Source organism: Ornithodoros turicata, chromosome 2 (assembly GCF_037126465.1).
Source record: "Ornithodoros turicata isolate Travis chromosome 2, ASM3712646v1, whole genome shotgun sequence".
NCBI lineage: Eukaryota > Metazoa > Arthropoda > Arachnida > Ixodida > Argasidae > Ornithodoros > Ornithodoros turicata.
Window position 1 is genome coordinate 18,211,075 of NC_088202.1, and position 72,089 is coordinate 18,283,163.

General features: G+C 44.3%; 1 protein-coding gene and 2 long non-coding RNA genes across 4 annotated transcripts; 1 reads left to right on the top strand and 2 right to left on the bottom strand.

Moving 5' to 3' along the window:
• Window positions 1-34,707: 34,707 nt before the first annotated feature.
• LOC135383170 (uncharacterized) lies at window positions 34,708-34,984 on the bottom strand. The gene is made up of 3 exons (XR_010419712.1): window positions 34,957-34,984; window positions 34,872-34,898; window positions 34,708-34,777 (listed from the first exon to the last, which is right to left on the bottom strand). It is a non-coding gene; the product is annotated as an uncharacterized LOC135383170 (long non-coding RNA).
• Window positions 34,985-34,987: 3 nt separating this feature from the next.
• On the bottom strand, window positions 34,988-35,706 carry LOC135383171 (uncharacterized). Of its 2 annotated transcripts, XR_010419714.1 has the most exons (4): window positions 35,291-35,706; window positions 35,182-35,206; window positions 35,074-35,116; window positions 34,988-35,005 (listed from the first exon to the last, which is right to left on the bottom strand). It is a non-coding gene; the product is annotated as an uncharacterized LOC135383171 (long non-coding RNA). The 2 variants fall into 2 exon arrangements; XR_010419713.1 differs by lacking the exon at window positions 34,988-35,005 and having other exon boundaries at window positions 35,012-35,116.
• Window positions 35,707-37,658: 1,952 nt separating this feature from the next.
• Window positions 37,659-38,522, top strand: LOC135384361 (uncharacterized). The gene has a single exon (XM_064613566.1). The coding sequence runs from the start codon at window positions 37,659-37,661 to the stop codon at window positions 38,520-38,522; it is 864 nt and encodes a 287-aa protein (XP_064469636.1).
• Window positions 38,523-72,089: the final 33,567 nt, after the last annotated feature.

Here is a 72,089-nt window from a genome sequence, read left to right on the forward strand (position 1 = left end):
ATGAAACGTTTTTTTCTTCGTTTCATTCGAAAGAAGACATTTTTCTGAGTCTAGAGCCGAAATTTTACTTTCGTCGCGCGAGCGGATTTCTCGGGAGCGAATTTAAACGGAGCGGCGAAGGGAGGACAGCTGGCGCCGCGCCGTGACGAGCTGCCGAGCGGAGACACAACGGGTAACTTGACGCGACCACGGCCGGCTCAGCAACACGTCATCGTGACGTGTTGCCGAGCCGAGGAATCCCGCCAGGAGCATGCGCCGTAGGATCCCGCGTATGCGTTCATCGGGAGTGGAAATCTCCATGACAGCAGCTTTCGCGCGATCGCCAGATTTCGGCAGTGGCGGCAGCCACAGCGCGAGCTCGCGGCATTACTTGCCATTGTGCAACACCGGTGACGTAACGGGGAACCGAAGAGCGGTCCGTACAGTTACACCATCGGCAGGGAAATATGCGCGGGAGAGGAGGAACGCGGAAGAGACATTTCCAGCGCGCGCTCCTCGCAGAGTGGAGCGATTTCGTCCGGAAAAATTTGTGGCATATTAGTTTCTCTGCGGGAAGAACAGTTTCCATCGAAAAAAAGTATGGGGGTTCGGGAAATTTCATAGTCCCTTTAAACTACTCCATCACGAAGTAGTTAGTAGTTATAGTTAAACTACTGTAGAAGTAGTTAGTGGCCATCACGGGTAACCATAAAGGTCAGAATGAAAAAACAACACGCGCCTGCAGATTTGTATCTGTTCCCGCGGACAGCTTCTGCTTTCAACAATGCATTTTCGAACAATGTACAGGGTGACCTCTTCTACTCCATACATATTTTTATATTATTAACTAATACTAATCGTTTGTTCTTCTTTCTTTCTTTTTTTGGCTTGAACCACCTGCAAAACTGCCTATATTGTTGTGATATAGAGTTGTACAAAGAAGTCAGGGTTGAACTTATCGCCACTCTGGAGTATCGTTGTTCCAAGTCACCTCTGTGCAGTTTCACTCACTTCGTGTGGATGGAAAAAGTGACCGCCACAAACGACAGCATAAATCTTGATTTTGTTAGAGGATGACTTTCCATCGGGAGCGGTTACACGTGGTGGATGGTGGCTCAAGAACTAACAGCATTAGTCGGCCTCCCATTCCTGTCGCGTAAGCTCTACCAGAAATGCGAGAACAAAGTTGGGGAAACCTTCAATCAGCGACATTAGACTCCATGAAGAGAGCGGCGGCCGAAGAGGTTGAGCTTGCCAAACAACGGAAGGAGTGTCCCGATCCCGACGGCTTTTGGAACATCCCAGTCATTGTTGATTCTCTACATCGGAGTACGCAACAGGTTCTGCACAACTTGTCGACGCGCTGAGTCGGAGCATAAGGAGCCTCTACCACACTCCTGTCCTTGCAACTGGAAATCGTCTTCAACGTCCATGGAGCGAGACATTATTGTACCGGGATTCAAAGAAAGTGAAGAAATGTACGGCCTTAGGTACACTACATTGATTGGAGACGGAGATAGCAGGCTTTTCGTTGCAGTCCAGGAACAGGTTCCTTACGGCCGTTCAGTGAGAAAGGTAGACTGCGTCAATCACATGGTAAAAAAGTATACCAAACGGCTGTATAACCTAGCAAAGGATACTAAAACATTCGCCACAGCTGAGGGCAAAGACGCCAGGAAGCTATTGTCTACCGCTAACATCAAAGCCCTAAAAGGTCTTGCCAGATCCGCAATAAGACGGCATGCACAGGAGAACACTGGAGTATATCGCCTGCTACGGTCAGTAGCCTGCGCCATCAACTGAAGAACGGCCCATACCGCGTATTTGGTATTCAAAGCGGCTGTCCAAGCGAGCACTGCTTAGTCAAGAGAGGCGATGCTGTGGAACTTGAAAGCAGAACGGAACATCTTCTTCTGAGATCCAACATGATGACTGAAATCCAGAAATCAATAGACGTACCCGCAGACAGATCCCATATGCTGCTCCTCGACGCAACAAGTAATGCCGCTGAGACCTACATGAGCATGTTGGCGCGCACTGTCGGTGGCAAAAGCGTTGACTATGCAAAGGCTAAAAGTTACGGTAACAGATGTCGCTTCGCAGCACTTGCATACAACATGAGAGGTGCAAGGTGGCACGACTTCTATCTACGCAAGTTCGTCGAGAAAAGTCCATCATCCGCTCTGAAGAAACTAATAACATCAAAACAAAAGCGTAAAGAACGAAGACAAAAGAGCGTTGCGGTTCCACAAGGCTCCAAGGTCGAGAACACCCACATTCGCAAGTACCGTTGAAGACAAGGCCTATGGAGGACAGTCTCAAAGACCAGATCTGGACAGGACAATTTTTATTGAGAAAGCTAAGGACTTTGTGCGTGGCATACAGTTGACCAGCCAGGAGACTGACAGTCTGCAGAAGTCTACACTAGAACAGAACAAATCTGACCTATGGCACTCACACAGAAAGATGAGGATACCATCAACCTCAATACATAGGATATGTCGCCCACGTAGAAAAACATTCAAGCACTCTTCTTTAGTGAAGACCATAATGTATCCCAAGTCGTTATGCAGCAAAGATTGTCAGTACGGCATCGACCACGAGGAAGATGCAGCATCAGCATTCCAAGCGAGATACCCGAACGTTGAAGTGAAAAAATGTGGCCTTTTCGTGGACCCTGATTTACCCTACGTATGCACCACTCCTGACCGCCTTATCGACAACGACGGAATCCTCGAAATAGGATGCCCTGCAACCGCACAGAATTACATGACCATCGCAGAAACGCTGGCAACCATTCCATTGGCGTAAAAATATCGAAAGACGGCAGCTTATATCTTCCAGAATCACACTAGTACTTCTATCAAATACAAGCTCAGCTAAACACTGCGAAGAGGAGCTACTGCAAACCCGCAGTGAGTAGTACTATTCGGTTGAGAAACTACGACAATGAGAAACTACGACATGGCCACCAGGGCAGCGACACCGTCGTTCACGTATTTTTCCCCGCGCGCGGCAGGCGGCGCTCGGGTGGAGGCTCTTATAGAGTCACTGTACCCGGGGGAAGAGTATCGCATTCGTTTTCCCCGTGCCGCCGCCTTGCTCATTCGCCGAGGCGCGTCACGTGGTGCGTTTTCCTCCTCTTTGCTTCCAACCTCCCGCCGGGTCTACGGGGAACGCAATGGCTGGGACGCATGTGCGCGTACGTTCGTGCGCCGCTCTTCTTTTTTTGTACGTGAAATGGATCTCAGAGAGCTGAGGAACTACGAACAACCATGTATGGATGTTGTGCTGCAACGGGACAGAGTCAGGCAAAGCATTTTTCTGCATTCCGATGGGCAAAAGTGACGAGACGGGTAGATCAGCACAGATCCTGCCGGAAGAACTTCGCGCCTACGAATAACACACGCTTGAGCGAGGTAAATTTCGTGGCGTGTTTATTTTTCATTGCAGAACCTTTGCACACAGTATTGAATAACAGTTCAACTATGCGAAGAACAGCCGGGCGTATCAAAGTAGTGCTTGTTGGATCTTGCCATTGCGTTCCTTTTCCTGCGGCGCTAACAAAACGCCACTATCAGGACCACTTCACACGCGACGACTTCGAGGACAAGGAGATTCGAAAGAAGTTGAAGTGGACGGCAGTCCCAAGCAGTTTTGCATACCGGACACCTACGAGGCTGAGGAAGGCTCCTATCCTCCGTTCTTCGCACGCAGAGTTCTCCGAGGAGTCACCAAAACACTTGCACACTGAAGTTGATGACAACCTAGTGTAAGATCAAGGGGCAGTGGAGGATGGTAATGCGTCGAAATATATGTAGATATCCACTATGAAAATTATTGAAACTTATGAAAACTATTCCTAAATATTGAAAGTTATGAAAACTATTCCTAAATATTGAAAGTTGTGAAAACTATTCCTAAATATTGAGCTGTAATTGTAAGTGAATCAACTTTGCAGAGGAAGCCAACACTGTCACAAATTTCTGTGACCAGAGCATCGAGGAATATGCACAGGAAAAACCTGCAGACAAGTCATGTGATGGTCCCGTCGACGAGGTCGTAGAAACGAGCAAAGGCTGAGACGGAATGTAGTGACTTGAAGCTCACGGTCTACTCCTCATGGAAGATCAACTGCTTGCGTTGGATCGGGGGATTGGAAGAACAATCCACAGCACTTTACATGCGCGTGGAAAAAAGTTGGCATTCACATAGCCATTGAGCGTGTGAAATAGAAATGTAATTGCGAAGAGATGAGAATAAAACTGGTGTAGGTTATTTATGTCGACCTGAAGCTGCACACACGAGCACTATAGTTTTATGTCCACAAAACAAGTGAACTAAAAGAAAAAAAAACTGATCTATAGAGCGCAAACGAGACTCGACGATGCCTTTTAGAGGCGAACACGCGCCAACATAATTCGTCTGTTAGCTACAGAATACAACAAACTATACTGTAGTGACGCTTGTGCCCTGTTTCATTAAGTATTAGCCGAGTCCCACCACAGGAAGTCACAAAATTTTTGGTGCACAGTCGCGAAATCAACGCGATGTAATACTGACTACAGCTATCCTAACACGCGATCCGCGGCGTCTTGGAAGCAATATGGCTGCCGGAGCAGACGACGCGGAGCGGTTGCGGTACTCTTCCAACGGTACAGTGACTCTAGGCTCTTACCAGTGGGCGGAGCGTGGCCGGAGGGCTGCGTGCGCGCTTACACGCTCACATTTTTCAGCAGGGGCCGAATTCTTTCATCATTTTTCAATCTGTGTCGACTTCAATCGCAACATTTTCCCGCTACAACAGGTGTGCAGTAGGCAGTTCACATGCAAAGGATGGCCATACACAAAAGTACAAGTGAAAATATATTTATTAAAGTCATCAGTGTCAGGAATTATGTTATGACTCTGCGTGAAGGGGAAAAACCCAGCCAAAAGCATGAAGCAGAAGAAACACAATACACGTAATAAAGAATATACGTATTACAGGTATGATGCAATAGCACTGAAGGGGTAGAACATTTAATCAAAGAAGATATTTTTAATCAATATGATTACAAACAAAATTAAAAGTTTTTTTTATAAAAAGTCTAGCATGGCCACCTTAGCGGAGTTTTAATTACAGCGTTCCGACAGATGTATGTAGTTAATTGTGGACAACAACTAATATTCCATTATGACACATTTAATCAATGAAGATATTTTTAATCAGTATGATTACAATCAAAATTAAAAGTTTTATTATAAAAAGTCTAACATTATTATACGTGACCACCATAATGGAGCTTTAATCCGATAGATGTATGTAGTGAATTGTGAACAGCAGAGAACCTGGAAGACCATGGGACACGAATGACAAGAACACAAGAGGAAATAAAATCTATAACACTACATTGGTTAATCAGAACAACAGAGGAGGAGCATAATCTATCATTTTAACTATCATAAAATCATCCTCGTGATTTAATCTAGTCGAACCCCATACAATTTTCATTCTAAGAGACACTACTTTGTTTTATCAATCCAACACAGAAAATATATTAAAAAATGAACTTCACCGCATAGCACGCTCCTAGCCAACAACCAGCTCTAAAAATATCTGCCCTGATTTGTCGAAGACGGGAGGCGTACGCCTGTTTTGTGACAGTTATGAACATTTTCGAGCGCAATAGGGAAGATAAGTTGATCATTCCAACATTACACAACTTTTAGTTAATCAATTTCGTATTAAGTAAACAGCATAGACATAAGGAAATAATGAGAAACAAAACGATCAACAGCTAGCATTAATAGAGAGCCAAAACAATGCACAATCCAACGTGTAAACAACAGACACATGCAGGAAAATAATTGAAAAAGAATCTATCAAAACGATAAACATGCACGGATGAATAGCAGAGAAACACTTTGAACGGCACATGATGAATAATTTAATACAGCACAGAGCTAACGCTGAATAGCAGAGAAACACTCTAAACGGCGCATCTGTCAAAGTGTAAACAACAGACAGGAAAATATTATTGAAACAACATCAACAGCTAACAGAGAGCCAAAATCCAACACGTAAACAAGAGGTACACAAAGGATAAATAGTTGAAGAACAATCTACCAAAACGAGAAACACGCACGCAATTAACACTGAATAGCAGAGAAACACTCTAAACGGCGCATCTGCCAATGTGTAAACAACAGACACATGCAGGAAGATAATTGAAAAACAATCTATCAAAACGAGAAACATGCACGGATGAATAGCAGAGAAACACTCTAAACGGCGCATCTAGCCAACATGTAAACAACAGACACATGCAGGAAAATAATTGAAAAAGAATCTAACAAAACGAGAAACATGCACGGATGAATAGCAGAGAAACACTTTGAACGGCACACCATCCACACGTAAACAATAGGTACATGCAATGAAATAATGAGAAATACAATCAGCAGCTAATAGAGAACCAAACAAATGCACCAAAGCAAACAAGAGGTACACAAAAGAGAATAATTGAAAAAACAACCTATCAAAACGATAAACTTGCACGGATGAATAGCAGAGAAACGCTTTGAATGATGCATCTGCAGTAGTGATAGATATAGCACTTGTTAACAATGGGCCGCTCAGGTTACATGCGACACGCACACGCACGATAAGATATATCAGAAAACAATGGAAATCATGTATCGATAGTGTGAACAATGGGTTCCCAGGTTTCAATAACATGCGCCGCCAGGATAAGGTAACGGTTAACTCGGGTAAACAATGGGAACTCACGTGTCGATAGTGTTTGATGGGCACCTGGATGCACGTTTAATGACATTTAATAACACGCAATGACATGTAATAACGCACAATGACATGTAATAACATGCAAATGACATGTAATAACACACAAATGACATTTAATAACAGGCAATAACATCTGATGACATTTAATAGTATTTTTCTGATCGGGTTGACGTCAGTCCGTCACCTAGTTTGGTTGCCGCGTCAGAGCGCCAGGTAGTTTCGGTTCCCACCAAGCGCCCTCTAGTTTTCAAGCTTTGGCCGTCTGTAGTTTCGGTTTCGGTTTTAAATGAATGGACGCCAAGCTTGGTTGCTCCACGTGTAGTTCTGGTTTCAGTTTCGAATTCCTAGGTGTTGCCAGATGCCCTCTGGTTTCAAGCTATTGACCGACTGTAATTTCGGTTTCAAACCGCAGCACGCTAGTTTCGCTGTGACAACGTCAACGCATTTTCTGGCGATATAAATTAAGCGTACGCGTAGAAATTTCATCAGAAAAAGAGAAAAAAAACATGGTTGACCAGTTCTATGTGAACCTGCTCTCAAATGCATCTTTGGATGTGTTTCCCGACAACACAATAAGCAAGTTCCGAGTAAAGCTAGCCCATCCACAGACGTTGGAGGGTAGGTGGGAGGCCGCTTTAACAGAAATCAACATCCCTTTTGCGATTAAAAATGTAACTGACACAGTCAATAGTATATCGGAAACGACATTCCTTGGTTCTACGATTGAAGCAACAGAGAAGGTCAAGTTCAACGCTAATGAAAACACTCTCTTGTCTTTGAGACAATTTTTAGCAAAACATTTGCAGTATAAGACAAGAATTTTGCGTGATAGCGGTCATTATGAGATTCAACTTCCTCTGAACTATGGTTTGGAAATTAGCGCAACTCTTGCCGCTAAGCTTGGCATGGCTGAAAAGATAATCGGCTGTGGAGAGTTGGACAGAGGGTCACCCGTGAAGCTACTCAAATACCAGGTGGATACGGAAGAAACGATTAACATAGTTACCTATCGTTCACGAACGGTAAAGTATGAAGTTCCAGAAGGCTACTACGAATCGGGGAAGGACCTCGTTAATTCCATTAACCATGCCTATCGAACAAAACTTCATTTGTCGCAAGATGCTCGTCTCCTCGTATGTAACCCATACAACAGAATTTGTCACCTGGAACGCATGAACGATGGCTATGTGACCTTTCATCCTTATTTGGCTTTGATGTTGAGCTTCGGAAAGAGGACAACTTTCTCAAGTTATGCAGTCGCCGAACGAGACGTTTGTCTATTCCCTGCTCAAAACTATATTTTCATATACTGCGATGTCATCGAGAACGAATTTGTGGGTGACGTGACAGCACCACTTCTTGGATCGATACCGTTCAGAGTCCAGGGTAGGAATGATGTGATGTCTTATTTATTCACAAACCTGTACTATAAATATGTATCTGCGAAGGAATTGACAACCATTCAAATCGAGTTGGCAAACGAGATAGGTGATTTCATTCCATTCATTTCTGGCTCTGGACGTGTCGGGTTGACGATCCACCTACGTAAATGTATATAACAAACCCACCATGTTGCATAGCACATTTTGGTGCAGGAAAGCGAGAGCATCTACCACACTATACTGCTCCCGAGCTTTATCAGATTGGAGGAGGCATATTTGGTGACGTATTGAGGGGTTTCTTGCCCATACTGACCAAGAAGGTAGCGCCATACGTTGGAAGAAAGCTCCTTGATACTGGAAGACATATAGCCGAGGAAGTCCAGCAAGGAGCATCATTTCGAGAAGCCGTCAAGAAAGGAGTAGACCACACAGTGCATAAAACTCGTGACGAGTTACTTCAGAGACTCACAGGGAAAGGAAGAAAACGCAAGGCCGTTAAAAAAGCTCGACCTGCGGAGAAGCGGAGGAAATCTGACTTCTTTACTTGACAGAAAAAAAAAAGAGAAATGTCTATTGCAGTAGTGCATAAAGATTCCTGTCTGTGTACTACAAACCAGCTGGAACTCTTCTCTCTTCCACCTACAAACTTTGCTTTGGAGAAGTCTGAATACGTCGAGTTTTTCCCAGTATCTGCTCCGACATCAAGCGGAGTGATCGAGTACAATGTTCCGGGACTCGGTGGGGGCTTCTTTGATCTTCAATCCAGCTTTTTGCATATTCAGTGCAAGATCATTCGAAAGAATGGAGATCCAGCGGTAACTACAACAAGCACTTCAACAACACCTGATGCAGTCATACCTGTCCAAGCGTTTGGTTCATCATTGTTTCAACACATACATATCTACCTGAATTCAACCTTGGTTTCGAGTTTCGAACATTATGGCTACCGTTCCTACTTGGACATCATTACGAATGCCAACAATGTAACTCAGACACACACCCTTTCAGCAATGTTATACGAGCCAGACCCTTTAGGCACGAGTGAGGTATATGCTCCCACATCTGATTCAAAAGGAGTTTTCGCTCGTTACAAGCGAACCAAAGGATCGGCACTGTGTGACATGTACAGCCCAATCTTCAGCGACATATGTCAACAACAGAAGCTCATTCTTAACGGAACCGACATACGAGTTGTGCTACGTCAAGCGTCGGATGATTTTCGTCTCTTGCAAGCTGATGGTGCAACAGAAAAGCACACTGTGGAATTTTCACGTATCGTGCTCTATCTCCGACGTGTTCAGTTATTGCCGAGTATACTTGTTGGTATAGAACGAAGACTTCAAACAACACCTGCAGTATACCTTCTCCGAGGACTGGAAATTAAGTACAGAACCATCGTCCCTAACCAATCTCAGGTGATATTTGACGACTTGTACAGCGAGCGAGTTCCCTCCAAGTTAACAGTATTGATGGTCAGGGGCGATGCCTACCAAGGTAGCAGACCACGAAACCCATTCAAGCTTGAGAACTTCAAACTAAAACGAGCACTACTGGACGTTGGTGGACAACAGTACACGGATGAGTTCGACTTCCAACGAGACATCTATTCCAAAGCCTATATACACCTGCTTCACAAACTAAAACGCAAGGATATACCAATAGCTCCAGCTGCGTATGCAAAAGAGACATTTATGCTTTATTACCATCTGACTCCAGATGCAGAAGTGAATGCTCTTTGTCCTGTTGTTCAAGCCAACGTTCGTCTGACCCTAACGTTTGCTGTCAATCTAACAGAAGCAGTTACGGTGTTGTTTGTATCTGAAACACCACGTGTGCTAGAAATCAACAAAGACAGACGAGTGAAATTTGTCTGAAAAATAAACATGGAGGAGTGGCAGTTCTATGCAGCATTCAGTAGACACTACTGCACCAGAGAACTGTTTCGGGGAACCTTCGCATGCAATGAAATCGCAAGACAGGAAGCCATACCCGGGATTTATGTGATTAACACAGCTCCAAGGAGCAGTAACGGTGAACACTGGACCATGACTTATGTTTCCGGTGACAATGTGGTTACGTATTTTGATAGTTACGGCATTCAGCCCGTCTACAAAGAATTCTACCAATTCATTCATCCTACCAGGTCATTTTACTATAACAAGAAAAGACTTCAGGGCTATGGATCAGCTACATGTGGCCTCTACTGCCTGTATGTAGGCAGCATGCTCGCTTGTGGATTCTCGCTCCGAGAGTGCACTCAGAGATTTTCGTCAACGAACTTCACACTGAACGAGAAGCTGGTACCCGTCCTTGTACGGAAGCAATTCCCAAGAAAGAAAGACAACATGTCATGTTGTAGTGCACTTTGACACAATAAAATTGTATTTATTTCCATGTCGTTACAGGCACAATCTTATATATATATATATATATATATAAAAACAGCATTACAACAACAACAGCCAGGTAGGGCAACATATGCATAAAAACTGTCTACATCTTTCCATTGGATGCGTACCCAAAGGGTAACGTGTGGATACCATCCTCACAAATGAAACGCTTTGTGTCTAGGGGATTTAAAGCTACTTTCGTAACACATACACTTTTATTTATATTTTCCTTGCGCACAATGAGGTTCTGACAAACTTTGTACACTTCACCAAGCTTAAGAGAGTCTATGTACATTGAATAATGCAACTTCTGGGCTTCACATTGTTTCACCCCCTTAGCACGATTGTATCGTCTTTTACTATGGAGGTCTAGTGCATAGAGCCTTGGATTCAGGCAACAGAACCCTAGGATGTGGTCGTTGGGCATTTCGTTCTTAAATTTTCCTAGCACCATCTTGTTTTTCGTAGAATACATCGAGTCATCACAAGAATGACCAGATGTATCAAGGTGGGTATCGGCGAGCTCCGCAAGGGCCTTCTCATCGCTCAGCATCACGATATAAGAATCTGTGTCCATATACAAGAGTCTTGTGTCCGGGGCTACCCGAAGCAAGTTGTCATAATAAAAGTCATACATCATGACTTTAGACAGCTCGAGAATAGTGAACCCCAGGTACAGAGGCTGTCGCATACGGACTATCGATTGAGCGAACTGAAACAAGACTACGTTAGAGCTTAGAGCCCTGAATTGTTTGAGGTTCGGTTTACGCAAGAATCTCAACACTTGCTCCTCGGAAGTTGCTAAGCGACAGTCGACGAACTTTCGTACATTCATACATGTTTTCCCATATACGGAGTTAATTAAACACTTGTACAGGTTACGTTCAAAGGTATTGGTTGCCTACTTGCGTAGTTCATGATGGAAGTCAACATAGGATCGCAGGAATGGTTTTTGTTTGAACCTGAGCACCCGGTGAATTTTCTCGAGCCGAAGACCCAACTGTAGGTACAACTTTAGACTGCGATAATGTAGAAAATACTTCTTCTTGTCAAGCAATGTAAGGAGTAATTTCGGTTCTATATCATGCTGTGGGAGGTTAAATTTTTTCATCAGGTCTTTCTAATAATCCGAAAGCAACTCATACGGGACGCTCATTTTTTCGGGCGCGAGCGGTAAATCTTTATGTCGTTCGTGGAGCTCTTGTACGTAGGCCAGGTCTACCTCTAAAAAATAACCAACGTCTGCATAATCTGCAACAAGGGTTACATCTAAACCTGCAACCTCTTCGGGTGACAGCCATTCAAAGTCTCCGAATGGGAGTGGTTCACGCATCACTGTGCCATAGAGTCCATTTATGTCCATGTAATGAATTATGGTCTTTGGTTTTTCGGGATCGTACTGATCAGTCCCTGGGACATTTGCAGTGGCCATTTGCGTTGAACACTGGGTCATACCACCACGCAGGCCCCGTTCAATTAACAGATAGGCATCGGGATCGTGGATTAAATCCAGATTAATCCGGCTCATTTTTAGTGCGCAAGACATGCTTAGTCCCGGGAGTGACACGAAATGAAGTGGTTCAATTTTGTGCGTCTCCAACGCCCATATTCGGAAGTTTTGAAACACGTCTGCCAGAAGCAATGCGTCCGTCAGAAGGTACAAATCCGAGTACTCGCCCAGGCTCTTCAGTTGAAATTTTTCAAACACATTTTGCGCATGGCGGTAATCTTCCTCGCTCACTTCTGATCCGTTCAGTTGGTTAAAGAACTGGTCACGTGATGGCAAACAGGGCTCGTCGTAACGTTCAAAAGAGGTAACGTAGTTATAATAGAAAACCCCTTTACGTACAACCAACCTGAAGTAGTCCTTCTCTGCGAAAAACTGACGCAGACACCTGAAGTTAGATTCACCTTTGTCACATAGATTTTTCGTCAATGTGTCGAGACTAGCATTGAGGAAGCTTAACGAGTCTATGAAGCGGAACACACCAATCTCTATAGCCTTAAACTTTTGACAACTGGAGGCTATCACTCTGATGTCTGTCTTCCGAAGCAGGTGCAGATGAGCTACTATGAATCCGAGGTCATAATTGGCATTATGTGCAATGATGGGCACTTTCCGTGGTATCCGCAGTTTCAGATTACATCCCTGACACAATGATTGGCGAAATTCTCCACTTACGTGATCATGGTCTCGCACTTTCTGCTTCTTAGTGAATGGTTCTTTACAGATGTTACAGTGAGTGGCTTCAGAATGTTCGAGTTCGTCTCCTGGGGTCATTTGCAAGGGCACAGTCTCGTGCAACATCGCATACAGCTCATCATGCAAATTACGCAATAGTTCCATGAAAACGGAAACGCAGTCTGCACCACGATAAATATCTTTCTTCAAGACATACGAATCGCACGAGCGTATGACGAGGAGACAGAAGGATGAAGGGATGTGTTCCTCGTAGACATTCCCGCCTCCCGAACACGGTGATAGTACACTCTCAAAGTCGTATACACAGTAGAAGGGAACTTCCGACATCAAACGCTCTCCGGCAAACGACAGTGTCTCACCCTTCTTTGGAAAAATAGTCTTGGACACTTTTTGTTGTTTACACATTAGTAGATGATCGGCGAGTACACCCGGGGTGGTGAAACCCATCGTACACCGTTTGCAGTGAAAATAACCAGGTGGTGTGAACAAAGCATTGAAATTAGTAATGAGTACGAAATGGAAGTCAATCAGCAGTAGGTCGACATGCTTATTGCACTGGTCGTCGACAACCTTAATCGGGTAAACATATTTTTCATCTTTGTCATAACCGTACACGTTAATGCTCACATCGTTCTGCTTCTCAAACATTTCTACATCTTTCGGGAACACTACAGGAAACGTCTCTGGAAATACATATTGAGACAGGTATGACCTGTAGGATGAAGCTCTGCGTCTGTAAGAACCCTTTGCAGGATGTAGACCAGCAAGTACGCAAAATGCGAAACACATGTTCTGTTCACTATCCTCGTGAAGGTCGACACTCAGAAGACACCGACACTTTTTTTTCAATTCGTTTGGCAATTCAAAGTCGGTACAACCAATGAGCTGTGGTGCGAGACGACCGACATGAAGAATGCAGGCGTGAATTCGAAATAAGAAAAATCCCGACCCTTGCATTTCAAGCTTTTCTAAATTGTTGGTGACTTCAGTGCCTACTTCAATGACAGCACGTTCTACGTCTCATTCCGACCACAGCGTATGCACACTCGAAGGAATAAATTGAGTGACAAATATGATCTCCTCCTCAGGCGTATGTCGACCGAGTTCCGCCTTCAGCAAAACATAAAAGCGTAACGGAAATCCGAAATGTCGAAGTACACCGGCAAGGTAGCGTCCGTTTTCATGAAAAAATGTGCTGATATCCTGCCCGTCGTCGTCTCTGTCATGTAGATGAAGCTCATAGCGGTTGGTATAGTTGCGGAGCGTACAGAGTGTCTCACAAAATGGGATACAGGGTGTTGCAAGGTTATGAACGTTAGCCAGATGAACTTGAAGTCCCAGCGCTGTTGTGTAGTGCTGCCGATCGGCCGGAGGACAAAGGTGGCACGTCACCATTTCTTTTTATTTTTTTACTCGGATTGACCGAACACGATGTCTGGCGAAAGAAGACGTTTCCCGTCTTTTCCAACTCGCTCTTTCTTCTCCATCCAGAGTCCGCTCGTGTTCCTCATGTCTTCGATGTCTTGAGTGCTTAGTTTATGAAACCGAGCTGGAAGGAACACCTTTACGTGCTCGTGATCCTTCATAATTTCTACGTAGACCGCCTCGCCATACGTCGTTTCGATTTTGTTAACATCAACCACATCATACTTGATGTTTTTAGGAATTGTCGCCATTTCTTGAAACTCTCCACATTTCTTTAACTTGTCAAGTTTATGCAAGATCGACGAAGACATGATGCTTACTTGTACACTGATGCAATGATGACGACGATGATCCTTCGGACACGTTGGACCGGCTGAAAACAAAAGGTGCACATGTTAGAACACTGCAAAATATTTCATCATTCTGAACACCATACCTCCTCAGAAGGAGGTTCGAGAGTGAAGGAGCTGAGCGTCAGACAGTTCTTATATAAGAAGTTGCCAGCATGGCAACCTTGAGGAGTCTTCTTTTTTTTTTACATCGTCAACTCTGCAGTCGAACCTACCTTTGCAGTTTGCTTTTTTTCCCTGCAGTTTGCAAGCACTGACTTGTTTATCTAACGAAACGTATCTTGACCAGACTTCATTCCCTTGCACGAAATGACAGTGATAGCACCTTTTAGGTTCGTGACGCCTGCCTCGGTGTCAATTTCAGGGGCTAGTCAAAGTGGGAAATCCACCTTCGTGGCACGACTAATTAAACACAGAGCTGTCCTCTTTGACAAACCGTTCAAGCAAATATGGTATATCTATCTTTATAAGCAGCCGGTATTCGATACTCTTCCTGAAGTAAATTTCAGTCAAGACATCCCTGCAGATCCGGAGAATTATAGCCACTCATTATTTATATTTGACGACTGTTTAGCCGACCGGCAAAGACTCAAAGAAATCTGCAAATTTTATATCGCTGGGTGTCACCACCTGTCAATCACGGCTGTGTTCATCTAGCAATACCTGTTCGTCAACGACCCTTTGTATCGCACAATACAATTCAATAGCACGGCTCTCGTTTTATTTCGTTCACCACGCACTACAGACCAGCTGTGTATGCTGTCCAGGCAGATTTTCGGGCGAAATGATTTGTTGCCCACGATATATAAAGATGCCTGTCAGAAACCATACTCATACTTAGTTATCGACTTGTCTCAACAGAGCAACGATCACTATAAGGTGTGGACCAACATTTTCCCGGATGATCACAGACAGATCGTATACAGGTCATGAAAAGGCTTAACAAACACATTCGTTTCCTTCGTATGATCGCTGAAGCAAAGACAGGGGAAGATCGTTACAACCTGATTCAACATGCCAGCAGGGAACAGCTACGAACAATCAGGGAGATTTGTATGAACCTCTGCAAAGGAAACATCGACGTACCGCCTAAAGTTAAAAAGCAATTGCAGCCTTTTGCAACACCCATTAGGACACTGGCTTCCAGGCAAGACCGTGCAGATGTGAAGAAAGTTAAACGGATTCTTCATCAGTCCGGCGGGTTTTTGCAATTTTTGTTGCCCCCCTTGTTAGGTCTCGTTTCAAGTTTAGCGGGCAAAAGCATCGCAAAAGCAATCGGCATTTAAATAATGCAGAAATACGAGCTTGTTCCCTATCGGGAAAGCACTATTCTGTCGATATTGAATAAACAGGAGCCTGATGATATCAAGGCCAAGGAGATCATCCAGTACTTGCACAAGCTATTGCATCATCCCGCGAACACATTAAGACAGCCTAGTGCAGCAGGTGAGGAGACAAATCATGTGGCACCGACAAGAGAGCAGACACAGATTCAAGCGGACGAGGAGGAAGATGCCATCGTTAATTTTATGAACAGCGGCTCCAAGATGAGAGCAAGCCAATTACTGCGTTTACTAAAACCCGTGCTCGGCTGGAATAGTAAAACGTTTGAGCTCATTGTCAATAGTGAACAAATACCAAATACCAACGTTGTAGACCTTGTTGATTATTTGGTCACAAGAGCGCGAAATGTGTGGCGACCCGCGTATCTCGAGAGGATCCTACCACTATTGGTCAAGCTAAATATACCGACACTTATCGTACATCCATCTCCACTTGAAAAGGAGACTGCAGAGCCATCAGCCAGTAGTCCTACGTTCACACCTGAGATACCTCGTCGACGCATTTCTCCGGTTATCACAAGAGCGGCTAAGAGACTTCGAGAATGGAACCAGTATTGAGCACGTTGGAAACGCAACAGGAACACTGTGGTTACCTTCGGGACGAAAACATTCTGGCGCATTTTCCCGCACGACACAGGAAGAAGGCCCTCGCCATTCTGCAGATGCTAAAGACCGTATTTGCGATAGATGAAGAGGGAAGGATTATCTGTCATTCTCGCGTTGTTCCAAGTAGTTCCGTCATCGAGCTTATAAAATACGAACTGCACAATCGATCGCCCTCTTGGTACAAAGGTGACGTGGCAGCCGTTATAAATGCCTACTTGTCATTCGACGGACTTCGTGTTCGTGGAAGAAAATTGTGCTAATAGCTGCTTACGTGGACGTATACCATCCTGGTGCTCTAGGTGGTGTTCAACGACTCGCACGAGCGATCGGTGAAAAGCCGGCGAAGGTTGCCAAGTTCCTGGAAACCAGTGATGTGTACTCTCTCTTCAGAGAACTTAAGCGACCATGTCAGTTCCGGAAGACCATCGTTTTGGGTGTGAAGGATATATTCCAAATAGATTTGAAAGACCTTCAGAAACTGTCGAGATACAACAAGGGTTTCCGCTATCTTTTGTTTTGTATCGACGCATTTTCTCGTATGCTTGCTGTAGTGCCTGTGCAGAATAAACGAGCAGCGGAAATTATACGTGGACTGAGACTCGCTTTTAGACGTATTGGGACTCCGAGACTGATTCATTCAGACAGAGGTACAGAGTTCACCAATAAGTCAGTCGGAGCATTTTTAAAATCAAAAGGGATATCTCTCTTCCACTCTAATTCAAATACGAAAGCAAGTATTGCAGAACGATCTACTCGAAGTCTTATGACGCCACTTTATCGTGCTTTTGAATATCAGGGACATAAATCGTACTTGAAAATTTTACAGCCTCTGGTCAAAGCATATAATCATCGTGTTCATAGAACTCTGTCGGCACGACCTGTGGATGTCAACAAAGAAAATGAACATTTATTTAGACAAAAGCTCTATCCTACTCCGAGCAAACCCCCAGAGAAGCCACGTTTTCACGTTGGCGACCTTGTCAGAATAGCAAAGTCTAGACACCAATTAGTCAAAAGTTATCTTGGTTCGTTTACGCGTGAAATTTTTGTGGTGAGAGCAGTCAAGATTGGTTACCCGAATACCTATCTCTTACGTGACCAGCAGGAAGAACCTATTGAAGGTCAATTTTATGCAAGCGAATTAACACGTGTGCAGCCTGGAAAGGGCCACCGCATTATAAAAAGACGCGTTCGGAACGGAAAGGTGCAGTACCTGCTGCAACCTTCTGGAAGTCGTAGAAGGACTTGGGTTCCGGAGAACTACCTGCCACCACCGACGACGAAATGACTGGCGATCACTGGTCCGATGTCGAACAGCCAGCCAACGCTGGCGATTCCTGGTCCCAATCGGGTGATGATGTGTGCGGCATGCGGGACGTTACCCAGGATCATCAAATCCAAGGAAAATGTCGCCGTCCTCATACCTGTTGGAATGACGTGTTAGAATGCGGTTCATCGAAGTCAACGGACGACACAGTGCTCGTCGCAGCATTTAAGATAACAAGAGACATTTTCCTGTTCCAGTCCCTGCCTCTGAACCTTCCCGCGAAAAAGACTGTGTGGGAGTCTTCAAAAACAATGTATGCCAGGGTGCACAGGAAGTGTGAACACCTATCCGACCACCCGTTCGACCTGGTCTCCGAATGGGGAAAACAGATGAGCTCCATATTCAGCTATTACGGTGATCGTGACGTCGACGTTATGCAACTGGTGGCCGAAAGTCTATGTATCATGTACTACGCAATGAAGACTGGCTACCATTACCTGGCTGTGTACATAAACGACATGACAATTGACCTGTTGCAAAATAGGTTGTCACCCAAAGACGCTTACCAATAAATATTGAAATCCATAACGAGTTGTCTCATTTTAGTGTAGGTCGTCATGGTAAATAGATGCCCGGAGATGTTCTGCTACACCTTGTCCTTTCTGAGTGCTGTTTCCCTGTTCGTTTTCGTAGCTACAACAGAATTTACAAAACCAACACTGAAACAGGGAAAATGCACTACCGTGACTCAGATTGACCATAACATCTACGTCCACCGATGTCCAGCTGCAGTAACTGCCGTACGCCTTTGGCTCAGCAATGGTCATCTGACGAGATACGGAGTAAATCTGTCGCAAAATGATACACGTCAACTATGGCATTGCTTGAAAGAAGCAAATGTCGCGCACAATTATTATAACTTCGAGTGCTCGAAGCTATGTGAAATAAGCTTCGAACCCAGGCAAGTAATAGAACGATGTCCCGGCAATGTGTACAATATTGCAAGACTCATTGGGAATGGAAAGCACAGCGGTTACGGTATCACTCTTTCGAAATCGGCTACCATGTCTCTGCTGTCTCATCTGAGCGAAACAATAAAAAGAATTTGAAACAAATACATGCCCGCATTTCATTTAGCTATAAGATACACTGTAACACAAGAATGGTTTGAAATACTCACATCACTTGGCCCGTACGTGGCACACTCACTGCTGGAAGCTCGTACGTGCAGACAGCGTATACCACCGGTCGAAAATGCATCTTGCGAGGGCGATAACGTTTTCTTTTTTGTGTGTGTGTGGCTGGTGTTCCCAAAGAGCGTTTGAAAAAAGCCAGACGGGTGTTTCGCGGTTGTGTTATCATACCAAAAGAAGAAGAAAAAAGAGCGCGTCGGCAAGAGGTATCGCATTTCTAATGCTGCTCCTGCGAAAGGAGAAGCTGTCCACGATGCATTCACGTGATCCTTCCTTCCCTTGAAATAAAACAAAAATGAAGGGTCTTATAAGCTAGCTGTCGACGACTGAGACCGATCAGACCTTAATCGACGACACAACTTTGAAAGGATGTGAGTATACCTCTTGTCTTTATGCCATTTTATTTTTTGTTATTTTTATTTCGAAACCATCACCGCTGGTAACCGCAATACGTAGTCATGCAATGCTTCTCGATTCGTTGTATGCTGTTGTCGCAATGCGCAACACAAGTTTGGAAATGCGTGTGTATAGAACACCTCTATTTTATAGTGATTGTTGTCACTGGGTTATTTACTTCCAAACGTCGTACTCCAATGCAAATGCATGACACAGTATCAGAGACATATCGGAAAAGTGGAAAACGTTAACCGATTCTTTGATAATGCTGCTTGTTGTTGTTGCATGGCACCTGATCGAGATTTGAGACATCCTAGACTTTGTCCTGATTGAGAAGAGCATTCACAGGATGTTTCGTTTTCCCTTTGTTTTTTGCAGATTGCTTCTGTACAAGGATGAAGTCAAGCAAGACTCTGGTAATTTGTAACATATCTTTCGTTAGTTGAATAAAAGAGTAGTAAAATAATGTGCTGAAATAAAAAAGGAATATATACAGTGTTGTTTGGTCTCTGATATACATCATTATTTGAGTGTACTTATCAAAGTAGCATGGGGGGAAAAAATCATGCTGTGACGCGGCATTTATTTTTTGTCAAATGAAACCGAAAGTACAGAAGGTCAAAAGCTTGAAACTAGAGGGACATCTGGCAACAATTCAAAAAACCTGCGTTGACGTTGTCACAGCGAAACTAGCGTGCTGCGGTTTGAAACCGAAATTACAGTCGGTCAATAGCTTGAAACCAGAGGGCATCTGGCAACACCTAGGAATTCGAAACTGAAACCAGAACTACACGTGGAGCAACCAAGCTGGTGGGAACCGAAACTACCTGGCGCTCTGACGCGGCAACCAAACTAGGTGACGGACTGACGTCAACCCGATCGGAAAAATACTATTAAATGTCATCAGATGTTATTGCCTGTTATTAAATGTCATTTGTGTGTTATTACATGTCATTTGCGTGTTATTACATGTCATTGTGCATTATTACATGTCATTGCGTGTTATTAAATGTCATTAAACGTGCATCCAGGTGCCCATCAAACACTATCGACACGTGAGTTCCCATTGTTTACCTGAGTTAACCGTTACCTTATCCTGGCGGCGCATGTTATTGAAACCTGGGAACCCATTGTTCACACTATCGATACATGATTTCCATTGTTTTCTGATATATCTTATCGTGCGTGTGCGTGTCGCATGTAACCTGAGCGGCCCATTGTTAACAAGTGCTATATCTATCACTACTATCTGCCAACATGTAAACAACGCACAGAAAAATAAGTGCGAAACAAACTATCAAACATTACAAATTGAAATGGAAATAATATATCTCTTGAACTATCATAAAATCAACGTTGTGACCTAATAATAGAGAATTTTCATCCTACTCGGACACTCTAAACATTACCTTGACAGAGGTATCCAAACACGCAGCACAGCTATGCTTTGCACAGTACAACCAGACTCGACCCCGGTGGGGTGACTCTCTCCCTCTATACACCCCAAAAGCAAAGAAACTGCATATTTTTTGTCAATCTCTGGGGCGGGGGAAATCCTCTCTGTTTTTCACATTCTTTCCTCCAAAAGGAAATATTCTTAGGACTGGTGTACAGAGACGAAATTTTTTATTTATCGCAAATAGACATTGGAATTATTCGATCCTCAGGAACACAATAACAATTCTATCAACAAACAATAGCACGCAAAAAATCTAAAAATAGACTTTTATGTCAGTGCAAACTGGTTTTAGAGAAACATTATCTAAGCAAATGAGAAATATTATCGGCGCAAACAATACTCAATCAAAACGAGAAACGATGCATTTTAATGTTTTTCAGATCTGACACAACTATTATGCATAAATTATTCACAACTCACAAAATATCAATCGAGTGAATATCTAAAGCAAAAAAGAGAAAGTAAAAGTTATTCAATGATAGAAAGAATACTCAATGTAATTACATCATTTTATGATAACTTTGCAATTGTGATTTCGACACGCAGAAGCCGCAAACAACGCATCTGAAATGCAAATTAATGTGTTTGCTACATCGAAAATCAACACACACAACTTAAAAATACTTTCCCAACTAGTAGAATATTTTTATTAATATCAATCGAGCGATCATCTGAAGGAAACTCAAAGCAGTAATTAATTAAGGGAAACACTTTCAGACCATGCAGGGCGATACATCACAGGAACACATCTTTTTCATTCAGAGCCCACTAACAAAAAAAAAGAACGAGTGAGAGAGGGAATCTGTGCTCCCATGCACTTTCGCCAAGGTTACGCCCCGCAGGGAGAAGGGGGATCCCACAATGGTCGTGGTCAAAATCGTAAACTAACTCCAACAACTCAAGCCGGGAATTGAGGGTCCTTCTAGGTTTTTCTCGCTCATCACATCTTTTTTGTAAATTGACTTTCATAATTCTCACGTCAGGTGAACGTTAATAACATGATAACCTAATAAATTTGGAATAAATAAAATTAGCACCGATATGATTTAATTAAGTGTCGAGGCACACTAGAAAACAGAACAGACAATCGCTATACATTGAAGAGATGGACGGATTTTGTACTCGTTACCATATGTCATGGGAGGACCTGATAAAAAGCTGCTTCGAAAAGGAGGAGCCTCGAAACGATTCAATTATTCCCTGCATTTCAATACGTTCTAGACATGGTCGTATTCGGAGATATGGTGCAAATTATGGAATTCAAGATGCGAGAACTTGTATGCCGAATCTACAATAGTTATAAAAATATTTGCACATCAGCATCGGAAGGACCACTGGGATTGATGGTGGAGTTTTTGAGATTTGCTAACGAAGAATTGAAATACACTAGACCAAACGTAACTGTAATTATTGCAATGGGCATTGCATTAATCAAGAAAGCAATCAGATCAAATTATCAAGTACAAGAAGTCTATATCGCACGATTCATTACGAATTTGTTGAAATTACACCTAACGGTTGAAATGGAAAGTACATAAAAATCTTATCACGTGATATATTCCACTAGAGCCTCTACACGTTTATTTTCTTCTATCAGTTCGCGCAATGATGTCAAATGAACAGACGTTCAATATTGTCGTGCAAGGTCTAATGTATGATCACTTATTGACACTCAACAAACATATCAATTGCGGTGGACCACCGGACGATTTTCATCTAATACTCTCTTGTACGCCATTCAAGAATCTTCATACAAAGAAAGGAAACGTCAATAAGAACTGTGCAAGTTCATCGCGGCAAAGTGGAAGTTGTTGAAGCAATACAAACACGGCGACAACATATCACCCGTGTTAATCAACGCTGGATTCAAGCGCCCAATAATCAGAATAAACTACTTGATGCCTTCGGAATTCATCAGTCAAGACAACACACGAAAACTTCAGAGTTTGGAATAGAACTGTAATTTATCGAAATAAACAAGTGTATAATTGAAATAATAATTGTATTCTTTGTCATCATTGTAATGTATTCTACACATCGCAACAAAAACAGCTTCTGATTAGATTGAAGATTGCTAAGGAGGCTTTTATTCCACACTATGTACAAGGATCTTCGCACGGAATCAGCGTTGCAATCAAATATATTTTACACGACCACACTCTATACGACACCGACACCCGAAGGAAAGAATTGTAGAAGAGTCGCTAATAGAAATTTAGAGGCATGTTACATCAATCTTTGTTTATAAAAGAGGATCATAAATATTTTGCGAAAGCTTAGTTTGTGAATTAAATTGCACAGTGTATATATTTTCTCAAACGATTTGACAGTTGACAATACTATATTCAAAGCAATCTATTATCAAATGACGCGATGCAAGTGATGGACAAGCATGATGCGCAGGCGGAGTCCACAATTCTAATCATCATAACATGCGGCACACAGTTCCAATAAGATTTTGGGAGAATCGAATCACACAACTGTCGTCAGAAATGTTTAACCACTATACAATAAAGATGAGCACTATGCGTAAACACAATGGAAGATACGTAAATATAATAAGCAAATATCCCAATTGGAAACTTAACCAAAGCAGCACACATCAACGTAGCTCCAGTTCACAGAATGTACCCGACGTTTTTTCATTAGCCATAGTGAAAAAAACTATGAGTCTATTCATTATCTCACGGCATATGAGTCACTACAAATGGGAAGGACATACTTTAATTTTAGAAGATTTTATCTCATAATGAAACAAAACGCAAACTCCAACACCAAAGGTTCTTGTTCAAAACTTTCAAAGGCAAAACTGTACACTCTTTCTTTCAATACTTTAAGATATATATTATAAAGCTGTCTATATAATCACACATTGTATACAAGATATTTGTTTGTACATTAATTGCTAAAATTTATCAGATCACATTCCGGAGCAGTGGTGACTATCACACATCAGTAAGTGTTTAATTAAAATTTGAACTGCTGCCGCAATTTACGAACTGAATTGTAGAAAGTGTAATTTCACCAGTGATGGCCACTAACTACTTCTACAGTAGTTTAACTATAACTACTAACTACTTTGTGATTGAGTAGTTTAACTAGTAGTTGAACTACTTTTCAGGGGAGTAGTTAAAACTACTTCTTTAACTACTGCAATGTAGTTTAACTACATCTATAACTACTTAACGTTGTCCATCAAAACCAATCCCTTGTAGTGTTCTTGGACACCTAAATATGAATCACAAGCAATGATAAACTTTGGCTCGAGCCATTGCTACGATCGTCAAATACAAAGCTTGCGGCGAAATTCTTTCTGTGCCTACGCGATAAACTAAATTGCAGAATTATTTCACAGCAAATGAGGCTTCACTAGACAAGACATATTTATTTATTCACATACCCCAAAGGCTGTACCCTGGGGGACTCCAGATGATACGTGACAAAAGGACGAGGAATGGTTGTTCACGAAAGTGGACTGGAGGCGGTCAGTTAAGAACATATGAATCCAGGAGAGAGCATGTGCATCAAGGCCTAGTTATGAGAGTTTTACCATTAATCTAGCGTGCGGTACAGAATCAAAGGCTTTAGCAAAGTCCAGGAACACGGCACCTGTTTGAGTACAACTGTCCATATTTGAGTGGAGGTCGTGGATAAAACCAGCTAGTTGTGTTTCACACGAGAAATTTTTACGGAAGCCATGCTGGCAGGGGGAAAAGTAAGCATTTGACTCTAGGAAGTTGATTACCTGCGAATGTATAATGTGTTCCATGATTTTGCAGGGGACGCTGGTAATGGAGATTGGTCTATAGTTCAACGGTGAATGAGTGTCACCACTTTTATGCACTGGTATTATCATTCCCCGACGCCAGCCTTCTGGCAGAACTCAACTATTAAGTAGGAAGGGAGTTGCCTCAGGACAGAAGCCGCCGATATTTCGAACAGAGACTGTTCTTCTTCTGGGCACTGTCCTCATCATTGGCATGGTATTTAAAGGGTTAGAGGGTTAAAGGGTAAGAAAGGGTCCGTACGGACCCTTTCTTCCCTTCGGGCTGTTGACTCACAATTCGCATGAACCTTTAAACACGTCACACCTAACCCTTTAAATATCATGCCAATGATGAGGACGGTGCCCAGAAGAAGAACAGTCTCTGTTCGAAATATCGGCGGCGTCTGTCCTGAGGCAACTCCCTTCCTACGTCTCTACCGGTTCGCTGGATTTCTACCCATCTATGAACTATTATTGATTGAAGTATTAAGTGATTGTTGGAATATTGCAGCAAGAAATCTGTTCGAGTGAGCCTTTGTGTTTTTAAGAATTTTGCTGCTTATTCCATCGAAACCAGCAGAGGAGGAAACCTTGATGAAAGAGATAATATTTTCAATGCCAGCAGGAGATATCGCTGTTGGTGACATGCTATTGAAGATGGATGTGGGAGGCGCGGCAGGGGGAGTTGTGTCTTCGTTGGTGAACACGCTTGCAAATGCGTTATTGAAGCTAAGAGAACATTGGTTATCTCTAACGAAATTACCATCACGATTTTTCAGTTGAATGTTTACCGATGAAGATTTTGGGTTTATAACTTTGTAGAATGGTTTGGGGTTGTGGTTCAAGAGGTTAACGAGGCCCTCGCTATAGAACATGCGCTTTGAAGAAGTCACCAATGATTTGTATTTCCGGGCGCACTCTCGATATTTCAGCAGTGATGATGCAGACTTAGAGCGCTTAGCAAGCCTGTACAGACGTTTCTTTTTACGGCCGAGCAGTTTGATTTCATGATTGTACCATGGGGCATGACAATGTGTCTTGATGAGAATGGAGGGTATATAGGCTTCAATAAGTGCATTAATCTTGAATTTGTATAAATACCAGTTTTGCTCGACTGTCCGTACTTCAAAATTAGCGAGAAAGTTAGCCAAGTAATCGGATAATTCAGGATTTATTTGGTCGTAGTTACCCTTATCGTATAATCTTATGCGTTTGCACGAGGAACGACGGGGCACGCTGGGGGCAGATATTGTAAAGTGTAGTACTTTGTGGTCACTCAGGGCGCATGGACAAAATACAGTACCTACTATGTATATCTGGGTCGTTAGTGAGGATTAGGTCTAGGATGTTTCCAACCACCTGATGAAGGTCAAACACGTGACACAAATCAATGAGGCTGCGGTGAATCTCCAATTAACTGAGGGGTAGTTGAAATCACCAAGAAGAATAATCTTTGAATTTGGGAATTTGGGAAATACATGATGTAGTGATTTGTGTAATTCTGGGATGAATGCATTGCTTGAGGGAGGTCGATAGCATGCACCAACTGCTAATCTACACGTGGCGCAGTCAATCAATACCCACGTTACTTCGATAGGAAGTGTACAATGAACAGCATATGATTTAAAACAGTTTTTAACGGCGAGTAAAACACCACCTCCTCGTCCATTTACGCAATCACAGCGATAGAAGGTAAAGCCAGGACACTCTGGTAACAGCTCACTGTCACTTATATCTGGCGATAACCAAGTCTCAGTAAGTGCAACAGGGTCACATTCACAAGGATTGCAACAAACTACACAAATCATTACGCTTTGGAATCAAACTGCGGACATTACAAAAAACAACAGATAAAGCACGTGCGGTAGTACAGTGGTGGGAAACAGAACAGATCAGCTTTGGTGTACGTTCAACAACCTGTTTTAAACATTGTTTTAAAGCAACCTCTTTTAAAGCATTAAAAGTGAAGATTTAGTACACATGCACGACACAATTGCTCTGCACCTTCGTTCTCATCAAACAAGTAGGTCAAGGTAAAAGTCGGAAGCACAATCGTGCCGCAAAGGTTGCAGCAAAATCGGAAGTAGTTGGCGCCTTCAGTAACCTAACTACTGTAGTTAACTACTTAAAATAGTAGTTTAACTAGTAGTTGCCAGTACATTTCTGTAACTAGTTGACAACTACTTTTTAACTACAATCATGTAGTTTAACTAGTAGTTTAACTACATGTAGTTAACTACTGGCCATCACTGAATTTCACACTTTAGCTGGCTCACTTTGATACGCGAAGGTTTTAAGAACTCTTTCACGATGATCAAGAATTTAATCGAGTGTATTGATATTTTCTATATACTCTATAACGTAATGTGAATTCTCCATGTCGCGGATAGTGAAAGTTACGAATATTTTTCGAACTAAATTTACTTAAAACTCGAAGAAATGGTCATCCGCGTCGTGGAACCCGTTTCCGGAAGAAAGCAACACGCTTGCGTAGGGTGCCGCGCTAACGCATCGGGCGCCTAATCGCGTTCGCTTTCGGAAGGGTGTCCGGGAAACGCTGCCCGGCGTGTTGCCGAAACGCATTCGACGACGCGGATGACGATTTCTTCGAGTTTTAAGTAAATTTGGTTCGAAAAATATTCGTAACTTTTACTATCCGCGACATGGAGAATTCACATTATGTTATAGAGTATATAGAAAATATCAATACACTCGATTAAATTGTTTGTCATCGTGAAAGAGTTCTTAAAACTTCGCGTATCAAAGTGAGCCAGCTAAAGCTGTGAAATTACACTTTGTACAATTCAGTTCGTATATTGTGGCAGCAGTTCAAATTTTAATTAAACACTTACTGATGTGTGATAGTCACCACTGCTCCGGAATGTGATATGATAAATTTTAACAATTAATGTACAAACGAATATCTTGTATACAATATATGACTATATAGACAGCTTTTTAATCTATATTTTAAGAAAATTGTAAGAAAGAGTGTACAGTTTTGACTTTGAAAATTTAAACAAGAACCTTTGTGTTGGAGTTTGCGTTTAGCTTCATTATGAGCTAAAATCTTCTAAAATTAAAGTATGCCCTTCCCATTTGTAGTGCCTCATATGCCGTGACATAATGAATAGACTCATAGTTTTTCAGTATGGCTAATGAAAAAAACCTCGGGTACATTCTGTGAATTGGAGCTACGTTTATGTGTGCTGCTTTGGTTAAGTTTGCAAAATGAATATTTACTTATTATAATTACGTATATTCCATTGTGTTTATGCATAGTACTGATCTTCATTGTATAGTGGTTAAACATTTCTGATGACCGTTGTGTGATTCGATTCTCCCAAAATCTTATTGGGACTGTGTGCCGCATGTTATGATGATTAGAATTGTAGACTCCGCCTGCGCATCATGCTTGTCCATCACTTGCATCGCGTCATTTGATAATAGATTCCTTTCAATATATAATATTGTCAACTGTCCAATCGTTTGAGAAAATGTATACACTGTGCAATTTAATTCATGAAATAAGCTTTCGCAAAATATTAGTGATCCTCTTTTGTAAACAAAGATTGGTGTAACATGCGTCAAAATTTCTATTAGCGATTCTTTTACAATTCTTTCCTTCAGGTGTCGGTGTTGTATAGAGTGTGGTCGTGTAAAACCTATTTGATTGCAGCGATGATTCCGTGCGAAGATCCTTGTACATAGTGTGGAATAAAAGCCTCCTTAGCAATCTTCAATCTAATCATAAGCTGTTTTCGCTGCGATGTGTAGAATACATTACAATGATGACAAAGAATACAATTATTATTTCAATTATACACTTGTTTATTTCGATAAATTACAGTTCTATTCCAAATTCTGAAGTATTCGTTTGTTGTCTTGACTGATGAATTCCGAGGACATCAAGTAGTTTATTCTGATTATTGGGCACTTGAATCCAGCGTTGATTAACGCGGGTGATATGTTGTCGCAGTGTTTGTATTGGTTCAACAACTTGCACTTTGTCGCGATGAACTTGCACAGTCTCTTATTGATGTTTCCTTTCTTTGTATGAAGATTCTTGAATGGCGTACAAGAGAGTATTAGATGAAAATCGTCCGGTGGTCCACCGCAATTGATATGTTGTTGAGTTTCAATAAGTGATGATACATCAGACCTTGCACGACAATATTGAACTTCTGTTCGTTCGACATCATTGCGCGAACTGATAGAAGAAAATAAATGTGTAGAGGCTCTAGTGGAATATATCACGTGATAAGATTTTTATGTACTTTCCATTTCAACCGCTAGGTGTAATTTCAACAAATCCGTAATGAATCGTGCGATATAGACTGCTCGTATATGACAATTTGATCTGATTGCTTTCTTGATTATTGCAATGCCCATTGCAATGATTACAATTATGTCGAAAGTGCATGGGAGCTCAGCTTCCCTCTCTCACTCTTTCTTTTTATTCTTTTTTTTTTGTTAGTGGGCTCTGAATAAAAAAGATGTGTTCCTGTGCTGTATAGCCCTGCTCGGTCAGAAAGTGTTTCCCTAAATTAATTGCTGCCTTGAGTTTGCTTCAGATGATCGCTCGACTGATATTAATAAAAATATTCTACTAGTTGGGAAAGTATTTGTAAGTTGTGTGCGTTGATTTTCGAAGTAGCAAACTTTTACATTAATTTGCATTTCAGATGAGTTGTTTGCGGCTTCTGCGTGTAGAAATTACTATTGCAAAGTTATCATAAAACGATGTAATTAAATTGAGTATTGTTTGTATCATTGAATATGACTTTCTCCTTTTTGCTTCAGATATTCACTCGATTGACATTTTGTAAGTTGAGAATAATGTATTCATAATAGTTGTGTCAGATCTGAAATACATTAAAATGCATCGTTGCTCGTTTTGGTTGAGTATTGTTTGCGCCGATAATATTTCTCATTTGCTTAGATAATGTTTCTCAAAAACCAATTTGCATTGACATAAAAGTATATTCTTAGATTTTTTGCGGGCTGTTGTTTGTTGATAGAATTCTTATTGTGTTCTTGAGAATCGAATAATTCCAAAGTCTATTTGCGACCAATAAAAAAATTCCTCTCTGTACACCAGTGCTAAGAATATTTCCTTTTGGAGGAAAGAATGTGAAAAAGAGAGAGGGTTTCCCCACCCCATAGATTCACAAAGGATATGCAGTTTCTTTGCTTTTGGGGTGTATAGAGGGAGAGAGTCACCCCACCGGGGTCGAGCCTGGTTGTACTGTGCAAAGCATAGCTGTGCTGCGTGTTTGGATACCTCTGTCAAGGTAATGTTTAGAGTGCCCGAGTAGGATGGAAATTATATATGATTAGGTCGCAAGGTTGGTTTTATGATAGTTCAAAAGATATATTATTTCCATTTCAATTTGTAATGTTTGATAGTTTGTTTCGCTATTATTTTCCTGTGTGTTGTTTACATGTTGGCAGATGCATCGTTCAAAGCGTTTCTCTGCTATTCATCCGTGCATGTTTATGATTTAGATAGATTGTTTTTCAATTATTTTCTTTTGTGTACCTCTTGTTTGCTTTGGTGCATTTGTTTTGTTCTCTATTAGCTGTTGATTGTATTTCTCATTATCTCATTGCATGTACCTATTGTTTACGTGTGGATGGTGTGCCGTTCAAAGTGTTTCTCTGCTATTCATCCGTGCATGTTTCTCGTTTTGTTAGATTCTTTTTCAATTATTTTCCTGCATGTGTCTTTTGTTTACATGTTGGCTAGATGCGACGTTTAGAGTGTTTCTCTGCTATTCATCCGTGCATGTTTCTCGTTTTGATAGATTGTTTTTCAATTATTTTCCTGCATGTGTCTGTTGTTTACACGTTTGCAGATGCGCTGTTTAGAGTGTTTCTCTGCTAGTCAGTGTTAAGTGCGTGCGTGTTTCTCGTTTTGGTAGATTGTTCTTAAACTATTTATCCTTTGTGTACCTCTTGTTTACGTGTTGGATTTTGGCTCTCTATTAGCTGTTGATCTTGTTTCAATAATATTTTCCTGTCTGTTGTTTACACTTTGACAGATGCGCCGTTTAGAGTGTTTCTCTGCTATTCAGCGTTAGCTCTGTGCTGTATTAAATTATTCATCATGTGCCGTTCAAAGTGTTTCTCTGCTATTCATCCGTGCATGTTTATCGTTTTGATAGATTCTTTTTCAATTATTTTCCTGCATGTGTCTGTTGTTTACACGCTGGATTGTGCATTGTTTTGGCTCTCTATTAATGCTAGCTGTTGATCGTTTTGTTTCTCATTATTTCCTTATGTCTATGCTGTTTACTTAATACGAAATTGATTAACTAAAAGTTGTGTAATGTTGGAATAATCAACTTATCTTCCCTATTGCGCTCGAAAATGTTCATAACTGTCACAAAACCGGCGTACGCCTCTCGTCTTCAACAAATCAGGGCAGATATTTTTAGAGCTGGTTGTTGGCTAGGAGCGTGCTATGCGGTGAAGTTCATTTTTTAATATATTTTCTGTGTTGGATTGATAAAACAAAGTAGTGTCTCTTAGAATGAAAATTGTATGGGGTTCGACTAGATTAAATCACGAGGATGATTTTATGATAGTTAAAACGATAGATTATGCTCCTCCTCTGTTGTTTTGGTTAACCAATGTAGTGTTATAGATTTTATTTCCTCTTGTGTTCTTGTCATTCGTGTCCCATGGTATTCCAGGGTCTCTGCTGTCCACAATTCGCTACATACATATATCGGCGCTTGTAATTAAAGCTCCGCTATGGTGGTCAGGTATAGTAATATTATACTTTTTATAATAAAACTTTTAATTTTGATTGTAATCATATTGATTAAAAATATCTTCCTGGATTAAATCTGCTACCCCTTCAATGCTATTGCATCATACCTGTAATAATTATATTCTTTATTACGTGTATTGTGTTTCTTCTGTTTCATGCTTTCGGCTTGGTTTTTCCCCTTCACGAAGAGTCTAACATAATTCCTGACACTAATGACTTTAATAAATATATTTTCACTTGTACTTTTGTGCATGGCTATCCTTTGCATGTAAACTGCCTACTGCACACCTGTTGTAGCGGGAAAAAATTGCGATTGAAGTCGACACAGATTGAAAAATGATGAAAGAAGTCGGCACAGGCTGAAAAATGTGAGCGGGTAAGCGAGCACGCAGCCCTCCGGCCACGCTCCGCCCGCTGGTAAGAGCCTCCACCCGAGCGCCGCCTGCCGCGCGCGGGGAAAAGTACGCGAACGACGGTGTCGCTGCCCTGGTGGCCACGTCGTAGTTTCTCATTGTCGCAGTTTCTCAACCTAATAGTATTACTGCAGTGTGGTCGTCGACGGACCTGCACTTGTAACCATCAAGAGGAACCTTGCGTTCTGGCAAAAAATACTGCCTGAGATTAGGAACTTTTATTTAGGATATGTGATTTTTGAGCTAGTTGATCCATGAGTCACGAGACACATGGAACTACAGGACAAAGCAGTGGACATGAGCGAACTGGACGAACTATTTAAATTATGTGGCATCATCATCCTTGCAAGCTGCATAAGGATGCTATTCGCTTGCAGTGAGTGTAGATATCGTGCGTGTATACAGTCAGTTCAGACTTCTACGTATTTCGAATACTGCATTTAAAATACTGTCTTTCAAATACAATTAGCGGTATTTTGGCCCTCTACTTAATACGTTTTGTTTTGTGTATTTGTACGCTATTTAAAATGCATTTTATGGTATTTTCTACTCAATACCCTAATTACATATTTTGGATCTCACTCTCAAACTTTCTGTGTCTCGTCTTTCCATTATCTTGCTTGTTCAGTGGAAATTTCCTGAGTCCCTCGGACCTGACCCGGACATTGGCCCTTCTTGGAAGCCTCCATTTAGGGGTCTTGCCCTGTGTGTACTAATCCTTGGCCAGTGAGGGTTCAATTACGTGTGCCCTGACGCGGTGACGCCGAATTCTGACCTCGCTGAGCAGGGACATGCTAGAAGTTGGCTTTGTTTTGGGTAACATATACTTAGTGGAGTTATGTGGTACCTCTTTGTCATCTTTTTGGGACTTGTCTTTAGATGACTTCTATCACACAGCAGGGGCTAGCGTAGTGCACGGGGTTTAGGTGATTCATGTCACATAGCAGCGACTTGCCGCATTGACCAGTGAGTTTTTGCGTTCAATGATAAATAGTATCTTAATTTTATTTCAAATACCATTTGAAGTATTTTACTCTATCTTAATTACTTCAATTTTCATGTACGTATACTCTATCCTAATTACAATCTAACGTTAGTATTTATTATATTTTCTTAAATACATTTTTGAGTACCTTGCACACGTCTGACTCAGCCTACATGCAATGCAATCCCGGACTATGCACAACTTTATACGCTCCTGTTTGTGAGCACATTGCGGAAGCAATCGGACTGTGCATGGCTGGCGCTTCCCTTTCATTCTTTTTGGAAACCTGCATAAGGTGTTGCAAGAAAATGTAGTTTCTGGTATAGATAGCCGAATAAAAATACATATTTGAGAAGCAGATAGTTCGTTGACGCTTGTCCGGAACAACCAGGTAAAGCGACTGTATGAAGGAATAATACTACACCGCGTTGATTTTCACATTTCATTTATGAATTGGTTCATACACGAATCAGGCGGTGTACCTAAGGGGGAGGGGGCATGGTCTGGTCCCCTTCAATTTCGATTCACAGATCGCTTCAATTTGCCTTAGTAGCTTTGTATAGCCTGTTGTCCATGGGCTCAGGCCAACCCTCCGAATAAATCCTGGATCCCCTATTGTACAAATACACGCAAAGAACAAAGCAAGACAAAACATGGGTCTCACCGAATGAAGTGAGCCATGAATCGCATAGCAACGATAAGGATTGCCACCGCTTTATGCACAGTGCCATGCGAGGTGTATGGGACTCCGTGTCGTTAGGCTTTTTTGTAATGTCCGTTCGCATGCAGCATAACACCTGTCGGATATCACTCATAACGTTCATCCGTACTGTCAACAGCGGAGGGACCTGGGCCCCTCCGGGTCACAAAGACGGGGGGGGGGGGGGGACCCCAAACTCCCACACAGTCGGCGCCAGTGGCTACAGGATTCGCTATCTGTTGTGGAAGTGATTTTCCCACGGTTGGAAAGTTGTTGACGTAAGCTAACATTTCGTGCCTCGATTATAAACCCTGCTGCGATTCGTCTCAATCGGAGACTCACCGAGAGGCAGACGCAGTCAGGAAATATGTAATGTGACTAAAGCGCTAAGTACAAAATGCGCGTTCATGCACATTGAGATCGACTGCACCGGCATCTTGCCTCCGACAAAGAGAGAAACATCGCGCCATAACAGCCGACGTAGAAAGGGGGGCGTGTCTGGAATATATATAACGCATATATATCGTCTCCGGTATGTCGCGTTGCATAACCCTTATGAAAATGGGTGTTTAGTTTCTGTTTACTTTCTACAGACCAAGGTCAACATGGAAAACAAACATTCTTCAGAGTTTGTGTTGCTTTCATGTTTACATCATATGTTTACTTCTTGTTGACTTATGGCCCTCAACTTTCTGTAGACATTTGGCTACAGAATAGCTGTGGAATTTTTTGTTCCCTTTCTGTGTACTGTCAACATAATTCCGGTAACACCGTCCCGCGTATGATGTGAAGACTTTTTGTAGGCTTCCTGTGACTCCACTCTCTTAGAAATGAACTTCACCGCATAGCACACTCCTGGCCAATCATCATCTCGAATATCGTTATCTGCCTGAAAACGGGAGGTGTACGCCATTTTTGTGACAATTATGAACAGCGTAAGTATCACAAAAAAGCCGTGCGCCTACCGTTTTGAACAAATCAGGTCACATAGCGATATCATTCGAGTTGATGGTCGGCTAGGAGCATGCTATGCGGTGAAGTTCATTTTTAAGAGTGCATATGTTCACTTACTCGGAACACGCATAAAATACACGAAATGAAGTACTGCAAAATTAAACATGTATCTACTTTATTCCGAAAATGCATACCTTGAAAGTGGTATCCAGTGTCGACACAATCATACAAAACATCCCGCGCACACAGTAACGTATTTCACACGTACACATCCTTCGTGCCACATAGTGTCACGTCGCACAATTGACAGTCAATGATCTGCTGTTCTTCGGGCGACCCACGGTGAAACAGCTAGAATTTCGGCGCCAGCGACGTCTCTGAAGCGCTGGAGAGATATGTGTCTGAAATAGGGCGTACAATCGCAAATTAGTAACGTTCAAACACAAGTGAGTAAAACTGAGTAATACGGTCATAGCAACAACAAAGTTGGTTCACCCAGCTTAGTGTTCAACAAAGTAGAGCCTGCAAGAAGGAAAATGAAATTAGCAGAATCAACACCAGCCACGAAGTGTACACTTACCTGACGGGACGCAACACTGCAGCCGCTGCCCCGAACAAACAACAAAAACCTACAGCACAACAGTCATGGTGTGAATACATGCGAAGCTTAATCACACACTCCGATCACACAGCTTACCCATTACGACGCAAAATCATATCCTCCTTCCTTCTTTCATGGCCTGCAACAACGAGAATGAAATTAGCAGAAGCAACACCGGCCACGAACTGATACTTGTACACTTACCTGACGGGACGCAACACTGCAGCCGCTGCTCCAAACAAACAACAAAAGCCAACAGTCATGGTGTGAATACAAGTGAAGGTTAATCACACACTTCGATCACACAGCTTACCCCATACGACGCAAAATCACGGCCTCCTTTGTTCACAAATGGACGAGCGAGCGCGGAGACCGTTCAAACGTCTTGCAACGGTTCCAACGACATTACGATGATGCTAATGGCGATGACTCCTTCGTGACGAGGCGAGGGGCGAGGGTGAAGCACGGCGGCGCAGAGTCAAAATGTGGAGCAAACTTGTCGCATGCGCATGATCCTCATGTGGTCGTATAAGTTGGAAATATATTGCATAATAAACTGAAATATAAATAATACGAGGAAGCGCCTTCCCAAAGCCAACGAAAATGTATTTAGAGCTTTAGTGTGCAGCTAAAATGTGGCAAAGTGTCATTTAAGCTACATTTGATCATAAGTTCAGATTCAAATACCGCTTTGTTTAGTGGAAAGACGGTAACACTGATCTGTCTACCTCCCGGGAGGTTCTTTTTTTTTTTTAACTCACCCTGAAATTGCTAATATTACCCATACAGCCTGTCTCCCAATGAATAGATTCACAAATATGCCTCTATACATATATACCGCCATCCCCCACCCCGTTAGGAAATGCTCGGTACCCCCAGAGGTCGACCTCTGGGACATTACTGGCCGATAATGGAGTAATTAATAATACAAAATACTTCTATAAAATAAAACGGTCGAAATAAATACTCATTACACAGATGCACAGAAAGTCCACAAAGCGTCAACAACGACACCTATGTACATTGTCCACACAAGGTACACATAAGGTATTTCAAAAGACTGTCAACATGATGTCAACAGCAATTCCTGTTGACTTGATCAACAAGAAGTCGAAGTCAACACACTGTCAAGACAGGAAACAAGAAGTCCACAAGAAGTCTGCAGAAAGACAAAATGCATTTTCATAAGGGAAGGGTGTAATGAGTAAATGCCATTTGCTATTAACATAGCCAAATAAAACTGACATTTCAGAAGCAGACATTTAGCGCACTTTTGCAGTGTTCGATGTTTAACAATAGCGGCAGTGGATCTTCATTTTGGCTTATTTAGAGTTTAGCATCTTTCTCTTCAGGTTAGGTCTTCTGTAGCGATCAGAAACCGTAACAACGCATTTCTGCCACTTCCTATTGAAGCATGCGCCCTCTGGCTCTGGAAGCAGTTAATGTGCGACGCAAGCAGCATAAATACAAACCTTGTTGTGAAAATGCGGCTTGGTGACCGGCGACGTTTCTGACATAAATTGGAGTATTTAGATGTTCAGTGCACCGCACACACTAGCAAGTTTTTAATCTGTTGTCAGGCCTCCATGACTCTTGCAAGAGATGCTACGGACGCGCCGTCCGTAGCGCCAGCTTGACCGACGGTTTGATGAAGTAATGCTAGCAAGATTTGATAGTTCTGGATTGGTGTTATAGTTGATTTTCAATATCTATTTTGGAAGTGATTTCCCCGCAGTTCGAAACGTTGTTGACGTAAGCAGCCATTTCGTGCCTTGGGTAAACCCTGTTATGTTTCGTATCAATCGAAACAGAAACTCACGAAGAGGCGAACGCAGTCATTAAAAATCTAATCCAACTAAAGCGCTATGTACACGATGCACTTTTATACACATTGAGATCGACTGCGCCGGTATCGTGCCTCCGAGATAACTCCCGAAGCGTAATGGGAGACGCTCTTGAAGATTCCAGTGTACCGCGTTGCATAAGGGTGTAATGAGAAGATACCATTTGTGGTTAAGATAGCCTGAATAAAAAATTGATATTCTGGAGGCAGAATTTTTAGCGGACTATAGGCAGTGTCCGGTTCCTGAGGACGACAGCAATGGTTCGTCGTTTACAGTCTTGCCTGTTCTCTCTCTCTTCTTCTTTTTTTTTTCAGCTCAAAGGGTTTTGTGCCGATCAGAAACCGTAACGCATCCTTGCGACTTCGTCTTAGTATGTGACGGTGAACCAACAGACTTAGGGGAAGTAAAAAACTCGATATGAAAAAATATATCAATATAAATATATGTGATATAAATCACGTTCCCAACAGCAGTATTTGCAACATGCATGAACATGGTAACTTCTAAACAAACCAACCATTCATCAATACATGCAAGATGTGAGAAGAAATTGAAGCTGTACGACAACAACTGCGGGCATTTCCCTAAGATATAGTCCTGAGTAGCGCAATGCTGTAATACGTGAACGCTTGAGTAACATGCTGTAGCAGCACCGCTACCGTCATCAGCTCATCGTCACCTGCCCAGATCATCTCGTGCCGCGACCGTTCCGCTGGCCAAACAATAAAGCAGTCCAGACGTAGCCTCTGGCTAGAACGGACCTAGCTTGCTGTCTCGTCATATTGGTGACCCGAACACTTTTAGAACACTGCCGTCTCGCGCCGGTTCCCTCAAGCCATGTCCCACGGCGATCCACAGGCCCCGGCTCAGCCCCAACCACCATCTCTGGCAGGCGTCGCCGTCAAACTTCCACCTTACTTCGACCGTAACCCGGCAGTCTGGTTTCTTCAAGCGGAGGCCCAGGTCAACCTTGGCGGCGTGAGCTCACAGCAAACCAGATATTACCATGTCATATCAGCCCTTACACCTGCTGCTGCAGAAGAGGTGTATGACATTCTTGCGGCCCCTTCACCCACAACTCCTTACGATCAGCTGAAGAAAGCGCTGTTCCAGCGAACCACGGCTTCCGACCGATCTCGCATCCAGCAACTTCTATCTGCTGAGGAGTTGGGGGATCGTCGTCCAACACCGCTTTTAAGGCGCATGCGTCAGCTGTTGGGTTCCCAGCCGACAGCGACCGACGACACCTTATTTCGTGAACTATTCTTGCAGCGCTTGCCGCAGAATGTGCAGATGGTTTTAGCCACTGCCTCTGACATGTCCCTGGACAAACTTGCTACCCTGGCTGACGCTGTGTTTGAGGTCGCCAACCCCGCGGTTTCTGCAGTCATCCCCGCCACCTCTGCACAGCAGTCGCCATCACCACCGACGCAGCCGCCGCATTCCTCTGACGTTGCGGAACTTTGCCGCGAGGTCAAGAACTTAACCGCACTTATTGCCCATGTCTCGCCACACGTCCGCGATTCCTCTCGCCGCCGTACAAGTCGCAGTCCTCGTCGTTTCCGGCACAGTTCACCGACTCCACGCGATTCCAGCCCAGCTCGTACAGTCTGCTGGTACCACCGGAAATTCGGGGCCGATGCACGGCATTGCTTCCTCCCATGTTCGTGGCAGCCGGGAAACCCTGCCGTGGACCATTGATGGCGACCGATGGCCCACATCCTTCGTCCAGTCGCCTTTTCTACATACGGGACATCACTTCAGCACGACGTTTCCTGGTCGACACAGGTGCCGAGGTGAGCGTTATTCCCGCTACCAAAGGAGACCGACGGAGCCCTGTCATGTGCCATCTCACAGCGGTTAACGGCTCACAAATCCCTGTTTTTGCCCAACGTTCTCTAACGCTAAGCCTTGGCTTGCGCCGCACATTTCGCTGGGTGTTCCTGGTGGCCAGTGTCTCCAAACCAATCCTTTGCGCCTATTTTCTGAACCACTATCACCTCTTAGTGGACATGCATAACCGCCACCTCATCGATTCCAGTACCAACCTTGCTGTGTCCGGAATATCGTCTTCACTTTCTTCTCCGGGAATATCATTCTTCCATGACGAGACTAATCCCTTCCATGCAATCTTGAAGGAGTACCCGGAGCTAACTCGCCCACCCGATTGGACCAGCCCGGTAAAGCACTCGGTCGTCCACCATATTGGCACCAAGGGGCCGCCGGTTTCCGTTCGCCCACGTCGTCTCGCACCGGAAAAACTGAAGATAGCTCGTGACGAATTCAGCCACATGCTGGACATGAGTATCATACGGCCTTCGTCTAGCAGTTTGGCTTCCGCTTTTCATATGGTGCCCAAGAAGACAGGCGACTGGCGCCCCTGCGGCGATTATCGTGCCCTGAATCGTGTCACAATCCCAGACCGTTACCCTATCCCGCACGTGCACGATTTTACGGCTTTCCTGCACGGAACCACCATCTACTCGAAGCTTGACTTGGTACGAGCCTACCATCAGATTCCTGTTGCCGAAGAGGACATTCCGAAGACAGCCATTACTACACCTTTTGGCTTGTTCGAGTTTCTTCGTATGCCCTTCGGCCTCCGCAACGCCGCCCAGTCGTTTCAACGCTTTATTGACGCCGTCACACGTGGCCTCTCATTTACATTCGCCTATATCGACGACATTCTTGTTGCGAGTTCCTCCTACGAAGAACACCTCGACCATCTCCGGCAGCTTTTCGCCCGCCTTTCCGACCACGGCATTATTATCAACGCCCTCAAGAGCGAATTCGGGGTCAGCTCTCTGGAGTTTCTGGGGCATAAGATCTCTCCAGAAGGCATAACTCCCCTCCCGAGCAAAGTCCACGCCATCTCCGACTACCCGCGTCCAACATCTGTCAACGCACTCCGACGGTTTTTAGGACTCACGAGTTTCAACCGCCGATTCGTCCCTCATTGTGCAGAGATTCTCCGCCCTCTTGAAGCACTCCTTACCGCTCCTGCCAAGTCCTCCCGTCGCCTTGTCTGGCCCCCTGACGCCGAAGCGGCCTTCGGTCGCATCAAACAAGCTCTTGCGTCTGCCACGCTCCTATTCCATCCGCGACCCGATGCGGCTACATCTCTCATGGTGGATGCCTCCGATACAGCGGCCGGTGCAGTTCTGCAGCAAGAGACGGCGAATACCTCAAGCCCTTGCCAGCCCATCGGCTTCTTCTCTCACAAATTACGTCCTCCCGAAACCCGATACAGCACCTTTGGCAGAGAGCTGTTGGCGATTTACCCAAGTGTGAGGCACTTCCGCCACTTTCTGGAGGGCCGGCAATTCGTCATCTACACAGACCACAAGCCACTAGTCTACGCCTTCCAATCTGCCGGTCAGCGTTACTCGACTAGGGAACAACGGCATCTTGCCTTCGTCTCTGTGTTTTCAACCGACGTCCGTCATGTCCCTGGCAGGCAGAACCCAGTAGCGGACGCTCTGAGCCGTGCCGCGATCACTGCTCTCTCGACATCAACTACGCCCCTCTCACTCGAAACCATAGCAGACCTGCAGTCCGGCGATGACGAGCTCCTGTCCCTGCGCGACTCTAATCCCACCAGCTTGACGCTACAAGATATTACGTTTCGCTGCATCCCGTGCGCCGTTTGCTGCGACGTCTCGTCCGGCCAGCCCGGTGCCTTCCTGCCAGTTGCCGCTAGGCGTCACGTTTTTGACCAGCTTCACGGCATGGCGCATCCTGGCATACGAGCGTCCCAGAAGTTGCTGTCGTCCCGATACGTAGGGCCACGAATGCGTTCCGAAATTAAGCGCTGCGTACGGTCATGCATCTCCTGCCAGAACCGAAGTCCAAATTTCTGCGTCACACCCGCACTCCATCGTCGCGATTCCCGCTGCCGGACTCTCGCTTCAGCCACGTTCACCTAGATTTGGTCGGACCTCTCCCTCCCATACAAGGCTTCCGGTATCTCTTGACGGTCGTTGACCGCTTTACCCGTTGGCCGGAGGCCACTCCCATACCCGACATTACCGGTTCAACCGTAGCCTCTGCCTTCCTCAATTCATGGGTGGCCCGCTTCGGGGTTCCGGCAACCATCACAACTGACCAGGGACGCCAGTTTGAGTCCCGCCTATTCGCCCACCTCACTCGCCTCTTTGGCTCGCATCGGACCCGAACTACCGCCTACCACCCGCAGGCCAATGGTATAGTTGAGCGGCTCCATCGTGACCTCAAGGCGGCGCTCAAGGCCGTTTCTCCCACGCCTTGGGTAGAAGCACTTCCTATCGTCCTCCTTTCTCTGCGGGCTACTGTCAGGCAAGACATCGAATGCGCACCGGCAGAGCTGGTGTGTGGGACGACACTCCGCCTTCCTGGTGACCTCTTCTCATCGTCCTCTACTGCCGCGACACCCGATTTCGCATCCTAAGCCAATCGCCTGCGTGCCACCATGCAAGACCTGCGTCCGACGCCACCCCGATCTCCGTCTGCTCGGCATGCCTATCGACACCCGGACCTGGAAGCCAGCTCCCATGTTTTTGTCCGCCACGACGGCTCTCGTTCGTGCCTGCAGCACCCTTACGACGGCCCATACCAAGTCATCCGCCGCTCGTCCAAACACTTCACCGTGGACGTCGCCGGCCGCCACCAGGTGGTCTCCGCGGACCGCGTCAAGCCCGCCTTCATCGAAGATGTTTCTACTGTTTCCGCCGCCCAACCTCTTCATCACTCCCGCCTGGGCACACGCGTCCACTGGGCCTCTCCTCTCCGCACCCTTCACTTCTACAACCGTTCAACCGGGGCCTGTGGTGTTTAACTACATCCCCTACGCTAGGGGGGGGGGGGGCTGTAGCGGCACCGCTACCGTCATCAGCTCATCGTCACCTGCCCAGATCATCTCGTGCCGCCACCGTTCCGCTGGCCAAACAATAAAGCAGTCCAGACGTAGCCTCTGGCTAGAACGGACCTAGCTTGCTGTCTCGTCAATGCTTTTATTGCGCTGAATATTCGCTTCCTATTCATTGCCTTCACTGTCGATTCACCGAACAACACCGCAGAAACCAGGCACAAAAAAGTCGCGATGATATGGAACTCCCAGGAGTAGCCGAATTCCCTTATACCACTGTCGAACACAATAAATTCAGCTGACAATGCTGACATGTCTTATTTGTTGATCTTTGTCGGAAAACAGCATACATTCTCAAAAGTTTTCAAAAACAAACACTTGATGACTTGCGACATCTTTATATTACAATATTTTGCCATTTGCTTGAGGTCGCAGGAAGCCTTTTCCTAAACTGCACGGTTTTGACCACTTTGGACCAGTATAGCGATTCCAGAAAGCAGGAGGAGGAGCGGTGCGGGCACGAACTGAGAAACAAATAAAAGCAAAAAAAAAAGAAAAGCAATAAGAGGGAAGGCAAAGATTCGCCATTGGTTAATCTGAGCGCTCGCGCAATGGTTTCGACCAATCCAAGCTAACCACCAGCTTGAAACATGACGCAGCATGATGGTAACGGCGCTCACAGCTCTCCGTCTTGGGGTGCAACGTGCCGCCTTCCCACGTCAACCCCCCCCCCCCCTCCCATCCGCTCGCCATCGGTGCCGTCTCCATCGGCGTTCCCTCGTGGTTTTTTGGGCGGCTTCCAAAACTTTCGAACGCAGGGCCCCACCTCTCGGACAACTGCTTCTCAAACGCATTTTACGGGGTGAGTGTCTACTGTTGGAAATAGGTAAGTTTCTCGTGCGCATTGCGATTGCGTTTAGTTACCTACTCTTGCATTTTCCTCCATTTTCGTCGAAATGTATTAGGGTCACAGACACTATACACTCCTGACCAACCGTGTGCGTGGATACTTCATCGTGGGTCTCCTCACATTTTCGGTATCCTATCTCTCACTTAACCGCGTCAAATTCGTGAACGTTTTCAGTTCCAAAGCCCCTATTTTTGCGCTAATCGTACGGTATGGTCTTTTTAGTCTTCACTCTCTCTCTTTTTCAGGCTTCTGGGGTTGAATGGGGTTCTCTCATTATACGCTTGCTATGGCATCAAAAAGCATTTTTCAAAAAAGTGTTGCGAAGTTCATCGATTCCTTGGACACCTCACGTCCCAGTCATGTCTGGAGGTACTTTGGCACTATCGTCTGCAGCTAAGACTGCAAACGGCGGTCCGTGAACAACCAGTACTTCTGCAAGGAGTGGCGTGTTTGTCGCATGTCTACACTCTTGGATCTGGAGCTTATGATTCGCGTTCGAGTTTCAATGCGACCTAATGACTGTTTCCTGTTTGGGGAGGGGGAGGTCAGAAGAGTATGTGTTGGCCGTCTTTTTCTATGATGTGATTGTGAGTTTAATGACGCAGCGACAACTGAGCCGTCTTTTTCTTTTTTTTCTGCACGGCATCAAGTTACGCAGAATTCCGTGGCGTTGTTCATTTGACCTTCTGTATGTTGCTTACCCTCCTAGGTTGTCTGGAGCATGTCTCCTGCATAATATATTTTGTGTACGATTTGCATATACTGTTTGGAATTGTTTGCTACCTGCCATTCTACCTTCAATAAATATGAGTTGCGCCAACTTGTTGTGTTCGTTCGATATATAATTCTGGAGAGATTGTGCTACATTGAAGCACTGACATCAAATGCGTCAATTGCATCAAATGCGTGGGATTTGTTGTTCGTATGTTCAAGCAGATGCTATGTAGGAGGGGAGACGTCCGAGTGGACGGCATTAAGTCTCAAAACTAAAGGTAGAAGTCTTACCTGGAAGCGCATTTATTCATGCTGTAACAATTAAACGTGCCGTAGAACTGCATGACAATGTACGCCAAGTATTGGTAGTGCATAACGCGGCTGCATTTCGTGGTACAGTTCGTTAAATATGAAAACAGTGAATAAGAGGAAGTTGCATTTTGATTATCTTTCTAATCAGCGTTCACGTTGAATTACGAACCATTGGATGCATGACACCAGCTCGCTTGCTTTTTAAGCGTTATACTACTAATGCGTAGTCTCCAATGCACAGAAAAATGAGATCTACAGGAAATCTACAGACGAAAGAAACGGAAAGGACACTATCGTGAGGTAAACAGGTATCGCCAAAATGTGATTTGAAACGCGCGTCACTGATGAGCACGCCGCAACCACAGATGATACGCTCGCCGATTGACGCCCCAGTGCCGGCCGAAAATGGATCTACCGCCGCCGCCGACAAAGACAACATCGGCGCACACCTCTTAATGGGCATGACGCCGATGCCGCCGGTCGAAGTTCCATCGGCGCACACGTCTACAGTGCGGTTACCTCCCAAGCGGAGTTGTGAAACTGACCTTCTTTCTGAGAACGTCGTGCACAACTCTACAGTGGGTCGGTTATTTGGGTATTGACGGTGACGTACGGAGCTGAGATTCCTTCCGCTAGCTGTAGGCATCTGCAGCTGATACTCTTAGCACTCAGTTATTGTTCTTAGTGTAGTCGGAATGATGAGTAGCAAAACAAAAATAAAAAAAAATATTCACGGGCTTGTGCGAATTCGTGAGTGATTTTTTCCTGACGTAAGTACGTAAGTAAGTGGCTACTGATTTAAGTAATTGATTTAAAACGGCAATTGCAATCACGGCTCAAATCAGTTATTTAAATCAAGATGGTTTAATTCAGTCCACTCTGAATTTGTGAGTCGCTCCCAGCCTCTGCGTGGGCTGGTCTGATCATTTTCCCGGCAGAGATGTTTCGTTCTAGTACGCCTCTGGTTACAACACGCATGTTAGTCTGTTACGCATTATTCTGAAATAATCTATAACGCATGGACTTAATCCAACAATGGCAGTTGAAGAAGAGTCACCATGCAGCTCTCCTTCTAAGTTTAATTGTCTTATCCACTACAAAACATCCATAGGTTTAGACCAGTGGATTTATAACGCCTTGCTTACCTTGAGACGCTTGTAGTCAAGACAATATCCTCCCCAGAACGTTATCCATTCGCACCCAATGTTGCCACTGTTGACAGGAGTCACTGCTGCAGTTAATGCACATTCATTTATTACATGCTTAAGGGCAGAGTCAATCGGTCGCATAAGAATCAATCCCAGGATGACGATCACTGTGACGTCGTTTCGCTGCACCCTCAGGAGTAGCCAACAACATTAGTACAATGGCGGCTAGGCGTTCAGTTCGACATTTTATTGTGCCAACAGAATTAGCTTCTTTTAGGCACTTTGAGGCTTTGTATGTATTTGTCCTTTCTATGTGTTCCAGCCTCAGAACATCAATTTCTCATCGAGCTTCTTTTATACTTCCAGAGCCGCGTTCTTGAGTAACGGGAGCAGTGCGGCGTGTTCAGTCACATGATCCTTCTCCCATATTTTTTGCAAGCAATTCCAGACTCTGTCTCCCTCACAGACCGGCATGCCGCCCACAAGAAGCATTTTCTGCAATAACCAAGAATAAAAAGTAATGACGAGTTATATTGCTCCCTTTAGAGATCAATATGTGTTGTGGTGACATTCAAGAAAGCATTTCATCCAGTTGATCTGTGAATGAAACGAATTCGCTCGTTATTGCCTTTTTCTTATGAATTGGTTGGTATCGGTTTACTGCAGCAGTCTGTCTCGGTTTACTGCAGACCACCTGCAGGTGGGACAAACCACCTGCAGGTGGTCTGTCCCATTTATGTTTTAACTCCTTGTCCGCGTCTAAGTAAGCTGATACGAACTTGTACCAACTACCCCGCTTTGTCCCTCTTGTGAATAGGTTGGTGCAGGAATCGCTTCGAATGGGCGGCCTTCTGGTGTGTGCTGGAGACAGAAAGACTGCAATTGTTTTGCATAAAATATGGGAGAAAAAGTTCGAGGACGGTTAGGACTCCTGTGCCGCGAATTTCAGCGTCAGCACTAAAGTTCGTACACAAAATGCTCACTTCAGTGTGATTATCTTTGTGTGATCTCTTTGTGGTCATTGAAGTGGCACGGTGTTATCAGAGACTAAAACGCTTCCGGATTGCGGTTTGTGCTTATAGATTACGACGGACGTCCCATTCTTGTTTTGGTCGACACTGGTGCTGCTCTGTCTGTGTTGTATCACGTGATTTGTGCGAGCAATTACACACAGAGTGACTATTCCTTTCACCGGGTCCCTAATGAGTAATGCTGCCAGCGAACCTATTTTGCCTGTCGTATTATGCACATCCCGAATTACAATTTAAGACGTGTGCTAACCTGTTGAGTTCCTAGTTGTTCCTGCTTGTTCTTACGACGTAATTCTACGTTGGGGCTTTCTGTGCCATAACTCCGTAAGAATCGGCTCTGCCCCCCACGAGATGCATTCTATCTGCTACGCCGACTTCAACGATCTTGCACTAATTCTTTCGTTGCCGAAACTCTGCGGTGCAATCGCCCACGTGCCGCAGCCTCTCCCCGCTTTCCTGTTGCGCCATCACCCGTTTCAGAGCCGTTTTGTGCTGCGTTACGAGGACCACGGACCTACTAGTATGTCTGCAGATAACAGCTCCCACTGTAAAACGATATCACTGAACACGCTGCACTCCTAACGCGTTAGGCTAAAATAAGAGAGAGCTGGGTCACTGCTCCACAGAAGGACTCAAGAGTACAGCCCTGGAAATACAGAAGAGGCTAGCTCTTCGGACACGATAAAATGTCACTCAAGCTCGCTCGTAACGCAGGCTTACTCATATATTCTAACCTTACTCATAGGTTACTTCTAGGCTTACTCATATATTCAGTTCAGCATCACCACCTGCCGGTAGTTTCCTGCCTCATTCGGGGGAGGTTGTTTTAAGAATGGTGGAACCCGTGCGGTGACGTTGCCTACAATTATACTTGGGATTTTTGCAAATACCGCACCAATTCTAGTGTACCCAATGGGGAAGGTCTACCGTGGACGCGAGGAAACGCAAGACGAGTGCTTCTCACCATAGGACCTTTCCGCGCGCCCCCGGAAACACAAGATTCTCGCACCTACAGCGTTATCCCACAGAACCAGTAACCGCCCCTGGATATCCGACAAGGGTCCGAGCGTCCGCAGCCTAACGTGAACATCCATTGAACGCCTCCTGGACGCGTTAGTTGGGATATTCCAACGAGTATACGCAGCTGACGTCCCACATATATCACCCTGTGGACACCATGCGCACCCCATCCGCACTGTGTGTACAAAGAGCCGTTTGAGCACTCCTTTTCGCTCTTCACCCTCCGCCTCCTCCTTCTCTGTTGTCTGACTGCGTCGTCGCCAAAGGAGAAATCTGCGCAGAAGGCTTGTTTTTTTTTTTTTGCAACGCGCAGAAGAGAGAGTCACGTGTCACGTGATGCCATAGCACGTTGTGCGGATGATATCAAACGCCGCTGGAGAGGCTGGAGAAACATGGCGGCTCTGCAGTGGCTTGGAGTAATACGGTAACTTTCAACGCGAACAGCACCAGTACAGCTTGAATTTTGTGAAGAGTTAGGTGAATATGCCTTGTAGGTACCGGATTCTCCATCGGGGGCCACTATCTATGACCGAAAGAGGTAAATGGCCGTGGTGTCTTTGTTTGTTAGCGCTCGTGTTTTAGACTCCTTTGTTCTTCAAGTCGCTTTAGTCCATTGTCTAGTGAAAAAAAATCAATCGATCCTAGCTGAGCTTGTAATATAGGAATATTAGCGCGTGTGTGCTAGTTTTATTTTGTGATCTACTCACTGTGTTCTTGATGTTCTTTCAGGCTTAAACGGCTATACCGCTCAGCATCGGCCATTTATTGCTGTGTGCGTCTCCCAGAGAGTGCGGGATGTTTTTTCTGTGAGCAGTCTTGGAATTATTTACTGTCGTATGCGTTACAGGTAAGAATGCTAGGTAAACGAGAAGTATGGCTGAACGCTCGTATGCGTACGTGCCAAAGGCAGAGACCGATGATGCCTGTATTATTTCTGTCGTTTTTATCAGTGTGCCTCAGCGACAGAACTTAGCCAGTGAGTTCCAGAGGCCGGAAGACACAGAATATAAAGAGACCGGTAGCCATTCATAAGCCATGAAGGAACGTGAGGATACAGTTGCGTCGATTCTGCATGCAAGATTCCAACTAACGATACGGCGAGCAACATGGATGTTTTTTTTTCTTGTTTACATAACGTGGCGATATTGTAATCACGATCTGTATGAACGGGAATGATCTGTATATGGCACCTTGTCACGTTCTTTCATTATTTATACTGCTTATGTGCCGGCAGGCATGTGCGAATGCACATCTAAATAAAGTCCACATAGAAATAAAGTATTTTGGGTGCACACTTGCGTCCTTGTGTTTATCTCATGATTAAAATTCCGATATTTCCATAGGCGCGCGATACCTATGGGGCCGGAATAGAGACCCTCCACAGGTCCCTCGAAGATCCGCATCGGCGGTCCTGCGACGTCCATTTCGCATAATTTTCTCTTGATTAGCACGGTAGTACGGGCGTAGTTAAAACGTAGCCGGGAGCAAATGTGTACGTTCGGAAGACGTACCCAGCATCCACAACCCGACGTTCGCTGGATGTTGGTGGGCGGTTAATGGTTCTGTGGGATCAAGCTATAAAGCATTATTTCGTTTCTGCTGCAACATTTATGAGCTTGAAAACACAAGTTTTGTTCTAAATAACAGATTCTACTTTAAACTGACCTTTGCTCTTTGCACTTTCTGCGAGCCAGAGCGACGCTAGTTCGCTGTTGGGCGACCCAGTTTGATAATAGAGTACCCCAACATAAATAAGCAACAAAAGGAGTCGGTTGGTACATAATTTATTGTCGTTGCTTCGTCGTCGCCTCTTTAGGTACTCAAACATTTTACGTACCCAAAGAAACAGCATTTCGTAGCGCCATTGCCCATGCATCAAACCCAAACCACACCTTGGGCGTGCATTGCAAACCTCAAAAGTGATTTCCGTACGCGCAGCACTTTTATATCCAATTCAAACATTCCCATTAAACTACACTACGGACTAAAGGGTGGAGGACGGTGTTCATTAGAAGAAACCTTGCTTTACTATAACATGCTATATGGAAAGGCTTGAAGGGGTAAACGAGGTGGTGCAAGAGTAACCGAGCGTCCACTTACAGAACTCCAGATATGCCAAGAAGACTACGACCAAATTGGTGGTCAACCGAACCATGTCTGTCGCTCTCCGCTGTGGATGCAACACAGATTGATGGGCAACACGATTGAATGCGCCTACCCACTTGCGCGAAGGCGGAAGACCGTTTCCGACACAGATTCCGGGTACAGAGATTTAGGAGGCAGAGAAGAAAATGGAGGGGGGAACAATGCTGTCCTTCTCTCCCAGGTGTTGTGAGCTTGCTGGCTAGCTGTATGCGGCGGCTGATATGTGCCGGCCCGCGAGTGCTGTCACGATTGACAGGAATGTTGAGGAGCTATCCCATCGGAAAAAGTAGCCGAACATCATGCTTTACGGAGCACCCTGAGCCTAACCCGCGACGAATTTTACAGCACAATCATTGCTGATCCGACGAAAGGTGGTTGGATACCCGGCCCACGGCGAAATACTAAAAGGAGGCACAGGCATGGCTTATCGCATCAGACTTCCGCTGGGATCATGCCTTTCCTTTCCCTATTTCAGGAAATGTCACATTTTCTACTGGGTGATTCCACGTGAGATCGGGCAGGTTGGTCCCGACGACCTCCCGGACTCTTTTATTCCCAATATATGTTGAAGCCTAGCTTATGGAAAGCATTCCAGGACCAAAATAAACTGAAAATTATTTGGGGAGTTTGCGTAAAAAATAATTACGTGAAACGGCAATTTTGCGCAGTGGTATTTTCATCAACTTTTGGACGTTGTATCTCTGGGGCCATGAGGCGCATGGGGAAAATATTTTTGTCACAGAATATATAGGTTGTCGTTAGTTGGCCGCGTACGTTCTACGGTCGGATCTGTGACAGATAATTTCCTAAGAATTCTCAAAGTCACTCCATTTGCAGATTTTTCTGCTTTTTAGACGCATCAGTACTTGTTTGTATGTTATCTATACATAGTGAATGTGGTATCATAATGTTCGTCATTGCAACCTCTTTCTACTCATATCAAGAATGTAACAGGTTGTTCGACGACAAAGCACTCAGGGGCGAATTGCTTGACCATGTTTCACCGAAACTGTCAACTTTGGATGTCCGTTTCAGGTATCCGCCCACTCAGTACGTTGTTCATACTGCTTACAGACATTGCTCCACGTGTCCCGAAAAAAACATCCAATTTTTTTGTGGATCAGAGAAGGGCAAAGCACAGCCAGCAGCCTTAGAATCACCCCTACCTCACCAGTTGTATGCCCATAGGGACAGCGCGTGCAGATGCGGCTTATCACTTTCTTGCATGGGGCAATCTATCGAATTCACTGCAGGTTCTCTTTATGGGGCCGAGTATAACATCATGTGGCTTGCACATGCTTATATAGTTGTTGCACAGGGGAAGGTAAACATTTTCCAGAACAATTCATTGAGCTTGAAACACACCTGGTAGGTAAACGAAAATGCAGACGATGCCCAACACTGACGTGCGTGGGAAAGCAGGTACCTACCTGCTTTTCCACGCACGTCAGTGTTGGGCATCGTCGAAGAGCGTCCGCTTATGAATGCAACATTGGGGGAAAGTCACGCCCATCTTGAGTTGCTGGGCCCTGGGTGACTGAAGACACGTTTGTACATTTTTTAAAGTCTTGCAGGATGTGCGCATCCTAACGACGTAAAATTACTTGTGTAGTTTGTACGCGTGACACAGAAGCATCACTTGGGCAAAACAGGATGCTGACAAAGCCGGACAGGCTGTCCTCCGGCAGCTCTCTAACAGCCGTTCCATTACCGGAAACAGTAACGGAAACATAACGGAAACGAAATTGAATGGCCGGTATCAGAAACGGATAACGGAAAGGAAAATATAGCAGTAACGAAAATGGAAACGGTAACAAAATGCGTCCGTTATCCTTCCCTGCCTACCAGGTGTGTTTCAAGCTCAATAAATTGTTCTGGAAACTGTTTACCTTCCCCTGTGCAACAACTATATAAGCATGTGCAAGCCACATCATGTTATACTCGGCCACATAAAGAGACCCTGCAGTGAATTCGAAAGATTGTCCCATGCTACAAAGTCATAAGCCGCATCCGCACGCGGTGTCGCTGTGGCCATACAACTGGTGAGGTATGGGTGATTCTAAGGTTGCTGGCTGCGCTTTGCCCTTGTCTGATCCACAAAAAAATTGGATGTTTTTTTCGGGAGCCGTGGAACAATGTCTGTAAGCAGTATGAACAACGTAGTGAGTGGGCTGATACCTGAAACGGACGTCCAAAGTTGACAGTTTCGCTGAACCATGGTTAAGCAATTCGCCCCTGAGAGCTTTGTCGTCGAACAACCTGTTACATTCTTGATATAAGTAGAAAGAGGTTGTAATTACAAACATTACGATACCACATTCACTATGTATCGGTAACATAGAGACGAGCACTGAGGCGTCTAAGAAGCAGGAAAATCTGCAAATGGAGTGACTTTGGGAATGTTTAGAAAATTATCTGTCACAGCCGCGACCGTAGAAAGTACGTGGCCAACTAATGACAACCTATATATTCTGTGACAAAAATGTTTTCCCCGTGCGCTTCATGGCCCCAGAGATACAACGTCCAAAAGTTGATGAAAATACCACTGCGCAAAATTGCCTTTTCACGTAATTATATTTTACGCAAGCTCCCCAAATAATTTTCACTTTATTTTTATCCTCGAATGCGTTCCATAAGCTAGGCTTCAACATATATTCCGTATAAAAAATCCGGGAGGTCGTCGGACCAACGTGCCTGATCTTACGTGGAATCACCCTACTATCACTCTGTGGGCTGGGTTTCCAACCTCCTTTCGTCGGATTGACGTCAGTCCGACAGCGATTGCGCTCAAAATGTCGTTGCGTGCTATGCTTGGGGTGCTCCGTACAGCATGACGTTCGGCTATATTTTTGCGAAGGGGTTCCTCCTGCATGTCATTACGAAATATCATGAAGTTGAGTAAATTCAGCACGCTCTTCACATTGGTGGGGTAAAAAAGTGACATTTACTTGGAAACTTTCCGAGTTCGGTTCTCAAAAATTTACTTACAACTTACGTTACATGACGTTCACATCAGGAGGTGGAAAAGAGCCTAGTAAGAACAAATGCCGTTGACCGCATGATTCTAGGTGGAGTAGTTCTTGTTATTATAATCCAATGACACGTTTTTTGGGACACCATCAATAAGAGGATATATAGTCTATGGGCAAGCTGGGTGGTGTCATATTTCAGTCCAAGTATGTTGTCAGGCCATATTCAAATGAACATGAAACAGACGTTTGCGCCAACCAGTTGATTCCAATCATGCGCCTACATTTAACTCATCAACTCAATGTTAATACCCAAGGGACGTGGAAGCAAGCTTCCCACAATGTTAATGGTGTGCCGCCCCTCGTTTCCAGTGGGACAGTTAGCACAGAGAAAAGGGGAACGGAAAACACTAGCGTTGGAACCCGCAGAGGGAGGAAGAAAGGAAACCGAAGTTTCGCCAACAAATATTTATTTAGCAAAAGGTGCCCTAAATATAAAAGTAACACAGTAAGGCCCACACTATAAATTGCACCGAATGGTCCCTTCGGTTGGGGCGCTAGCTTTCTCGCGAGCACTGGGCGCTTCGCCGAAATCTTCACGTATATCGCATCACCGACTTCATAATTCGTCTCACGGCCCGTCGTGCTTCTACGATTCTTCCGAGTCTCGGCCACTGTGTTCAAGGCGTTGCGGGCAACTTCGTGGGATAGAAAAGAGGAAAAAAGAAAAACCACACGCACATACACACACACACACACACACACACACACACAGACACACACACACAAAGAGACGCAGGGAAATGAAGATGCGCAGAAGCACGTACCACAGGTCCCGCAGGTTTGCGGCCTCGATGAATTGTAGCAGGTAGCCTGCTGTCGTGCGGCACTTGTCGTCTATAGACAACGCACACAGAATTTCGCTCGCTCACCGTGTGATTTAACCGATCTACCACCCCATTACACTGCAGGTGATACGCATCAGTGTGTAGCTCCTTAATACTTAGCAACTGCTAAACCTCGTGCATCAGTTGCGATGTGAAATTTGAACTGCGGTCGGTCAGGAGCTGCTGCGGCACCCCGTGACGCAAAATCACCCATCCGACGAACGCCCGCGCCACAGTACATGCTTTCTGGTCGGACGGAGGAACTGACTCCGCATATCGCGTCAGCTGTGCGCCAAATATATCCACGATTGATAGGATTATCGCTTCTGACTCGAGGAGAGAGGGAGGCGTACGCCTTTTTGTGTCAGTTATCATGTATACAAATTGAGACAAAAAAAGCGTGCGCCCCGCTCTCTCTTCAAAATCGGAAGCGATAACGCTATCATTCGTGGCAATCGTTGGCGCACAGCGTGCTATAAGTCGGCAGTCTTGTACACGTTACGAAAAAAAAAGCAACTAATATCGTTAGTCGTTACCACTAAAAAAAGGAACTAAATATCAGTTACCAAAGCAGCAAAAGGAACGCGTTCCCGTTACTCTTACGTTACCATGCTATTACAGAGCCACAACCATGTCAAAATAAAAATTGGCACGTGCTTTATTTGGTCCGACAAGTTACATGGAATTCGCTTTGAAAAATAGTTGGTATTCGAAATGTTCATCGGTTATTTTTAGTGCGTTTCCTCGTGAGAGCCTCTGTGGCAAAGTTAAAATACTGCCGTGGAAGGGCGTGGCTGCATTAAATACAACCACCTTTGTTTCATGCAGATATTGGAAATAGGATGCGCCTGATTAGTAACGAGGCTGATTTTCCGTTTTTTCTTTCGGTAAATTTGTGATCAACAGCTGGTCATATTGCCTTACTTTTGCACCACTGGTGCCTTGATGACGACGTGAATGATAAACGCTATACCAGCGTCTATAAGCCGTTATATAAGCTGACTTTTTGCATGCATAAACTTTCCTTTCTTGTTTTTTAAATAACATATTCCCCCACCCCCCGTTGTAAACCATCAAATACCCCAAAGTTCTCGAGCTACCTCTTCACTACACGTCATTGGCTCCACGAGGCATTCGACTGATTAGTGAAACGCAGTGCGTTTAACGTATAATCCTCGATACGGTAACTGCTACAGCTAACAAAAATTCACACACACAACACACGTCCGAGATTTTTCAGCGGTATCGGAAGCAGTCACGAGCCCATAGATATAGTTCATGTTCGGTCAGGTTTGGTCATGTTGTTAACATTTGGTAAACAAGTGAAATAAATATCCCCCAAGCAGCATGCCAATATTGGTATAATATTGGACCCATATGGGCTGCCAATAGGGGTAGTGCAACCGCGCTCCATATTGGACCAATAGGGCTGCTCATATTGGCAAGCCCATTTTCCGCCAATATTACCAATATTTCCGTGATGACGCCAACGAGGAGTCCGTGTAATAATAAAGCATTACCCGGTTTAATATCCACCACTGAAATTATTTTTCTCTTCTTTTTGCTTTTTCATTTTTGCAGATAACATCCAACAAAAAACAACGCTGCATCACTGCAAAAACGAAGAACGGGTGCCACGCCCGTCTTGCTGAAAGACACAGGCAGCCCCACGGAACTGCCAATCTCAAACATCCCTCAGAAGTCTTTATTGGGATCGCAACAGTCTATGCACCAAAAGTTTCCAACCCGCCCCGAGATTATAAAGGAGCGAAACACTTTCGTGACGGTGACGGACACACGCCATACCAATTCACACTGCTTGCAGCAACTTCAAAGCACCTAACTTTACAGAAGAGCCATCCCTTCCTATCAAAATTGTGTTTTTTACTTGACCTGTCGCAATTCCGTTATCATTACAGCAACCAGCGACATTTTAGCCCGTATGAAACTTCCGATCTCGCTGTCGCGCATGCGCATTAGTTGTAGGACGCGTGATTTCGCTCAAACAACCCGCTCGCTCTCAGTCGGCTCGGCCGATTGGCATTGGCGTCGCGAAGCAAGATGGCGGCTGCTTCCAGAATGTCGAAAGTTGAGTTGTCGAGTTCTACTGAACGTTACAATGGGATTACCATGTATGTTGACTGTTTCGGACAATGTGTATCATGTGCAGGAAGTTGTTGGATGTAACGATGTACTGAATTGGGCATTTCACACGCTTCAATGTCCAATCTTACCGTGCTGGTTGGGATTTGTGCGACACGGGTACGTACCATTTTCAGTCAATATGGGGTGTGGGGTGGGGGCAATATGGGGCCCATATTGCCAGGATTTTCCCAATATTGGCTCAAACTGGGCAATACGGTGCCCATATTGCCCAGTTTCAGCCAATATGGGGGTAATCTAGGCGAAACGGGCCCCATATTGGACCCGTATCGCCAATGACGAGCCAATATGGGCCCAATATTGTGTGCTGCTTGGGTCTATTCATAAAAATATTGCAGACGCTTACCTGCGCGTGGGATGTACCGAGTCATCTTGTTTTGGGAAGGCGAAGGAGACACTAAAATACTACATTCCCGTCACCTTTTGCCGCCTTCATCCTGAATATCTCGTCCAACCCAGGCGACACTGACGTGATTATCATCTGTGCCATCTCGTAATGCAACGAGTGATCCTCACTGGAGCCCACAATTGTGGAGGTGGGAGACAAAATACAGGGACTAAGGTTTCTTCCCGCGATACGCTGCTAGGCTAATGACACGCACGAGCTGCATATAATAAATCCGGGTTCTCGTCGACCCAGGTGAACACACTCTACAACAACACGACGAATCAGCAGAGAATCACACTGCCATCTCAGGATCCGAGCTTAGGCGAGTTTAGTTACTCTAGTATATCCATTGGGTGCAGCTGTGAGATAACACACACACACACACACAAGAAATCCGTAGTATTTTTCCAATAATGCTTTCTTGGTCAATGACACAACCTGAAAATGTTGCGGTATTCGTCATGCCAGCCACCTTTAGGACAGCAACAAAATGACTGTCGACCAGAGGCCCCCAAGAGCTGAACATCCAGTTCAGATCACCTCGTGTTAGAAGCGTGCGGAATCTAGGAAATTCCCACATAGTAACTGACCATGTCGTCCATGTTGAAGCCGAGCGTAAACGAGGGAAAGGAACGAGTAACGTGAGTAACGAGTTATGATTTTTGAAACTGAATTAGTTACAACTTTTATAAATGTAAGTAGGTCGTTACTTCTTTACCAAGAAAAGCCTCTGGTTACTGGGTAACGAGTTACGTACAATTACGTACAACTCATGCGGTTAGGTTCAGCTTTTAGAGTGTAGTGAACAATATATTGTTTCCTCGTCGTCGATAGGTTCTATACTTGTATGAGGTCTTGTTACAGAAAAAAACAAGGGTAATCCTCGCTTCAGGCAAGGAAAGCTACATCAAGCACAACCCAGTTAAGCCATCTGAAGCTGTTCTACAGCAGAGTTATTTTCGGCACAGATCACTCAAACAATGTCCGACCAAAAGTGAGTTTATTCTGCCAGAAAAGTTGACATTTGAAAAAAGTTGTGAAGGAAACCGGGGCTGTACGGTTGTTGCCGCAGTTGTCGCATTTCCAGGCTTCGTTCGCGAAAGTTACGGCCCCCAAAACGGTCCAACCAACCGCCGAATGCTTTCTATTCTGAAGCGAACTACCATACCCCAATTGTTTTATACTACACGGTGAACAACTTTTCGCGAAACTCAGCAATCTCCGAGGGAAGTAAACGACGAGAACGAGACCTCCGTTCGTTCTCCATCCCTCCATACGCACAGACACGTGCGCGTGTTTGACCGGCACTCAGCCAATCAGGAGCGCGCTCGTGTAAGAACAGACAAAACGCGCACTCTTTCGGGTCCCCGAAGACTAGCCACAGTGTTTACTTTAACCAGTATAACTAAACCCCATAACAGGTATGATAGCAGGTATGCCACAAATATTCAGCGTACATGCAGCCACAGTGGCAACGCTATGAGAAAATAATGTGACAATATCACAATATTACACAAGAGCTGATACATACATGTGCCAAATCGCAGGTCACTTGTCAGTCGTTCTTTGTAATTTAACTGTCCCACAAAGGAAGTCCAAGCGGAACGATCCAAGCGTGCAAGCGTGACGATGACACATTATGAAGGCAGTTCAGAGTACTACAGATAAATATCGGGTCACTACGAGATCTCTTGGTTCAGATTCGGGACTTGATGATCAACCGTCGTACATACGCCGCTTAACCTTTATCGTAATAGAGCTCGCTACAGAAATGCAGAAAGCGATAAAAACCGGGCTGTTTGGTGGTACATTCTAAAAGCGATAAAACCCCAGTGCAGGGGACACGGACAGACGAAACACAGGAGAAGCACTAACTGACAAACACCTTTAATGGCAGACACAACGCTTAAGTACATCAACTGCACTCAATGGACCACAAGTGGTAGCCAAGGCCATCATGCTGTAATCACAACAGTTATCACGCAAGCAGGAGTACCAAGCAACCAGACCTCGAGTTCATTGATAACTAACTCGAGGTCTGGTTTTCGGGGGGGGGGGGGGGCGTTTGCTTGGTACTCCTGTTTGCGTGATAACTCTTGTGATTACAGCATGATGGCCTTGGCTGCTACTACACTCTAAATCTAGTAACCCCTAAATAAGAGTAAAAAGTGTGCTGGTTTTTTACCTTTATTTTAGTAGTTACCGTGTAACCCATGGGGGTGGGTTACAGTGTAACCCATACTTCATCCGAGCCGTGGTTTACTGGTAACCCTTAAATACAGGTTACTCGCGATGCTATATAGGCCCGTGAAGGTTACAAAACCCAGGGATGGCGCCGCCGATATTCAAGCAGGGGCTGCTTCCGAACTGTTCACCTTCTTGATCATAGGCAATGCACTTCAGGGTTTGTGGTGACGTGTTAATAAGTTTCCCAAATGTTAGCACGCCCAGCCTTTTTCATGAACAAAATGATGAAGTAAACTTCTTAGCATGTCACCACGAACCTTTCAATGCACTATACCTATGATCACGACGCCGAACTTTGAGGGAGCAGCCGCTGCTCGGAATATCGATGGCACCATTCTTGAGGTTTTGTATCCCTCTCTGCCGCCACTGGATCTTGTACTTCCCTCTCTTCACAACCTGTGCAACAGAAGCTTTTATTCTTTCGAGTACAATACATGTGAACGAAAAACAAAACGGCACTTATCTTCCCCTTGGCTTTGGTGTAAATATTGCTCTAAAATTATGTCCTTCTTCTCGAGTCGCCTTCAGAAGGTCTCCAATTTTCCATTCATGCATGCCTTTTGAACGTCGTCATTCACGACTGCTTGTTGCATCAGCAGCAGCGTCTTGCTGTGTGCAAGTGGGTAGGACCAGTCCTTAATGTCGTACATAAGAAGGCACAGGACGACGGCCTTTTCCAAAGTACAAGCATGGTGAAGTGGTATGCGTTTCCCTTGGGTGCAACCATAAAGCCATTTCTCAGGTTCCGTAAAGAAAACGGCAGGTCTAGGTGGCAATTGCCCATCCGGGTTGAATGACTGATGATGAAAATAAGTACACAATGAAATACGGCTTACTTTAGAGCTCACATGTAACTCACCTCCTTTACCAGCTACCTCTTCACCCTGGTCTGTGTCAATGCTGATGGTTCGGTGCCGTCCACCCTGGTCAACGTCGACGATGATGGCACATCGCTGTTCACCTGGGAACTGAGCCTTGCCTGTGCCAGCCGCTTTAAAATTCCCTGTTAAAACGTGAGGTGTGCACATAATCAGAGCTGGGCTGCCCTGTGATGTGTAACACAGATGTGGAAATACTCTCTCATCACAGTGTGTCATGTTAGAGCTTACCATATTCATCGTCACAGGGGGCGGGCGATTGAGTCTCCTCTTGACGTGGATCACACACTTGCACTTTATGTGACTTCCCTAGTAGAAAGATCCCAGGAATGGTTGACTGATTATTGACTCACCAGAAAGGGACAAAAACATTGTGCTAAGCTGCATAACGGATTTTAATAGAAAATATATCGCTTGGAATACTCCGCGACTTTCCACTTTGCGTTTGTTCCCGACGAGTCGCTACAACTCTGGAGCTGCCTTCACATGCCGAAAACAGATCGGCCCTTACGGTATTGAGAATTTGTTACGCAATCTGTAGGCGTCCACCGGCAAACTGATGTGATGGCGTCGCATAGACTGCTGACTTTGCATACCTGCCGCTCCGGGTACCCTTCTGAGGAAACGAACAACAGCTGCTGTCACACGCTGGCAGGCACCTGCGTCACCCACTGCACGCATCACGACAAAGCGTACTGCAGCAGATCTAGATCTAACGGGCCCTGCTGTGAACGTTCCTGACGACACGAACGCGAGCAACGGAAAGGCAACAGTATTTCACATGAACAAAAACGGTATTTGGAACGTATTTTGCGTTACGTAGGAACCTGTGTTATTCAAACGAGGTACAATGAAGAACGTCATCATCATCATACGCTTCCGCGGTTACGATATAACATACAGTCACATGCACTGAGTCAAAACACGGGACATACCTATTTCGCTTAACGCTGCGTGCTTCGACGGGTAATGATCGCAGTAGCAGCACTGCACCCTCGTTGCACAGCCATTATCGTCGTGGTCAGTAACGAACTCATCAATTCATAGTCAAGTCGCAGTCCCCGTCAGTGCAGCGTCCTCGCGGGACGCCACGGACGCCGGCGTTTGTCAAAGTCATCCGCCTGTATCCGTTGATGTCACAAGATTAAACTGAGTAGTAACCCCAAGCTATTGTAGAGTATACTCACCAACTGTCGCAGCGTTTCGCAGGCCGCGAAAGCCAGCTTTCCACCAGCTTTGAGTTGCAGCGACGAAGCGCAAACGCAAACCAAATGAAATTCGGCGCACATTCCTGTGCAAACTCCTGTGGAAGTGTTGCCAACCGCAGTCCACCGTTCACCCGAAATCAGCTACATCCTTGGCGGCATATCGTAACTGTCTTTTTTTTTAAGGGTAACTCAGGCTATGCGTAACCAATCTTTTACAAGTTACGCGCGTTGTTTTCATGTGTAGTAACCGCTAAAAACCGCTCAGACATAAGAAGCCACTTATAAATCTGGCGTAACCTCTACGGTCATCGACAAGTAACCCTTATTCTGGAAGTTATGCCGGTTTAAAAGTAGCGTCTAGAGTTACTGGATTTAGAGTGTAGGGGTCGGTTGGGTGCAGTTGATGTACTTCAGCGTTGTCTCTGCCATTAGAGGTGTTTGCCAGTCTGTGTTTCGTTTGTCCGTGTCCCCTGCACTGGGATTTTATCGCTTTTAGAAATGCAAAGACGTTCACATTTCTGTACGGTCGGCGAAGGTGACAGACAGGAGGAAGCACCTAATTTGCCATGCTGCGTCTTAGACGGCAACACAATAACATACGATGAAAGATGTTGTTCCAGCCTCAGAACATCAGTTCTCACAATAGCATATGTTTTCAAGTTCAGAACAGATTGAGTTGATGCCGATGGCGCTTGGTCGCATATGGCGATAGGAGCATTATGGTTGTAGTTCCGGTTCGACAGACCAGGAAAGCTCACATCTTGCAGAGTACAGACAGGAGCTATCGATTGCACAATCATTTTTGGCAACCTACTGTGGTACGTGTAGTCCCAGTTAACATCGAACGTTGGTGGAGTGTTGAGCGTAGAAAGCCAACGTTGAATTTGCGTTGTTTCAACTATGCATTGCCAACCGTTGTTGGGCAACGTTGAAACAGTGTTAAATGAACGTAAGTGCTTCAACTGTAGAAACACTGAAAACATACTTGTGTTTATTCTACATTATTCCGTCAGCACACTTTCTACGTTAAACAATATGTTTAAATTACCAGGGAGAAATCAAGCAGAATTTAACGCAAACATCAGGGGACATTCGCATATATTTAAGCATGCATTTGAAGGCTCGTGGTTGCAGAAGTAAGGCGGCGAAAGAAATACATTCATGCTAGGTCATGATTTCCAGGAAAATCCACAAGAGTATCGTTCTTTCTCCAAAATTGTATTTGCACATGTTCTCAAAAACAAGTGGAAGGTACTGATACAATGCAATAGACACTCGTACAAACATTTATAGCCTGGCCTCTATTTGTAACAACAAACTGGGTTGCCACATGTACAGCAAAGGGAGAAAGATTGTACATTGATTATAATGCCCTGTGTAATACAAGTGTATGGTAAGCTGCTAAAAAAAGGCATATAGTTGCTAATTACACAACCTACAATGTTATATACGAGACAAGAGTATATAAGTATGTTTGAAATCTTACTGAAAGCAGAAACCCGGGCTTCATAACAATTGCAAGCGACCCTTTGGGAAAGCCTGAGCACACAGACGGACTCAATCTTTGAAGGCGTGCAAAGCTTAATTTGCAGTGAAAGACACACTTCTCTAATATTATACATCTCCCTATTGTACATCACATATCTACATCATACGTACGTCATACATATGATGTACACACATGTACATCATACATCTTCCTATTGTAGATAATATTGTACATTTTACTCTTATCCTGGATACCTGTACTTTTCTCAGCAACTTCCACCTCTAATGATACGACAACACTGAAATATTCGGCACATGACAGTTTGCGGTGCTTGTTCTTTCATGTATGTTCCAGCTTCAGAACACCGATTTTAACAATGACCTCCTCATTCAGTAAGTACAGTATGTTGCGAACAAATTCCATCGAATGGCAACAAACTCACGCTCGCAGAACGTTTGATCACTGATCACTGAGCCCCTATAGCTCTACATAATAATTAACTTCAAAAGACTCTCTGATACGACAAATACGACATATCATGTTGGACTCCAGAGTTCTTATACTTGAAGTACTGCGGTATAAACCTAACCCTGCTGCGAGACACACTACACTTTCATGCAGGTGTAGCCTATCTGGCAGTATATGGTCGTTTCGATGCGAATTAGGACTCTTAGCAAAATGTGTTTAGTTAAAAGTCCGTACTGTTATAAGGAGTACCATCATTATTGTGCAAATGAGGGATGGCTAAGAAATTACTTCCGACAGGAAAGCGAACCATTTTACACTTCAATTCTTCAATACCCCAGCACAAATAGCTAGACTGCAACTCACTAACAAGGTATACGCCTAGCCTCGATGACGGCACCGGAACAGTGTAAAAATTTTCGAGACGACGGAATGATTGAACTGTGATTGAAACGTTTCCTCTTGACCTCACTATGTTTTTAACAACCGCAATACTTCCATTAGTGAGCTGTACTGTAGAATCGGAGTCGGAACCAGCAGTCAGACATAATCCCCGAAATTGCATTCTCTTGTATTGTTCCGCATCAGATTCCCCACTTTGTACAGGTCCACTGTGATGTCTGTACTTTAAACTGAAAGGTGGTAAGTTAGGCTTGTTTATTAAGAGTGCATGTGCTTCGAACAATCTGTTGGACAGCTGGGACAGCGGCTTGTGAGGGGACCGAAGTAGCTGCTTCAGCTTTTGTAAGCAATTTTCAAACGGGAAGCAGGAGAAACTATCAAGCGTGCCAAATTGGCGTACATCATCCGTTATATGTATTAGAGAGTGGAAGTTGAGAACATAGATTCCTTTGCCACCATGGTACCATGAGAAACAAAGCGATATAACAGTGATTCGGCAAGGCCTAGCATTTCGGTGGTTGCATCTGGCCTATTCAGCAATGACACTGCAATGTTCAAGGTGAGAAAATGTTCATATATGTTTTTTTCAACAATTTTTTTAAGCACTACAGAACCCGTATACAAAAGAAACTGCCTCCATTCCGTGGCCTTCCACATGCAGCACTCCACTAGTGCCCTCGGCTTTCTGTTAAATTCACGGGGAATATGTGTTTTCATGTTTAGAAGCCTTTCAGATATCATGCTCCTCGCGCTGTGGGATAACTTTGTTTTCGTTACACTTGTTGCAATCCAAAAGCTAGTAACGATTTTCTTAACAACACCGAGGTACATTAAATGCATGCTATCTAGTGGTACGTGAGTAACCAAGTCAATTCCCAGGTTCAAAAGTGGCGATTTTCCATTATGGTGTGCAGAATCTGTTTGAAGATTAAAGCTGTGTCTGGTTCGCTTAGTGGCAGTTTGGTCTCTGTAAATAACCTTCTTGCCTTCTGGATAATATTCCCCTTTAACTGCACATCTTTCACAGGCGCTGTAGCCTGTGTGACCCTTGATGCTTTTCACAAAAGCGCGTGAAGGTGTGTCGCACACAAATGAGTGAAAAGCTACCGTATACGACTTCCCAAGGTACGTGAAACCCTCACTGGTAAGGGTCTTCATTTCCAAAACAAATCTGGCAAGGAATGTGCCAACACACTCAGGCTTCGCAAGTCCACAATAGACTGCGGCTGGGAAGGGCCTGAGAGGAAGACATTCCCTTACAGCGATAAGTATAGGCCAAAGGCTTACGTTTCTCCTTCGATATAACGGCAGTCCGTCAATGTTTACCTGGAGGCTAAGGAAGTTTGATCTGAGAAGACCGGCTTCTAATAGCTTTTGGATTCCACGCAAAATTCCGAAGTAGACGAACTCCCCACCGCACATCTGCTGCGAGGGTACAGATTTTGGTGTTGACAGCAGGGTTCGTCCATCAAGTGGCAGATCAGGGTGGTAGTTGTGAAGGATTTTTAACAAGCTTGACAGGTGTTGCAATGGAATTCCAACTTGGATAGCCCACACTGCAAGCTGCACAGAAAGTGTTGCATGCATGGCCGCTGATTCGGCACACCTATTCTCCATGTTCCTATAAAACAAGCATAATTTTCTGTCAAAACATAACCATCTTCATGGAACTGTCTACTAATCCCGTTGCATGTGAATGAGCATGTCGCCTCTCTCTCGTTAACTATACAACTAATCCCAGCATAAATAAATGGTAGAATGAGGTACAACAGCATGTGTATGAAAATGAGAAGAGAGCCTTCTTTAAAGGTAGCAAAAGGGAAAAAAAAACGAAAGAAAGAAAGCGAGCTGAGGACACAGCTTGTTATGACGAAGTCCCATTGTTTTCCGGTATCATGAAGTGCAATTGACGTCAGATAGTTAGAAAACCCATACATAGAAACATCCTGTTGGCAACCTCCATGTATACTACGTCTTATCTGTCCTCAAAGTTATGAAAAATGCTGCCATGAGGAACATAAAGCATGTGATACTTACAACTCATCTGGGTATGTTGAAGAATCCACATCAGACCCACTCAATGCTGCGTCCAAGTCCGTGTAGGCATATTAACTGCATGTTAGATTCGAAACAAGGACAATGACATGAAATAGAGAATAAACACTTGTAAAAGGTATAGGCAGCTTCTACTTACGATGCTTCTGACCACTCCGTTGGTGTAGGACTGCTATAACTGCAAGGCAATAATAATGTAAACCTTTAGAATAGGGTGGGGGTTACAAATGTAGTTGTACAATATGTATTATTATTTAGCTGGACAAGAAGCCATTCTATGTATATGATGCGGTTGTGAATACTGTTTTTGTGGAAAACGGGTCCTTACTGTCAGAGAAATATGATATAGAACAAGAGATGAGAACTGCAACATAATCCATGTGCAGGCAATGAAAATGGCTCACTCAAATTAAGTGTGTACTTACAGATCATTAGCAGAATCCTCCCATGGACGTGCAATAGCCTCATTGACACTGAAAATAAAAGATAGGAGAAGACTGACACATGCAACACAGCTGCTGTTAAACATGGTACAATATGGAACTGAATTGGTTGACCCGGTGCATGCACTTATCTGGTCAGGAGCAGCAGAGATTGCAGTAGAATGCATAGGAGTGGCAAGTTTCTTGTCAATACGTATGCTCACACATCCTCCCGAGTAACCTCAGAAGAATGGTCGTTATCAGGCTCGACAACGCTGAAGACAAGAAGTAGAAAAACAGAATGCGCCTATTAGGAACCGACTTTACTGTTACTAATCATGAGCATATGATGCGCCCACTCACCCACTAGCATAATATTACTGCACAGACTGTGTCGCTAGTTGTGCTGCGAAGCGAACTTGAACGCTCCTGTAACAGTATAAGCCTCAGGTGAGACGCATGATAGGCCATTTTTTTTCCTATTATGGCATGAACAGCGAGTCCTCGTCAATGTGACAGACTGCACATCATTGTAACGAACATGCCGCTCTGTCCATATGTGTCATAATGCCTTTTATAATTATTGGGCATATGGATTGTTTGGGTTATACTCCGTTACGCGCGGTAAATACCAGATAGCCGCGGTATAACCTAAATGAGCAGCAGGTATAAATCGGATTTAATCCGATTATCCGACGCAAACCATTTTACCGCGTGGCTGTGGTTGGATTGATGCCTTAACGACTGCTTCACTTCAGGCTCAGAAGGCCCAGGCCCAGGCTCAGGTGAAGCCCACTTGCACTTTGCCGGCACCAACATTTTAAGCGCCTAAATAAAGGACACATATCCTAAAATTCATAACTTATCAGCTTACTACGCAGGCTTAACACGCAATACGATGTTGCATGCAATTGAAATTAAAGGACTGGTAAAATTTGGAAAGGTTCGTTTCGAAACAGATTTCGGAAGGCTAGGCTAGCTGTCACAACCGCACAAACCTAACCTAACCTAACCTCACTAAACTACCCCCAAGATATCATAAACTGGTTGGTATAGTTTTAGGTTAGTTTAGTGCGGCTGTGGCAGCCTGCCTTGCCTTCGGCAATAGTTTTGATAATGAGGTGAAGCCAACTTTTAAATGGTGACGCCTGCTAAAGGAATGCCGCGGTATTATATACTGGATACGGCTTTCACGGTCATGGACCAATATCCGTAGAAAAGACTCCGCTGATCTGTCAACAAGCATTTCTGAAGCAAGCTCAGAAGCGTATACTGTGACAACCGAATTTGAGTGGGAGCGCTGGCACAAACGCACTTTTACCCAATTACACCCCGGATTTTCACAGAAGTATCACCGGACTTATACCCCACGAATTTTCTACAACAAATAAATAAAAGCCCAAATACTCAGGTCTTGATAACAGGAGACACCACATTGCTATGACAAACTTGATTTGCAGAGACATACCCAAAACTAATTTGCTCATTACGTACAATGCACTTCAGTAAGCCTATGAGAGATTTTCAGTTCACTTCTTCACAAAAAGCGCGCGATATGTACTTATAAAACCGCTGCGGGCACGTTCGTCTCGAGTTCTCCTGGGGAATGACACTATTTTTAACACACAAGAACGCTCTGGTGACTGCAAATGATTTGTTGGTGTGTTACACTTTGATCACGTGACGGCGGGGCTCTAACTGCGCGGTATTCGAATATCAAATTAACAAAATTGTCTTGTAGGAGTACAAAAAAGGTGGTCATAGAAGACCTGTCAGTTTCAAGAACGGGTTATACTCACCGGCCTCCCAATATGTCGTCTTCATCAGTTGTGGCGGTGCCATACACTTCCCCAATGTGACCATCAACACGTTTCTTCCGTTTTCGTTGGAGCTGGCGAGATGAGGTCCCCTTTTCCTGAGCGTCGCACATGCTGTCTCAGCAAGTACGTTCCAAGAACGTATGTCAATAAGAACGGCCGAACGTTTTCCGCCGATAGGCAAGCTCACACGTACAATGATTCTGTGACGACGGGTAAGACGTTTTTGACGCCGCTCATGGGACGTCATCGTGATGCCACGTGACAGCGTGAAGTGCCATAAAGGCCTCCCCACTACCCAAACAGTCTGTGCGCCCTGGCTGTGATCGTTTGTTGTTCTGTTGTCACTCTCACTCAGGGGGCGGGAGTGTCGTAGGGTGTTCGAACCCCTCCCGAAGTGGTGCCTCCAAGTGCATTCGGGAAAGAAAAACTAGAAAAACAATCTCTCTTCCATGTAAAGTTCGGCAGCCCCTCCAAATTATTTTTCTCGACCCGATACCGCATTCATAGTTATAGTATTTCCGGATTTTTGGCTATCGCCTGCAACTGAAATATGCTGTGTGCCATTTAGTGAAGTATGACACGCGACTTTTTTTTTTCCTTCCGTTTATGTATTCTATTTATCTGGTGTTCAACTTTTTGTAGTCTATATATCTCAGACAACAACTAGCCAGACCTGGGAACAGAAAAAGTGTCCGCTGCGCAAAAATGCCGCGCTATTTTCTCTTCACACAATTTAACAAGAAACTTGAAAGCATTGCCCTCGTTCCTTCCCATTTTTCATAGTTACTCATTCAGCAAGCCTTCGTTCAATGTATAGAAGCTTACATACTTCGCCCTCCGATGCTCGTATTGTTCAAAAAACGTATGACACGTCTGGTCAGCTAAAGAGGTACGCTATGTTTTGCTGTTTTTATTACTTCAACTTTCCTATTTTGACGCATCATTTGCGTAACATAATACGCGATTACACATTGCATTGACATATATAATTATCTACTATGTACTAGCAAATAACAAGTGCCGATTAGTAACTTTAATGTTCAAGTATTCGAATGCTCTGCTCAGGGACATGAGGTAATTCTTTTCTCGTGTTTAGGCTACACCTTCAATAAGCACCAAAAAGCGCAAGTGTGTCGGCATATTCTAACTTCCCGCCATAAAAACTGATTCAATGGCTCATTTTAGCGTGATCAAAATCAAGATCCGCTTTTTTATGACGAATGATACCGCATGGCATCTCCAATTGTGAGTTATTGCGTGCCAATAGTCAGTACGTGCATTAAATTGACCCACAGGTTTTGCGTGCCACTCATGCACTGATTTTACTTTTGATGTCTATTGCATTTAAAGCAGCACTGCGGTCACTGATGAGTGAAATGGACGTGTAAATTCCCCTTCATCTATGCTAGGTAAATTCTATTTCAAGCAGTTAACTGTATCTCACATTTGTATCGGGGGACGGGGGGGAGGGGGGAGTATACTTTTATTTATTTATATCAGAACCGAAGTATAAATAATTTTGTGTATTTAGAGTGACCAAGATTCGGTTTTATTGACCTCGTAAGCAGTATACTCGTACTTTTGAAGCGGCCAGCACACTGGCTCCATACGTACTGCAGGCATGTGTGCGGCTCCATAAACGTATCGTGGTGGAGAGGCTCCCAAAAGAGAATCCCGCCGCAGGGTCCCGCGTCTTGGCGGCAACAGGTTGGGGATCAGCAGTGGGCGAGCCGGCCGATGAAAGAATAACCCACTCAGAAAGCCTTCCGGCAAGGACGACGGATATAGATGTGTAGATGTATGGATTTGCAGGTTGTGCCTCATATGCACCAAGCGCTCATAACCTCCAAACGCTCAAAACCTCCAAACGCTCATATGCACCGAAAAAAAGTTGGTGGTTTTGAGCGTTTGGTGGAAATGAGCAGGAGGGGAGAACCTGCTCATAAGCACCAAACGTCCAAACATCCGAATGCTCATATGCACCGAAAGGCGGGCGACCACAAAGGCCGGGTCTTCCTCTCCCGCTTTTGGAACAAGGTCATAGGGTGAGAAAGGTGGAATGAATGGCGATTACCAAGGCCGCTTAATGTGTCCGTCTGAAGTTTATGTAACAGCTTGGTCCTGCTTGTATGTAGCCAGAACGAATAGGGCCTTCTCGTTTATGGGTTCCAATTTGAGCTTTATTTTCATAGACATGGAGGCAGCCTAGGACAAAAGACTTGATTCTAGCTCGAAAGGCACTCGGCTCCCAGGGCTGTAGCAACAAAGAGCGTGGTCCCCTCCGAACAAGATGTCCGAGTTCACTTACAGTGCAGAAGCTGGAATACGATATTTATATAGGGTTTATATTATGCATACATAGGCCTGCAGTGAACATTTGCGCAAAACCCTTCTTTCGAGCCTTGTTCTTCGCAAGTTGGTGAATCAGTGCGTCATAGTCCAGAGATATGATAATCATGTTTTCGGTTGACTACGAACTCAGAAAGCCTGGCATCTCTTATGGTTAATTGAGCGCAGGATATTCTTCATCAGTCAGTTTCATTGTGCTGAGACTTCTTTCAGCATCAGCGACAGTAGCTGGTGTGGTCAGAAAATAGAATGGTGACGCAAATGCAAGGATTCAGATATATCTCCTGGAGGCTTTCTTGTATGTGTACGTTAAAAATTGTTTGGCGTCTCTTTGTTTGGCGTCTCTTTGTTTGACGTTCTCTCTTTTTCTCAATGACACAAAAGGATATTCCATTATAAGTTCGCTGGCATCGATGTCTACCATTTTTACTTCAAAATTTTTGCTGCGATTCTCCAGTTCAGGTTCCCATTGTCGCTGCCCCAAGTTGTTAGCGTTTTACTGAAATCCAAACAACTTTTACGACTCCACGAGTTGGTCGACAAAACAGAAGATATGGCCTGATCAGTGAGAATAAGAAAGAACTGAGATTTGAATTTTCGTTCTGCAGAAAGACGACTCTTCCTTTTTATTATTTTTTTTTCACTTTTAGGAGAAGGTAGCAGACATTGCAGAACTGCTTCATGATCTTGTCGCGTTGTCAGTACTCCGCAAAATAAAGAGAGGAACAGAAAGAACAGACGCAATTTGTACAATACAAGCGGTGTAGCAAATGGAACCGCTTTTATGTTTCTCAGAAAAGGGCGTGCAGCATTTATTACTCATTAAGATTAATGTTAATTTAAAAAAAGCATTTGAAAAAGCATGAGTGCGAATGATAGCACTTGATTGGCTATGATTCGGTTTATCAGATGTCCACAACGACGCTCCTGTATTTGTGGGCGCACGGAACCGCGCGGGACCATTTTTTCCGCCACGCAACCAGGCACCAATTTTTCCGGGACGAACTTTTCCGGGACAATTTTTTTCCGAAACTCCATCCAACATGCTCTACACATTCGCGCTCCTATGGTTATTCTACCTTCGGTCTGGAAGATGACTGGCTTGGTTCTTTGGATGATTGGTTTTCAACTCATTTCTGTTTGCCCACCGTTTTAGGCATTCAAGAACAACATTACTTCCTCTTATAAGTAGAACTCGGAAATTTACGTGCCAAAACCATGAAAATAGACATATATATAGACCCAAAAAAATACCTAAACAGGCAAGAACATGCAAAAACGGACACGTCGTAGCACATGCCAAAACGGCTTCTAATGTACGCTTCACGACGCAGACTTTATACTGTGGAACTGTAGCGAATGCTACAGAACCATTCGATGACGCCAGTGCCTGGCTGCGACGCTGTGCAGCGTCAATCCTCCTTCCTGCACCGCTAGTTCAAGCTCACTGGGTGTTATCGTTGAACCTCTAACATATATTCAGTTTAATGTTATTTCTTCAGTTTAGTTTTACTACTCGTTTTCTCTTGTGTTTACTCGTTTATGTAGCTTGAGGCGCTATGGAGTAGACGGTGTTCCGTGTTGATATCCGTTCATCGTACACATTTTCTCTTACACGTTTTGTCAACCACACTCTACCTCAGGTAGGCGAATTTAATTCACTGTGGTGACGATGAAAGGTCTCGCCGGTGTTGGCATCACAGAGGTGGGCAACGTCACGACTGACGGCCGGGAATGTGCATCCTGGTCGACTTCTATATGAACTGTGCCGACATATGATTTGGTCGAAAGACATTTCATCGAAGATCGAAACGGCAGCGGTCGTTTGATCAATTTTTTATTGGTTGACACTTGGAGTGTTGAACGCCGGAGTTCTATATGCCGTTATACTAAGCAACATTTAACCGCGTGTAACCTGTTTGCTCGTAAACGCATTCCTCATGCTAACCCACTTTGTCAAATAATAATTGATTTCAAGTATTAAACATTCTTGGCAAATAAATAAAACATAAATTAATGACATTTTTCGATTATTTATTCCTGTTGAATGTGGGTAAATTTTAACAATGTATTATTGTTTCTTGCAATCAACTGACCATTGTATAGGAGAAAGAACAGTTTTAGTTTATTTACTTTTCGCCTATGTGCAGGTGAATCTAAATTTAGTTCTTGCAACAGACATGCAACCGAAGAAGTCATTCGAAACCCAGACAAGATAAGCAGGGCAGCAGATCTTTGTACTTTCTCTATTTTTTCGGATAGCGTGCATGTGTAGTGACCCAGATTGCAGATGCATACAGTAAACGAGGTTGAACTAAGGTTTTATATGCTGTTAATCTAATATCTTTCGTTGTGCCATGGCGAAATTTCCTTCTTAGCATCCACAGACTTCGAGTGGCTTTCGCGCACATATGGCTATCCCGTTTCAGACCGTTCCCTTTAAATATGTCACCAGCAATGAGAAGGGTGCTCAGAAGAAACACAGACTATCGGCTGCTCCCAACCCGTGGCAACTTTCTTCAACATGTGCCCGATTGGTTCGTAAATTACAAACGTCTGCAAGTAACCAGCGGTCTCCCTGCAAAAAAAGAAAAAGAAATGATAATAATAAAAATGAAAAAAAGCAGAGTACCCTGATTGCCAGCTCCGTATGCTCGAGTCAAAAGTTACAGAAAAAGAGGTGCGGATGACACAGTGCATGCAGTTTTGAACTCCCTTCGAACAAACGTCTTTCGAACAAACGGCGTCGATCAACCGCCTTTCGATCAAACGGTTTTCGACCAAGCGGCGTTCGATCAAACGCCTTCGATCAAACGTCATTTGACCAAACGGCGTTCGACCAAATGGGCGGACACTACGGCGTTCAACAAACACCCATTGACTCACGATAGATAAAAAATAAACTTCCATAAAAATTCGTTCTGACTACATACAAGCAGGACATAAAATTCAAACTGACACATTAAATGGCCTTGGTAGTCGCCATTCATTCCACCTTTCTCACCCTATGACCTTGTTCCAAATGCGGGAGAGGAAGACCCGGCCTTTGTGGTCTCTAGCCTTTCGGTGCATATGAGCATTCGGATGTTCTGGACGTTTGGTGCTTATGAGCAGCTTCTCCCCTCCTGCTCATTTCCACCAAACGCTCAAAACCACCAACTTTTTTTCGGTGCATATGAGCGTTTGGAGGTTTTGAGCGTTTGGAGGTTATGAGCATTTGGTGCTTATGAGCTACTACCGGATTTGCAGACTTAACGCGAAAGAAAGTTGAACGAGTGACTCATTAACCAACTCTAAGAAGACACTTCAAAGCATTTATCAACAAGTCTATGTGGCCATCCATGGGAAACCACACATCGGATGTCGCAATGTTGGTGGATTTTGAAGAGAATACGGGAAATAT

Bases quoted from the DNA above. Each gene is read 5' to 3' on its own strand.
- LOC135384361 (XM_064613566.1), top strand. From the start codon at position 37,659: ATGTCCCACGGCGATCCACAGGCCCCGGCTCAGCCCCAACCACCATCT.